This window comes from Choloepus didactylus, chromosome 5, assembly GCF_015220235.1.
Source record: "Choloepus didactylus isolate mChoDid1 chromosome 5, mChoDid1.pri, whole genome shotgun sequence".
Lineage (NCBI taxonomy): Eukaryota > Metazoa > Chordata > Mammalia > Pilosa > Megalonychidae > Choloepus > Choloepus didactylus.
Genome location: NC_051311.1, coordinates 168,495,199 through 168,567,287, shown reverse-complemented (window position 1 = coordinate 168,567,287; position 72,089 = coordinate 168,495,199). Strand labels below are relative to the sequence as shown.

At 39.0% G+C, this 72,089-nt stretch overlaps 1 protein-coding gene and 2 pseudogenes across 1 annotated transcript; 1 reads left to right on the top strand and 2 right to left on the bottom strand.

The window, feature by feature from the left end:
• The first annotated feature begins 13,425 nt into the window (after positions 1–13,425).
• On the top strand, positions 13,426–15,420 carry LOC119535524 (annotated as a pseudogene).
• Positions 15,421–28,767: 13,347 nt separating this feature from the next.
• On the bottom strand, positions 28,768–30,682 carry LOC119535067 (DNA polymerase lambda-like). Its single transcript, XM_037837592.1, is given in 2 exon segments — positions 28,768–29,919; positions 30,013–30,682. Coding segments are annotated over 2 exon segments (1,626 nt in total). The 3' UTR covers positions 28,768–28,963.
• Positions 30,683–34,981: 4,299 nt separating this feature from the next.
• LOC119535523 lies at positions 34,982–67,380 on the bottom strand (annotated as a pseudogene).
• Between the last annotated feature and the right edge of the window lie 4,709 nt (positions 67,381–72,089).

Here is a 72,089-nt window from a genome sequence, read left to right as displayed (position 1 = left end):
TATTTTATTTTTTGGAGTAATGAAAATGTTTGATTGTGGTGATGAATGCACACCTGTATGAGGATACTGTGAAACACTGATTGTACACTTTGAATGATTGTATGTTATGTAATTATATCTCCATAAAATTGCATTTAAAAAATTTAATCTTATTACTGCTTTGATAAAAGTTACATGAACATTTTGAAAACTTGAAAAGATAACTAAAATTCTCATTACATCCCTTGTCTCCAGTCTCCATTTTACCTCTTTGTAATTAGCATTTGTTAAAACATGAAATATGGAAGCAATCCACAGGGAGCACTGTTTTTTTTAAATTCATGAAACATTTAGGAGAAGACATCATAGTTATAACAAACACTAATGTCCTGAGCCAATTTCTGAAGGACTAGGAGATACCAGAATTAGTCGAGAGGTATCTGTTATAATTGGGCAGAGAAATGGGATGAATATAGAAGACAGACAATGGTAATTGATGCTGGGAGGCCTCACTGCAGGAGGATCATGCGACAATGGTTGTTCAGAAGAGCAGTCTCAGGAGCCCCGACTGTGCTGCAGAACTTGTCTACTCATGTCTTTCAAAGAACAAGTGAGTTATGTTAGAGATGACAGAAACAGCAGCTTCTGACTCCAGGTTCTGTATGAAAGCTTTTCGTCCAGCACAATACAGGACATTGAGTCAAGGTTCTCTGCCACTTGAGTAATCATAGACTAATTGACCTACTGCTTGTATTTATTGTTTGCTGTACAGAAAGAATTTACACAGGAGTTTATTGCAACTCCCAACACTTCTAATATGTTTTTAAACTGTCTGACAAATGAAACTGAGGTTCATAAGGGGAATAATCTACCCACAATCACAGTTTAAAAGTTTATCAGGGGGCAGGGCAAGATGGCAGACTGGTGAGCTGTATGTTTTAGTTACTCCTCCAGGAAAGTAGGTAGAAAGCTAGGAACTGCGTGGACTGGACACCACAGAGCAATCTGACTTTAGGCATACTTCATACAACACTCATGAAAACGTGGAACTGCTGAGATCAGCGAAATCTGTAAGTTTTTGTGGCCAGGGGACCCGCACCCCTCCCTGCCAGGCTCAGTCCCGGGGGAGGAGGGGCTGTCAGCTCCGGGAAGGAGAAGGGAGAACTGCAGTGGCTGCTCTTATCGGAAACTCATTCTACTGATACAGACTCCAACCATAGACAGACTGAGACCAGACACCAGAGAATCTGAGAGCAGCCAGCCTAGCAGAGAGGAGACAGGCATAGAAAAAAAACAACACGAAAAACTCCAAAATAAAAGCGGAGGATTTTTGGAGTTCTGGTGAACATAGAAAGGGGAAGGGCAGAGCTCAGGCCCTGAGGCTCATATGCAAATCCCGAAGAAAAGCTGATCTCTCTGCCCTGTGGACCTTTCCTTAATGGCCCTAATTGCTTTGTCTCTTAGCATTTCAATAACCCATTAGATCTGTGAGGAGGGTCCTTTTTTTTTTTTAATCCTTTTTTCTTTTTCTAAAACAATTACTCTAAGAAGCCCAATACAGAAAGCTTCAAAGACTTGCAATTTGGGCAGGTCAAGACAAGAGCAGAACTAAGAGAGCTCTGAGACAAAAGGCAATAATCCAGTGGCTGAGAAAATTCACTAAACACCACAACTTCCCAAGAAAAGGGGGGTGTCCGCTCACAGCCATCATCCTGGTGGACAGGAAACACTCTAGCCCCTCGCCAGCCCCATAGCCCAGAGCTGCCCAAGACAATCCAGTGTGACGGAAGTGCTTCAAATAACAGGCACACACCACAAAACTGGGCATGGACATTAGCCTTCCCTGCAACCTCAGCTGACTGTCCCAGAGTTGGGAAGGTGGAGCAGTGTGAATTAACATAGCCGCATTCAGCCATCATTTCAGCAGACTGGGAGCCTCCCTACACAGCCCAGCAGCCCAGAGCAGCCCTGGGGGATGGCACTCACCTGTGACATAGCACAGTCATCCCTCAACAGAGGACCAGGGGGTGCACGGCCTGGAAGAGGGACCCACTTGCAAGTCTCAGGAGCCATACGCCAATACCAAGGACTTGTGGGTCAGTGGCAGAGACAAACTGTGGCAGGACTGAACTGAAGGATTAGACTATGGCAGCAGCTTTAAAACTCCAGGATCACCAGGGAGATTTGATTGTTAGAGCCACCCCCCTCCCTGACTGCCCAGAAACACGCCCCATATACAGGGCGGGCAACACCAACTACACACGCAAGCTTGGTACACCAATTGGACCCCACGAGACTCACTCCCCCACTCACCACAAAGGCAAAGCAGGGGAGAACTGGCTTGTGGAGAACAGATGGCTCGTGGACACCACCTGCTGGTTAGTTAGAGAAAGTGTACTCCACGAAGCTGTAGATCTGAAAAATTAGAGATAAGGACTTCAATTGGTCTGCAAATCCTAAAAGAACCCTATCAAGTTCAGCAAATGCCACGAGGCCAAAAACAACAGAAAATTATAAAGCATATGAAAAAACCAGATGATATAGATAACCCAGGCCCAAACACCCAAATCAAAAGATCAGGAGACACAGCACCTAGAGCAGCTACTCAAAGAACTAAAGATAAACAATGAGACCATAGCATGGGATACAAAGGATATCAAGAAGACCCTAGAAGAGCATAAAGAAGACATTGCAAGACTAAATAAAAAAATGGATGATCTTATGGAAATTAAAGAAACTGTTGACCAAATTAAAAAGATTCTGGACACTCATAGTACAAGACTAGAGGAAGTTGAACAACGAATCAGTGACCTGGAAGATGACAGAATGGAAAATGAAAGCATAAAAGAAAGAATGGGGAAAAAAATTGAAAAAATCGAAATGGACCGCAGGGATATGACAGATAATATAAAACGTCTGAATATAAGACTCACTGGTGTTCCAGAAGGGGAAGAAAAGGGTAAAGTTCTAGGAAGAGTATTCAAAGAAATTGCTGGGGAAAACTTCCTAACTCTTCTGAACAACATAAATACACAAATCATAAAAGCTCAGCGAACTCCAAACAGAATAAATCCAAATAAACCCACCCCAAGACATATTCTGATCACACTGTCAAACACGGAAGAGAAGGAGCAAGTTCTGAAAGCAGCAAGAGAAAAGCAATTCAGCACATACAAAGGAAACAGCATAAGACTCAGTAGTGACTACTCAGCAGCCACCATGGAGGCGTGAAGGCAGTGGCATGATATATTTAAAATTCTGAGTGAGAAAAATTTCCAGCCAAGAATACTTTATCCAGCAAAGCTCTCCTTCAAATTTGAGGGAGAGCTTAAATTTTTCACAGACAAACAAATGCTGAGAGAACTTGCTAACAAGAGACCTGCCCTACTGGAGATACTAAAGGGAGCCCTACAGACAGAGAAACAAAGAAATGACAGAGAGACTTGGAGAAAGGTTCAGTACTAAAGAGATTTGGTATGGGTACAATAAAGGACATTAATAGAGAGAGAGGAAAAATATATATGACAAACATAAACCAAAGGATAAGATGGCTGATTCAAGAAATGCCTTCACGGTTATAACGTTGAATGTAAATCGATTAAACTCCCCAATTAAAAGATACAGATTCACAGAATGGATCAAAAAAGATTAACCATCAATATGTTGCATACAAGAGACTCATCTTAGACACAGCGACACAACGAAATTGAAAGTGAAAGGATGGAAAAAAATATTTCATGCAAGCTACAGCCAAAAGAAAGCCGGTGTAGCAATATTAATCTCAGATAAAATACACTTTAACTGCAGGGATGTTTTGAGAGACAAAGAAGGCCACTACATACTAATAAAGGGGGAAATTCAACAAGAGGAAATAACAATCATAAATGTCTATGCACCCAATCAAGGTGCCACAAAATACATGAGAGAAACACTGGCAAAACTAAAGGAAGCAACTGATGTTTCCACAATAATTTGGGAGACTTCAACACATCACTCTCTCCTATAGATAGATCAATCAGACAGAAGACCAAAAAGGAAATTGAAAACCTAAACAATCTGATAAATGAATTAGATTTAGCAGACATATACAGAACATTACATCCCAAATCACCAGGATACACATACTTTTCTAGTGCTCATGGAACTTTCTCCAGAATAGATCATATGATGGGACATAACACAAGCCTCAATAAATTTAAAAAGATTGAAATTATTCAAAGCACATTCTCTGACCATAATGGAATACAATTAGAAGTCAATAACCATCAGAGACTTAGAAAATTCACAAATACCTGGAGGTTAAACAACACACTCCTAAACAATCAGTGGGTTAAAGAAGAAATAGCAAGAGAAATTGCTAAATATATAGAGACGAATGAAAATGAGAACACAACATACCAAAACCTATGGGATGCAGCAAAAGCAGTGCTGAGGGGGAAATTTATAGCACTAAAAGTATATATTAAATAGGAAGAAAGAGCCAAAATCAAAGAACTAATGGATCAACTGAAGAAGCAAGAAAATGAACAGCAAACCAATCCTAAACCAAGTAGAAGAAAAGAAATAACAAGGATTAAAGCAGAAATAAATGACATAGAGAACAAAAAAAAAAAAAAAACAATACAGAGGATAAATATCACCAAAAGTTGACAAGCCCCTAGCTAGACTGACAAAATCAAAAAGAGAGAAGACCCATATAAACAAAATAATGAATGAAAAAAGGTGACCTAACTGCAGATCCTGAAGAAATTAAACAAATTATAAGAGGATACTATGAACAACTGTACGGCAACAAACTGGATAATGTAGAGGAAATGGACAATTTCCTGGAAACATATGAACAACCTAGACTGACCAGAGAAGAAATAGAAGACCTCAATCAACCCATCACAAGCAAAGAGATCCAATCAGTCATCAAAAATCTTCCCACAAATAAATGCCCAGGGCCAGATGGCTTCACAGGGGAATTCTACCAAACTTTCCAGAAAGAACTGACACCAATCTTACTCAAACTCTTTCAAAACATTGAAGAAAATGGAACACTACCTAACTCATTTTATGAAGCTAACATCAATCTAATACCAAAACCAGGCAAAGATGCTACAAAAAAGGAAAACTACCGGCCAATCTCCCTAATGAATATAGATGCAAAACTCCTCAACAAAATACTTGCAAATCGAATCCAAAGACACATTAAAAAAATCATACACCATGACAAAGTGGGGTTCATTCCAGGCATGCAAGGATGGTTCAACATAAGAAAATCAATCAATGTATTACAACACATTAAAAATTTGAAAGGGAAAAATCAAATGATCATCACAATAGATGCTGAAAAAGCATTTGACAAACTCCAACATCCATTTTTGATAAAAGCATTTCAAAAGGTAGTAATTGAAGGAAACTTCCTCAATATGATGAAGAGCATATATGAAAGACCCACAGCCAGCATAGTACTCAATGGTGAGAGACTGAAAGCCTTCCCTCTAAGATCAGGAAAAAGACAAGGATGCCCGCTGTCACCACTGTTATTCAACATTGTGCTGGAAGTGCTAGCCAGGGCAATCCGGCAAGACAAAGAAATAAAAGGCATCCAAATTGGAAGAGAAGAAGTAAAACTGTCATTGTTTGCAGATGATATGATCTTATATCTGGAAAACCCTGAGAAATCAACAATACAGCTACTAGAGCTAATAAACAAATGTACCAAAGTAGCGGGATACAAGATTAATGCACATAATTCAGTAATGTTTCTATATGCTAGAAATGAACAAAGTGAAGAGACACTCAAGAAAAAGATACCATTTTCAATAGCAACTAAAAAAATCAAGTACCTAGGAATAAGCTTAACCAAAGATGTAAAAGACCTATACAAAGAAAACTACATAACTCTACTAAAAGAAATAGAAGGGGACCTTAAAAGATGGAAAAATATTCCATGTTCATGGATAGGAAGGCTAAATGTCATTAAGATGTCAATCCTACCCAAACTCATCTACAGATTCAATGCAATCCCAATCAAAATTCCAACAACCTACTTTGCAGACTTGGAAAAGCTAGTTATCAAATTTATTTGGAAAGGGAAGATGCCTCGAATTGCTAAAGACACTCTAAAAAAGAAAAACGAAGTGGGAGGACTTACACTCCCTGACTTTGAAGCTTATTATAAAGCCACAGTTGTCAAAACAGCATGGTACTGGCACAAAGATAGACATATAGATCAATGGAATCGAATTGAGAATTCAGAGATAGACTCTCAGATCTATGGCTGACTGATCTTTGATAAGGCCCCCAAAGTCACTGAACTCAGTCATAATGGTCTTTTCAACAAATGGGGCTGGGAGAGTTGGATATCCATATCCAAAAGAATGAAAGAGGACCCCTACCTCACACCCTACACAAAAATTAATTCAAAATGGATGAAAGATCTCAATGTAAAAGAAAGTACCATAAAACTCCTAGAAGATAATGTAGGAAAACATCTTCAAGACGTTGTCTTAGGCGGCCACTTCCTAGACTTTACACCCAAAGCACAAGGAACAAAAGAAAAAATAGATAAATGGGAACTCCTCAAGCTTAGAAGTTTCTGCACCTCAAAGGAATTTCTCAAAAAGGTAAAGAGGCAGCCAACTCAATGGGAAAAAATTTTTGGAAACCATGTATCTGACAAAAGACTGATATCTTGCATATATAAAGAAATCCTACAACTCAATGACAATAGTACAGACAGCCCAATTATAAAATGGGCAAAAGATATGAAAAGACAGTTCTCTGAAGAGGAAATACAAATGGCCAAGAAACACATGAAAAAATGTTCAGCTTCACTAGCTATTAGAGAGATGCAAATTAAGACCGCAATGAGATACCATCTCACACTGATTAGAGTGGCTGCCATTAAACAAACAGGAAACTACAAATGCTGGAGGGATGTGGAGAAATTGGAACTCTTATTCATTGTTGGTGGGACTGTGTAATGGTTCAGCCACTCTGGAAGTCAGTCTGGCAGTTCCTTAGAAAACTAAATATAGAGTTACCCTTCGATCCAGCGATTGCACTTCTCGGTATATACCCGGAAGATCGGAAGGCAGTGACACGAACAGATATCTACCCACCAATGTTCATAGCAGCATTATTCACAATTGCCAAGAGATGGCAACAACCCAAATGTCCTTCAACAGATGAGTGGATAAATAAAATGTGGTATATACATATGATGGAATACTACACGGCAGTAAGAAGGAACGATCTCGTGAAACATATGACAACATGGATGAACCTTGAAGACATAATGCTGAGTGAAATCGGCCAGGCACAAAAGGAGAAATATTATATGCTACCACTAATGTGAACTTTGAAAAATGTAAAACAAATGGTTTATAATGTAGAATGTAGGGGAACTAGCAATAGAGAGCAATTAAGGAAGGTGGAACAATAATCCAAGAAGAACAGGTAAGCTATTTAACGTTCTGGGGATGCCCAGGAATGTCTATGGTCTGCTAATTTCCAATGGATATAGTAGGAACAAGTTCACAGAAATGTTGTTATATTAGGCAACTTTCTTGGGGTAAAGTAGGAACAGGTTGGAAGTAAAGCAGTTATCTTAGCTTAGTTGTCTTTTTATTACTCCCTTGTTATGGTATCTTTGAAATGTTCTTTTATTGTATTTTGTTTTTTTTCATACAGTTGATTTAAAAAAGAAAAAAAAGGTTAAAAAAAAAAGGGAAAAAAATATGTAGTGCCCCCTTGAGAGCCTGTGGAGAATGCAGGGGTACTGGCCTACCCCACCTGTATGGTTGCTAACATGACCACAGACATAGGGGACTGGTGGTTTGATGGGTTGAGCCCTCTACCATAGGTTTTACCCTTGGGAAGACGGTTGCTGTAAAGGAGAGGCTAGGTCTCCCTATATTTGTGCCTAAGAGCCTCCTCCCGAATGCCTTTGTTGCTCAGATGTGGCCCTCTCTCTCTAGCTAAGCCAACTTGAAAGGTGAAATCACTGCCCTCCCCTCTAGGTGGGATCAGACATCCAGGGGAGTGAATCTCCCTGGCAACGTGCAATATGACTCCCGGGGAGGAATGTAGACCCGGCATCGTGGGACGGAGAACATCTTCTTGACCAAAAGGGAGGGAGTGAATAGGAATGAAATAAGCTTCAGTGGCAGAGAGATTCCAAAAGAGCCGAGAGGTCACTCTGGTGGGCACTCTTACACCCAATTTAGACAACCCTTTTTAGGTTCTAAAGAATTGGGGTAGCTGGTGATGGATACCTGAAACTATCAAACTACAACCCAGAACCCATGAATCTCGAAGACAATTGTATAAAAATGTAGCTTATGAGGGGTGACAATGGGATTGGGAAAGCCATAAGGACCACACTCCCCTTTGTCTAGTTTATATGGATGGATGAGTAGAAAAATAGGGGAAGGAAAACAAACAAACAGACAAAGTACCCAGTGTTTCTTTTTTACTTTAATTGCTCTTTTTCACTTTAATTATTATTCTTGTTATTTTTGTGTGTGTGCTAATGAATGTGTCAGGGATTGATTTGGGTGATGAATGTACAACTATGTAATGGTACTGTGAACAATCGAATGTACGATTTGTTTTGTATGACTGCGTGGTATGTGAATATATCTCAATAAAATGAAGATTAAAAACAAAGTTTATCAGGGATATTGCCTGCTTTATGATGCAACTATAGATCATATATTAAATCAAAGGGGAGGAGGGTTTTAATTATGAATTCTCAAGTACTGATTTTATAATAACTAGTCTAGAAGTCGGAATTATGAGTTTATTATGAAACTGCCAGGCTATTTCACATCACGTATCAGTGAGATTCCTTTATAATGATGTAATTATGTGTTCAGGGTATGTACATTCCTCTCTGAATATGTATGAAAGGCACATGACAGATGGGCACAGATAAACAATTGACTACAAACAGGGTTTCCTATACATACAAAACCCTCTTCCCCAACACTATCATGTTAACCATCCTTCCTTGGACTTTGGTAATGATGGCACTGTGTGAACCAGAATGCCTGTGATGTTTTTGGAGACAATGACCTTCAAAGTTTGTAGCTGTAGAATTCACCCAAGAAGAATGGGCCCAGCTTGTCCTATACCAGACAAAGCTGTATTCAGATGGGGTGCTGGAGGTCTTGGGTTATCTGATCTCCATGGGTGAGTCTGTCAGTATTACATATGTATTTATTCAATGGGTATCCAGAACATCTTCCACTTATGCCACTCTACTCTCTGCCCTGATTTATTTTATTTCATAGTACTTACAAAAAACAATAGGAAATTTGTGTGTTTGCTTACTTTTTGCTTGCATCTAGTTTGTCACATCCCTAGAATATAATCTTCATGACGATTTCACTTCTTTCTACTAAATCACCAACACTCAGAACAGTACTGAGAACTCAATGAATATTTTCCTATGATAAATAAATGGTGTCTCAGTTTCCAAGGTCTCCAAAGTACCACAAACTGCCTAGTTTACACAACAGTAATTTAATGACTCACAGTGTTGGAGGGTAGATTCTTAAACCAAGGTGTCAGCAAGAACAGCTTTTTCTTAAAGCTGTAAGGGAGAATTCTTTCTTGCTTCTTTCTAGCTTCTGGTGGCTGCCAGAAATCCATGGATTCTCTGCTTCCATCATCATATGGCATCCTCCCTTCTGCCTGTGTCTGCATTTCCTCTTCTTACAAGGACATCAGTCATATTGGATTAAGGATCCACCTTACTCCAGTATGACCTAATTTTAACTTGCCTAATGCCAACTGTAATAACTGTAGTTCCAAATGAGTTCACATTCTGAGTTATTAGGGATGAGAATATCAACATATCTTTGGGGGGATGCTATTAAATTTTTTAAATGGTGTAAATATTTTCTGTTACCATTCTGCTCTCAACACTGCTCAGGTTTGAAACAACAGTAGAAAATATTAGAGCTAGTATCCCTTTCCTCTGTGGAAATTTAGATTGTTCTGATGCAGCTTATGTTTATGAGAATTTTTTTGAAAATAATGTTCAACCCACTGTGGAGAAATGTAATTCCTCCCTCTGTAAAAGCTCTGAGCATTCTGCACTCTGTCTGCAACTGTGGGCCAAGGTCTTGTCTCACTTTGGGCACAGTGTCAGAGAATCACCTTCAAAGAATCACTGGAAATTCTGAATGTTTTCTTGGAAAAAGGTTTTCTGCAGAAGCGATTACATTAATACCTTGGGATATTATCTTGGATTTTTCAGGGGAGGCCCGAAATGTAATTACAAGCGCCCTACTAAGAGAAGGCAGAGACTTGTCAACACAGAAGAAAGAAGGTGATGTGACAACCTCAACAGAGAGATTTCAAGATGTTATGCTGTGGGTTTTGAAAACGGAGGAAAGGACCAAGAACCACTCAATACCAGAACCTACCAGAAGGAGAAAAGGCAAAGAAAGCAGCTCCAGGTGCTGGAAAAGGCAAAGAAATAGATTGTTTCAGAGCCTCCTGGTAGAGTATGGCTCTGCTGACATCTTGACTTCTGACCACTGGTATCAATTTCAGACCTCTTACCTCCAAAATCATAAGAGAACATATCTGACGCCGCGAACCGCAGCCTGGAGCGCCTCCGCTGCTGCTTGCGGTTTGACCTGCGCAGTCTCCACCGCAGCTACAAATGGCTGCAGGCCGTGAGCTCACAAGAGCTCTGTCACTTCCCCCAGCTATGGTGCTGACGCTGCGCCACAACCTCATCGCGAAGCTGCGCTGGACCCTTCCGGGCCGGAAGACCTGCACACGCTTGACTTCAGCTAAACCTGCTGACCGCCCTGCTGTAGTGCGCCGGCCCTGCGCTGCACAGCCTGGGAGGCTTCTTGGAACCCCCTCCAGTTGCACCAGCCTGGGACCTTCTCCTGCTTCCCAGCGCTCCTTTTCCTTAACTTCTCCTCCACCATCGTGGGCAGAGGTGGCCAGGAGGACATCGCGGAGACGGCATTAGCTAAGAGGGCGGTGCCCCTGGATGCACTCAAGGCCTGGAACTCAGCGGCACATTTCTCAGCGGGTTCGGGCAGGATGGAGACCTGGCGAAGCTCATGGCTCTCTACCTCAGGAAGATGCTCAGGCTGAGGAGCCGGAGAGGAACATTTTCAAGATGATCCCCTAAGCTGAGGGAGCTGGATTGTCAAGACTACCCAGCACTCTTCTCTATCCACACACACGTTTTTCATTCACTTCTTGCTTGCAAGTCCTATTCCAGAACTGCAAATTGAGTTCATTCCCTCCTTGGACCCTGAATTCCTCCCAGGTCCTATCCATCAGCTTCTATGGCAGCCTCCTCACTTGCAGCTGTGAGTTGTCCTGATTTCTCTTGGATGCAAAAAGAACTGTCTTAAACAGTGTGGCTGGAACAGTGTGCACACCAGCTTGCTCTCCTCCAGCTGCTTGGGGCATGTGCCAGTGGGACCAAAGCACCACTGGCCTTGCTTCCCACCCAGCCTCCTCCTAACACTCCACTCATGCACCACCAGCACAGGGCACCTCCCCCAGGGACCCTTCCATCCCACCCAGCACAGCTCCATCCACCCAGCCTGCAAAGGCAGACAGCATGTTATCAAGGCCTCTTCCCTCCTGGTGGAGTCTCTCACGTGAACTGCACAGTCACCCAACAGTGGTACAAAGGGGGCTGCACACTCCACCACTGGTTTTACAGCAGGGTCTGGCTACCCCAGCAGTCTACACAGGGCTGCAGCCACAGCTAGCTCAAAGTGTGAGGAAAAACATGCTGCTCCCACCCCCATTCGCTAGCAAACCACTTGGTCTCTTTCCTCTCTCAGGTAAGACAGTGAGCATGCCTCAGCTGGTCCGGCGGACACAGGCCACTTCATAGGATCCCCAGCCCAGCCCTTCCGATCCTCCTGGTGGACAACTACAGGGAGGAGGAAGAGGAGGAGGAGGTGGTGGGAGCGCCTCTTCAGGATGGCCCTTGTGATTGTCATCCCTGTAAGTAAGTACCTCCAGACCCAGTGCACAGAGCTGCAGAGAGGATCACAATACCAATGTCCTGGCCTCAGCAGGAAAGACACCATCCCTGACCCTTCTATGCTCTAGGAACCATCGGAGATGATGGATAAGATGCCCCTGCTTGTCCACTGGTGCACCCCCAACTCAGTAGTGCATGGTACCAGATCCTGTACCACACAGAGGGCTGTACCAGGAACCAGTCAATAGTAGGGGAGATCTATACCACAACGCTGCAGCACTGTGCCCTGGCTATAACTGGGCACCACGTATGTATGCGTCCTGGCTGCTAACCCAGCAGACCTAAGCAGCCATGCGTGGGCTGGAGGAGAATGTGCACTATGTTCACCACCAAGCCCAGCTTAGAGCTCATCCAAGCAGGGCTGGGCACCTCCAGCAGCCTGCTGCTCACTGGCACCCTGATGCCATCCATGTTTCTCTTTAGGAGGGGGCAGACTTTACATCCCAATGCTGTCACACACACCTCATGGCCTACAAAAACCTGGCTTTTGATTACTCACTGAAGTTGCTGATCTTCAAATAACCCAGGTCCCCAAAGGCTGGCAGACTCCCTTGGTGTACAGAAAGGAAGACTGGGATGGTCAAAAACGCCTCTGTTACCTCTGAAGCTCTCTAATTCCCATGAAGCCAGTGTTCCTTAGGCATGCAGAACTTGGCTCACTGAATTTCTCAGTCCAAGAAACAACTGCTTTGTCTTCCTTCGGTTTTACTGTCTCTTTTCTCAGAAACTTAAAGTCAATGCCAGACCACTCTAATGCAGCCGGGACATTCTTGTATATTGTTTTCCTTATTTTTTGTTGTTCTTTTGTTATTGTTTGTTTTTAAGCATTAGTGCTTCTCATTATCTCTTAGAATTGTGTATGGAATGGGAAGAGATAAAACATAGAGAAATCACATAGTCCAGCCTCTTCTGCCATACTGGAAATGACTGATTTTCGTATCTTAAACATCAAGGACAACTGTGGTGAAGGCACCAGGAGCCACCTACTACCCAAGGAAACTACTACAGAGGGTTTTTACACTGAGAACTGGACACTAATGATGGGGAAGAACTTGTAATGTTTCCTGAGGTCTTCTGGGTTTCTTAATTGCATGTTAGGATATGGCAAAAAAAAAAATGTAGTACTGCCTACTTCACAGTTAAAAGCACAGTCTTCTGGGAACTTCACTCATGAAACAGGAAAAAGCTGTCCTTTTAAAAGTCAGTTTGCTGCCTGCTGATCCTCATGGGTGCTGCTGAGTGAACATCAGCTTTCCTTGCTCTTGAACCAGGACTTGACAAGAGGTTGGGAAGGGCAGTGGACAGCATTGGGGGAGGACTGATGAGACTTCTGAAGAATTTTCCCTTTCATGGTGTTTCATCAGAAATATAACCGAGATATCAAGCCTTTTAGATTGTTGCTAGTGGAAAAAAAAATGACATCTATTATCAAATTAACTACCCTTCCTGGGGTCCAAGAAGAATCTGCTCTTTGCTATCTTCTCCAAGTTGATAAGTTTAGATTTTTACTGGACTGTGGTTGGAATGAGCACTTTTCTATGGATATTATAGATTCCCTGAGGAAGCATGTTCACCAGATTGACACAGTACTATTGTCTCATCCCAATCCTCCCCGTCTTGGTGTCCTCCCATATGCTGTTGGAAATTTGGGTCTGAACTGTGGTATTTATGCAACCATTCCTGTTTATAAAATGAGACAGATTTTCATGTAAGATTTTTATCAGTCTCAACAATACAGAAGATTTTATGCTCTTTACATTAGATGATATGGATGCAGGCTTTGATAAAATACAGCAGCTAAAATTCTCTCAGATTGTGAATTTGAAAGGCAAAGAACTTGGCTTGTCTATCACACCTCTGCCAGCCAGACATATGATAGGTGAAATGATATGGAAAATAGTCAAAGATGGAGAAGAAGATATTGCTTATCCAGCTGACTTCAACCACAAGAGGGAGATCTATTTAAATGGATGTTCCGTGGAAATGCTAAGCAGACCCTCCCTACTAATCACAGATTTGCTTAATGCTACTTATGTTCAGCCTAGATGAAAACAGAGGGATGAGCAACTTCTGACAAATATTTTGGAAACACTTCAATGTGACAGAAATGTATTAATAGCTGTGGACACTGCAGGCAGAGTTTTGGAACTTGCTCAACTTCTTGATCAAATTTGGAGAACTAAAGATGCAGGATTGGGTGTTTACTCATTGGCACTCCTAAATAATGTCAGTTATAATGTGGTAGAGTTTTCTAAGTTCCAGGTAGAATGAATGAGTGATAAATTGATGAGATGTTTTGAAGACAAAAGAAATAATCCATTTCAGTTTTACTGTCTCTCCTTATTTCATGGTCTTTCTGACCTGGCTTGAATACCTAGCCCCAAAGTTGTGCTCACCAGCCATCCTGATCTTGAACGTGGATTTTCAAAGGATCTCTTTATTCAGTAGTGTTAGGACCCTAAAAACTCAATCGTCCTAACTTACAGAACAACTCCTGGGACTTTAGTAAGCTTCCTAATTGATAATCCTTCTGAGAAAGTTACAGAAATAGAGTTGCAGAAACGTCTGAAGCTTGAAGGGAAAGAACTTGAAAAATACTTGGAAAAAGAGAAGCTAAAGAAAGAAGCTGCTAAAAATCTTGAGCAATCAAGAGAGGCAGATATAGATTCCAGTGAGGAGAGTGACACTGAAGAAGATATTGACCAGCCATCAGCTCATAAGACTAAACATGACCTGATGATGAAAAGTGAAGGTATTCATAAAAGAAGTTTCTTCAAATAGGCTAAAAAGTTTTATCCTATGTTTCCTGCCCCCAGAAGAAAGAACTAAATGGGATGAATTTGGAGAGAATATCAAACCAGAGGATCTCTTAGTGCCAGAACTTCAAGCTACTGAAGAAGAAAAAAGCAAATTGGAGTCAGGATTGACAAATGGAGATAAGCCCATGGATTAGGATTTATCTGATGTTCCTACCAAGTGTATTTCCATGACAGAGTCTATTTGAAATAAAAGCCAGGGTTACTTATATAAACAAGGAAGGGTGATCTGATGGGAATTCCATTAAAAATTTGTTAATCAGATGAAACCACAACAGTTGATCATTATTCATGGACCACCAGAAGCCAATCAAGATCTCACAGAGTGCAGCCATGCATTTGGTGGGAAAGATATTAAAGTGTATATGCCAAAGCTACATGAACAGTTGATGCCATTAGTGAAACATCTACCAGGTGAGATTAAAAGACTCACTTGTCAGCTCCCTTCAGTTTTATAAGGCAAAAGATGTTGACTTAGCTAGGATAGATAGTGTCTTAGACACGAGAGTTTCCAAAGTGGACCCAGGAGTTATTTTAGAAGAAGGAGGGCTGAAGGATGATGCTCAGTGTGCTTCTTGGGAGTTCTATCAGTAAGACTTCCACCCCATGCCTTACTGTCTCCCACACTTTGAGATTATATAGGTGGTCCCAGAGGGGGAACATAGCAAGCCAAATGCCACCCTTCTCTTTCCCCTCACTTCCCTCCTTCTTATTCAGTGGCAGCATCCCTAGCTTCAGGATTCAGTAAATTTCCAAGCAAGGGACACACAGCTGCTAGTCTGGTAACAAGGGAGCCAGGATCAGCAAGCAACAGAGGGACCTACTGATCCAAAAATATCACCACCAAGAGGTATGAGTTTTGCTTTACTTATCCTCTTGAAATAACTCAAAAGGCTGTTTGGCTTACCTCACTGTATGATTCCATATGACATTTAGGTTAAACCTGGAACACTGGGCAGCAGTTGAGTTTCACTATTAGGAGGAAGTGACCAGGACTAGCTACTATCTTTCCCTTTCCCCTCCCTGCACTTTGTGTATCCCCTACTCTTCTAAAAGGATGCTAGGGTGAGAACAATGGTTTTAAAGCAGATGGTCCTGAGCCAATTATTTTTACAATGTAAGTGCAAGTGACGTATCTAAATGAACTTCATGAATCAGAAAATTTCGTCAGAAGCAGAGGATCATAGTATGTCACAGGGAACAACCCAAGCTGAAGGTATATTCTTTACTTAAACCTTTACTTTTCTTTACTGTATCACCACCTCATAGAAATATTCTACATTAATCCGCAAGTATAATGTAGTTACCATCCAAAGAAGCAGAACATGTTCAGAGAAGCCATATCTTTTAGTGATTCCAAGCCTTAGTTTTGTAACCAGATATGGACTTGTATTCTGACTCTGCCAAGAATTAGGTGAGTGATCTTGGCAAACTACTTAATTTCTCTAGGGCTCACCTTCCTGATTGTGAAATGGGAATAATACTTACCTTATAACACCACTGTAAGGATTAAGTGAGCCCAAGTTTGTGAGAAGATGACCTTGCAGTCATGGGCATGTTGCAGATGCTAAAAGAAGCTGCTAGAACACCAGGTAGGAGGGATGCAATGACAAGAATGATCCTGCTGCTGCCTTATCTACTATGGAAAAATGAAGGTGGCCCCACAGAATTTATAGTCTTTTTAAATCTTAGGTTTCTCATCTGGGTTCAGGGGGGCAGTCAGGAGATACTACCCATGAAATAGAGCAAGTGGCAGAAAGGTGTTTTGGGCTGCAGTTTCACAGAAACTAGGGGAGTGGGCCTCCATAAGGAGACAGTCATAAGCCTAAATTTCATTTTAAACTGAAGTTGTAGTCTCAGGCTTCAATTGTGGTTTATTTTAAATAAGAGCAGATATTTGCATAAAAACTATGTGTTATGCAACTTTCTTTGTCTAATGCTTGTAATGCACATAACTCAAAGAAGGTGTTCCACCAAATGCTGAATGTCTATGGTGAAAATGTACTGTTCCCATATCACTCCAACCACCACATTTTCTGCACATTTCTTTTCTGGGACCTGACTCACATTTCCATTTTCTAGTACAAAAGGACTTGGAAACTTATTCAATACTCTTAATTTAGCTCTTTGCATAGACTTCATATGAACATGTGGTTGCTCATCTGTTTCTCACTTTTGAAATCTCTCCTAACTCAACTTGAAATTTGTTGCCATCTTGACTTTGTTTAAGCAGTTTCCACTATGAGAATATGGAGCCAGTTTGCCAGTGCATCCTAATCCACATTTCAAGAAGGTTATCTATCCTTCTCAAATACTTGTTGTGTCCTAAGTCTACTTCATTTGCCCATCCCCTATTGCAAGGTTCTAGTTTACAGTTTATCCCCTAGAGATAAAGCCTTGGGAAGTGTTAATGATATCTTACTAACCTGTTTCCCAAAATATCTAAGCCCAGGAAATTTGAAGAATATATCAGATGAACATTAAGAAACATATGTATAGGTATTGATTTTATAAAATACATGCTCACCATACCTTTAAAAAAACATAATCAACCTAGGAGTGCATGGCTTGGAAGAGGGACACACTTGCAAGTCCCAGGGACCATATGCCAATACCAAGGACTTGTGCATCAGTGGCAGAGACAAACTGTGGTGAGACTGAACTGAAGGATTAGACTATTGCAATAGCTTTAAATTTCCAGGAACACCTGGGAGATTTGATTATTAAAGTCATCCCCCTCCCTAACCACTCAGACACACCCCACATGCGGGGCTGGCAACACCAACTACACACACAATCTTGGTGCACCAATTGGACCCCACAAGACTCACACCCCCACTCACCACAAAGACAAAGTGGGGAAGAACTGGCTTGAGAAGAATAGGTGGCTCATGGACGCCACCTTCTGGTTAGTTAAAGTGTACTCCACGAAGCTGTAGATCTGACAAACTAGAGATAAGGATTACAATTGGTCTACAGTTCCTAAAAGATCTGTCCTATCAAGTTAAGCAAATGCCAAGAGGCCAAAAACAACAGAAAATTTTAACGCATATGAAAAAAACAGATGATATGGATAACCCAAGCCCAAACACCCAAATCAAAAGATCGGAGGAGAAACAGTGCTTGGGGCAATTAACCAAAGAACTAAAGATAAACAATGAGAGCATAACACAGGAAATAAAGGACATAAAGAAGACCCTAGAAGAACATAAAGAAGAAATTGCAAGAATAAATAAAAAAATAGATTATCTTACGGAAATTAAAGAAACTGTTGACCAAATTAAAAAGATTCTGGGTACTCATAGTACAAGACTAGAGGAAGCTGAACAGTGAATTAGTGACCTGGAGGATGACAGAATGGAAAATGAAAGAACAAAAGAAAGAATGGGGAAAAAATGGAAAAAAATTGAAATGGACCTCAGGGATATGATAGATAATATAAAACATCCAAATATAAGACTCATTGGTGTTCCAGAAGGGAAAGAGAAGGATAAAGGTCCAGGAAGAGTATTCAAAGAAATTGTTGGGGAAAATGTCCCAAATCTTCTAAACACCATAAATACACAAATCATAAATGTTCAGCAAACTCCAAATAGGATAAATCCAAATAAACCCACTGCAAGACATAATCTGATCACACTGTCAAATACAGAAGAGAAGGAGCAAGTTCTGAAAACAGCAAGAGAAAATCAATTCACAGCATACAAATGAAACAGCATAAGACTAAGTAGTGACTACTCAGCAGACACAATGGAGGCAAGAAGGCAGTGGCATTACATATTTAAAATTCTGAGAAAGAAAAATTGGCAACCAACAATTCTTTATCCAGAAAAGCTCTCCTTCAAATTTGAGGAAGAGCTTAAATTTTTCACAAACAAATGCTGAGAGAATTTGCTAACAAGAGACCTGCCCTACTTGAGATACTAAAGGAGCCCTACTGACAGAGAAACAAAGAAAGGAGAGAGAGAGATGGAGAAAAGTTCAGTACTAAAGAGTTTCAGTATGAACATTGAGAGAGAGGGAAAAATATGTCTGACAAATATAAACCAAGGGATAATATGGCTGACTCAAGAAATGCCTTCACAGTAATAACGTCGAATGTAAATGGATTATACTCCCCAATCAAAAGATATAGATTGGCAGAATGGATCAAAAGAAAATGAACCATCAATATGTTGCATACAAGAGACTCATCTTAGGCACAGGGACACAAAGAATTGAAAGTGAAAGGATGGAAAAAAATATTTCATGCAAGCCATAACCAAAAGAAAGCAGGAGTAGCAATATCAATATCAGATAAAATAGACTTTAATAGACCCATATAAAAAACATAATAAATGAGAAAGGTGACATTACTATGGATCCTGAAGAAATTAAAAAAAATTATAAGAGGATGCTATGAACAACTGTATGCCCACAAACTGGATAATGTAGAGGAAATGGACAATTTCCTGGAAACATGAACAATGTAGACTGACCAGAGAAGAAATAAAAGACCTCAACCAACCAATCACAAGCAAAGAGATCCAATAAGTCATAGAAAAGCTTCCCACAAATAAATTCCCAAGGCCAGATGGCTTCTACCAAACTTTCCAAAAAGAACTGACACCAATCTTACCCAAACTCTTTCAAAACATCAAAAAAAAAAAAAAAATGGAACACTGCTTAACTCATTTTATGAAGCTAGCATCAATCTAATACCAAAACCAGGCAAAGATGCTACAAAAAAGGAAAACTACAGGCCAATCTCCCTAATGAATATAGATGTAAAAATTCTCAACAAAATACTTGCAAATCAAATCCAAAGACACATTAAAAAAATCATACACCGTGACTAAGTGGGGTTCATTCCAGGCATGCAAGGATGGTTCAACATAAGAAAAGCAATCAATGTGTTACAACACTTCAACAAATCAAGAGAAAAATCAGATGATCATCTCAATAGATGCTGAAAAAGCATTTGACAAAATCCAACATCCCTTTTTGATTAAAAACACTTCAAAAGGCAGGAATTCAAGGAAACTTCCTCAATACAATAAAGAGCATATATGAAAAACCCACAGCCAGCAGAGTACTCAATGGTGAGAGACTGAAAGCCTTCCCTCTAAGATCAGGAACAAGACAAGGATGCCCGCTGTCACCACTGTTATTCAACATTGTGCTGGAAGTGCTAGCCAGGGCAATCCGGCAAGACAAAGAAATAAAAGGCATCCAAATTGGACAGGAAGAAGTAAAACTGTCATTGCAGATGATATGATCTTATATCTGGAAATCCCTGAGAAAAATGATGATACAGCTACTAGAGCTAACAAACAAATTTAGCAAAGTAGCAGGATACAAGATTAATGTACGTAAGTCAGTAATGTTTCTATATGCTAGAAATGAACAAATTGAAGACACTCAAGAAAAAGATACCATTTTCAATAGCAACTAAAAACATCAAGTACCTAGGCATAAACTTAACCAAAGATATAAAAGACCTATACAAAGAAAACTAGAGATAGAAGGGGACCTTAAAAGATGGAAAAATATTCCATGTTCATGGATAGGCAGGCTAAATGTCATTAAGATGTCAATTCTACCCAAACTCACCTACATATTCAATGCAATCCCAATCAAAATTCCAACAATCTACTTTGCAGACTTGGAAAAGTAGTTATCAGATTTATTTGGAAAGAGAAGATGCCTCAAATTGTTAAGACACTCTGAAAAAGAAAAGCAAAGTTGAAGGACTTACACTCCCTGACTTTGAAGCTTATTATAAAGCCACAATTGTCAAAACAGCATGGTACTGGCACAAAGATAGACATATTGATCAATGGAATTGAATTGAGAATTCAGAGATAGACCCCCAGATCTATGGCTGACTGACCTTTAATAAGGTCCCCAAAGCCACTGAACTGGGTTATAACAGTCTTTTCAACAAATGGGGCTGGAAGATTTGGATATCCACATCCAAAAGAATGAAAGAGGACCCCTACATCACACCCTACACAAAAATTAACTCAAAGTGGATCAAAGATCTCAATGTAAAGGACAGTGCCATAAAACTTCTAGAAGATAATGTAGGGAAACATCTTCAAGACCTTGTATTAGGTTGCCACTTCCTAGATTTTACACCCAAAGCACAAGCAACAAAAGAAAAAATTAGATAAATGGAAACTCCTGAAGCTTAGAAGTTTCTGTACTTTAAAGGAATTTGTCAAAAAAGTGAAGAGGCAGCCAACTCAATGGGAAAAAATTTTGGAAACCATGTATCTGACAAAAGACTGATATCTTGCATATATAAAGAAATCCTACAACTCAATGACAATAGTACAGTCGGCCCAATTATAAAATGGGCAAAAGATATGAAAAGACAGTTCTCTGAAGAGGAAATACAAATGGCCAAGAAACACATGAAAAAAATGTTCATCTTCACTAGCTATTAGAGAGATGCAAATTAAGACCACAATGAGATACCATCTCACACCAATTAAAATGTCTGCCATTAAACAAACAGGAAACTACAAATTCTGGAGAGGATGTGGAGAAATTGGAACTCTTATTCATTGTTGGTGGGACTGTATAATGGTTCATCCACTCTGGAAGTCAGTCTGGCACTTCTTTAGAAAACTAGATACAGTAACCCTTTCGTCCAGCAATTGCACTTCTTGGTATATACCCAGAATATCTGTAAGCAGTGACACGAACAGATATCTGTATGCCAATGTTCATAGCAGCATTATTCACAATTGCCATGAGATGCAAACAACACAAGTGTCTTTCAGCAGATGAGTGGACAAATAAAATGTGGTATATACACATGATGGAATACAACACAGCTGTAAGAAGGAATGATATTGTGAAACATATGACAACATGGATGACCCTTGATGACATAATGCTGAGCAAAATAAGCCAGGCACAGAAAGAGAAATATTATATGCTACCACTAATGTGAACTTTGAAAAATGTAAAACAAATGGTGTATAATGTAGAATATAGGGGAACTAGTTATAGAGAGCAATTAAGGAAGAGGGAATGATATCCCAATAAGAAAAGATAAGCTATCATGGGTGAACTTAATGTTCTGGGAATGCCCAGGAATGACTATGATCTGTTAATTTCTGATGGGTATGGTAGGAACAAATTCACAGAAATGTTGCTATATTATGTTATTTTCTTGGGGTAGAGTAGGAACATGTTGGAAGTAAAGTAGTTATTTTAGGTTGTCTTTTTCTTACTCCCTTGTTATGATTTGTTTGAAATGTTTTTTTAATTGTATGTTTTTTTTAATTTTTTATATAGTTGATTTTTAAAAAAAAGAAAAAATAAAAAATCATAATCATAAAAGTGCTTAATGAATTCACCCTTACATTAATAATGACAAAATTTCTTTTCCTTCATAAGTTTTTTAGACTTCATGAAAGTCCGTAAGATGCTTATACCCTTAGTGTTAGTTTTTCTCTCTTCAAAAATGATTTTTTTATAAAATTCTTCCATCACACTCATTGCTAAGAAAATGAGTACAGGTGTATTGCTTTACATATTGTACAAATGAATATGTAAGTAAAAGAGCCTCTAAAGTCATGTGTGTGTGTGTGTGTGTTGTATTAAGCCAATAAGTTAATGGTAATTTGTTTCAGTGTCAATAGGAAACTATCACATGGAACGGTATCTCTATAAACTTAAGTTGTCTGCTCCATAATTGCTTAAGAAAATATATTACCCACATAAAGTCTCTGATTTTAAAATGGCAAAAACTCAAGCTTCCATATACAGAAAACCTTCTCATTCTCCAAAATCACTGATTTACAAAAAAACTTATTTTTGTCAAGTTTAGACACAATTTATTTATTTAAAGCAAAGTTGTAGGTTTACAGAAGAATCATGAAGAAAAGACAGAGTTCCTGTACACACCCCTCACACATGCAGTTTTCCCTGTTATCACTAGACATTAATGTGGCATCTTTGTTGCAACTGATGAAACAATATTATAATTATATTTCTGACTACACTCTATTGTTTACTTTAGGGTTCAATCTTGGTGTTGTACAATCCTATGTTTTTTAAAAATGTTATTCTAGTAACATATATATCCTAAAATTTCCCTTTTCAACCATAATAAATATATTGTTCAGTGGAGTTAATTAGATTCACAATATTGTGCTTCCATCACCACCATCCCCTGTCACTTCTCCATCACCCCGAAGAGAAACCATGTTTACATTAAGCGTAACTCCACATTCCCTAAATCCACCAATACCCCCTGTTCCATGTTTCCGACTACAAATTTGCTTATTCTAATTATATCATATTAGTGAGGTCACACAATATTTGTCCTTTTGTGTATGGCTTATTTCACTCAACCTGATGTCTTCAAAGTCCGTCCATGGTATAGCATGCATCAGAACTTCATTCTTTTTGACAACTGAATACTATTGCATTTTTTGGATATACTACATTTTGTCTACCCATTCCACCATTGATGAACACTTGGATTTCTTCCACATTTTCCCAGTTGTGAATCATACCACTTTGAACATCGGGGTGCAAATATCTGAGCCTCTGCTGCCAATTCTTTGGGGTATATGCTTCTCATATCATCAGATAATTCTATACTTAATTTTTGGGGAACACCAAACTGATTTCCACAACAGCTGCACCATTTTACATTTCCACCAACACTGAAAGTACTCCTATTTTTTCACATCCTTGTGAGCAATTGCTATATTTTTAAAATAAAAATCATTCTACTGGGAATGAAATGACATTTCATTATGGTTTTGATATATATTTCTCTAATGGCTTATAATATTGAGCATCTTTTCATGTGCTTAATGGTGACTTGTATATCTTCTTTTGGGAAATGGCTATTGTCCTTTTTCTGTTTTTTTAAATTGGGTTGATTGTCTTTTTGTTTTGAATAGTAGATCTTTATATATACTAAATATTAAATCATTATTGTATATGTGGTTTCCAAATATTTTCTTCCGTTCTGTAGTTTGCTTTTTACCTTCTTGATGAAGTCCTTTGATGCACAGAAGTATTTAACTGTGATGAAAACTTCTCTAGCTGGAATTTTTTTGTTGCTCATGCTTTTGGTGTAAAGTCTAAGAAACCACTGCCTAACACAAAGTTCGAAAGATGCTTCCCTAAGATTTCTTCCAGGAGCAAGCTGCTGTCCTGTCTTCCTTATGGCCACTGCAAGTTCAAGGACAGGGGAATGAGACAGGTAGTCTTTGGGAGCAATAGAGGATTCATTTCTCTATCACCGTTCACCAAAGGTTTTAAAAGAACAGCTTGGTGTTGCCCTCCCCCCTACGTGGGACCCGACTCCCAGGGGTGTAAATCTCCCTGGCAACGCAGAGTATGACTCCCGGGGATGAATGTGGACCCGGCATCGTGGGACTGAGAGTAACTTCTTGACCAAAAGGGGGATGCAAAACGAGACGAAATAGTTTCAGTGGCTGAGAGATTCCAAATGGAGTCGAGAGGTCACTCTGGTGGACATTCTTATGCACTATATAGATAACACCTCTTAGGCTTTAATGTATTGGAATAGCTAGAAGTAAATACCTGAAACTACCAAACTCCAACCCAGCAGTCTGGACTCCTGAAGACAATTATATAATAATGCAGATTACAAGGGGTGACAGTGTGATTGTGAAGACCGTGTGGATCACACCCCCTTTATCTAGTGTATGGATGAGTGGAGGAATGGGGATAAAAACTAAAGGACAAATGGGGTGGGATGGGGGGATGATTTGGGCGTTTTTTTTTTCACTTTTATTTTTTATTCTTCTTCTGGTTCTTTCTGATGTAAGGAAAATGTTCAGAGATAGATTGTGGTGATGAACGCATAACTATGTTATACTGTGGACAGTGGATTGTATATCATGGATGATTGTATGGTGTGTGAATGTATTTCAATAAAACTGAATTTAATAAAAAAAAAGAACAGCTTGGTGGAAACGGGCTATACTTTCAGAGGAGCCTGGGGTAAATATGCTAAGAAATCTAAGTATTCTGGTTATTATTTTGATTCTTATAATTAGGTGTTTGATCCATTCTGAGTTAATTTTTTTACATGGTATGAGGTAGGGTAAACTTTTTCTTATTGCAAATAGATATTCAGTTTTCTTGGCAACATTTGTTAAGGAGACAATTATTTCCCTAATGTCTTCACAACTTTGTCAAAAATCAATTGGTCATAGATATGAGGGTTTATTTCTGAACTCTCAGTTCCATTCCATTTGTTTATATGTCTATCCTCATCTGTGCTATTTTGACCATGATAGATTTATAACAAGTTTTAAAATTGGGAGGTGTGTGTCCTCCAACTTTGTTCTTTTTTCAAAATCTCTTTGGATATACAGGACTCCTTACCCATCCAAATAATTTGATGAATGACTTTTCCATTTCTGCAAAAAGTCTGCAGGAATTTTTATTAGGATTGCATTGAATCTGTAAATTACTTTGGATAGAATTGACATCTTAATAATATTTAGTCTTCCACTCCATGAACACAGAATATACTTCCATTTATATGGTCTTCTTGTATTTCTTTAAACAATGTTTTGTAGTTTTTCATGTACAAAATCTTTGCATCCTTCTTTAAATGGATTCCTAGATGTTCGATTCTTTTAGTTGCTATTGCCAATGGGATTTTATTTTTTATTTCCTCTTCAGATTTTTCATTAGTAATGTATAGAAACATACTGATTTTCTCATGTTGATCTAGTATCCTGCCTATTTGCTGAATTTGTTTTTCAGCTCTAGTGGCTTCATTGTAAATTTTTCAGGATTTTCTATATAAAGGTTTATGTCATCTGCAAACAGGGAAAGATTTTTTCTTCCTTTCCAATTTTGAGGCCATATATATATATATATATATATATATATATATATATATATAGCCTAATTGTTTTGGCTTGAACATCTAGGACAATATTAAATTACAAGTGGTAACAATGGGCCTCCTTGTCTTGTTCATGATCTTGGAGGGAAATCTTTCAGCAATAACCACTGAGTATGATGGTAGTAGTGGTTTTTCATATATACCCTATATAATGTTGAAGAAGTTTCCTGCTGTTTCTGGTTTTCTATGTGTTTTTATCAAGAAGGGTACTGAATTGTGTCAAATGCCTTTTCTACATCATTTGAGATGATCATGTGCTTTTTATCCCTTCATTCTATTAAGTTGGTATATTACCTTAATTGGTTTTCTTAGGTTAAGCCACCCTTGCCTACTTGGAATAAATACCAGTTGATCATGGTGTATGATTCCATCAATGCTCTTCGGTTCAGTTTGCTACTATGGTGTTGAGGATTTTTGTATCTATATTCATAAGGGATGTTGTACAGAAATTTTCTTGTCTTGTGGTATCTTTATCCGGCTTTGGTATTAGGATGATGTTGGTGTCATAGATTGAGTTAAGAAATGTTCCCTCCTCTTCAATTTTTTTGGAAGAGTTTAAGCAGGATTGGTGTTAATTCCCTCAGATTATTTGGCAAAATTCACCAGTTAAATAATCTGATCCTTGGCTTTTCTTTGTTGGGAAATTTTATTACCAATTCAATCTCTTTATTTCTTACTGGTCTCTTGAGATCTTCCATTTATTCTTGTGCCAGTGTATGTAGTTTGCATGTTTCTAGGAATTTGTGCATTTCATTCATGTTATCTAGATTTCTTGCATAGAGTTGTTCATAGTATCCTCTTATAATCCTTTTTATTCTGTGGGGTTGATCTGAAATGCTGTCTGTGCCGGTTTGAATGTATTGTGTCCCCCAAATGCCATTATCTTTGTGGTCTTTCTTTTTGGTGCTGGTTAGATTTGCTTGGAATGTGCCCCACCCAGCTGTGGGTGGTGACTTTGGTGGGTTACTCCCATGGAGGTGTGACCCCACCCATTCAGGGTGGGCCTTGATCAGTGGAGCCATATAAAACATGCTGACTCAAAGAGACTGAACAGAGTGCGCAGCTGGGAGTGATGTTTTGAAGAGAAGCAAGCTTGCTAGAGAGGAACGTCCTGGGAGAAAGCCGTTTTGAGGCCGGAGCTTTGGAGCAGACGCCAGCTGCCTTCCTAGCTAGCAGAGGTTTTCCGGACGCCATTGGCCATCCTCCGGTGAAGGTACCCGATTGCTGAGGTGTTACCTTGGACGCTTTGTGGCCTTAAGACTGTAACTGTGTAGTGAAATAAACCCCCGTTTTATAAAAGCCTATCCATCTCTGGTGTTTTGCATTCTCCAGCATTAGCAAACTAGAACACTGTCACACTGGGTTTTATTGGCATTTCCCTAATGACTAAAGATGTACATCTTTTCATGTGCTTTTGTACATTTGTATATCATCTTTGGAAAATGCCTACTCAAGTCTTTTTTTTTTTTTTGGCTTTTATAAAAGGGGGTTTATTTGGTTACACAGTTACAGTCTTAAGGCCATAACATGTCCGAGGTAACACATCAACAATTGGGTACTTTCACTGGAGGATGGCCAATGGTGTCCAGAAAACCTCTGTTAGCTGGGAAGGCACGTGGCTGGTGTCTGCTCCAAAGTTCTGGTTTCAAAATGGCTTTCTCCCAGGACGTTCCTCTCTAGGCTGCAGTTCCTCAAAAATGTCACTCTTAGTTGCTCTTGGGTTGTTTGTCCTCTCTTAGCTTCTCCAAAGCAAGTCTGCTTTCAACGGCCACCTTCAAATTGTCTCTCATCTGCAGCTCCTGTGCTTTCTTCAAAGTGTCCCTCTTGGCTGTAGCAAGCTCACTCCTTCTGTCTGATCTTACATAGTGCACCAGTAATTTAATTCAGACCCACCCAATGGGTGGGCCAACACCTCCATGGAAATTACCCAATCAGAGTCATCACCCACAGTTGGTTGGGGTGCATCTCCATGGAAACACTCAAAGAATTACAATCTAATTAACACTGACAGGTCTGCCCACACAAGATTAAATCAAAGATAATGGTGTTTGGGGGACATAATACATTCAAACTGGCACACACTGCAATACAGCCTTCTTTTGCCTCTGTGCCCATTATTCTGCTTACTTGGTTTTCCCAGACCTCCTTCCTTATCCCCCAACTCCCCCGACTAAATTCTCCCTATTTGTAAGGCCTCAGGAAGTCACTCTGATCCCACTACCTGGACTCGCTCCCACCAGCTCTATCAAAGTAAGCCCTTCAGCCCTCTATCAGCCTGGCCTTCTCCTGACTGCCAGCATACAGCATCTTCTCTAAAGCTGGTCCTTTAATTTGTCCCCATACAAAGCCTGCTTACCCTCTCCAAAAGACCATTTCCCTGCTGGCCTGCCCCTCCCCTCCTCCAGGAAGCCTTCCCTGACTGCCCCAGCCTCGTCAGTGGCACACAGGTTGCCATCTAATTGTTCTTAATTATTTCCTGAGTCTTGTCTCCTTGTTCATGTCTCCCAATAGCCTGGTCTAGGGCATGGCCCACATGAGATGCTGATGGTGGATAAAGAGGTGTTTTGAATGCCTCACTCCCTGAATTCTCCTTCAACCCCCTGCCCCAATTCTGAGCTCAGAAGCCAGCTCAAGTCATGCAGTTACTGCAGCCTTTCAGAGCTCCCCCATGCAGTTCCCATCCCCATCCCTGCTTGGGCTGGAAAAAGCAGCTTGCAAACACCAGGCAGGGTGAATGTCAAATGCACTTGACTGGCTCCTGGGAACTTCAAATGCTGCTCTTGCCAAGCCTGGGGCACACCTCCCCAGCCCCTCCAGCTGCACAGGAAGCAAAGTGGGTGGGGGGAGTACATGGCTCATTTTTCTACTCCAAAGGGTCTTGCATTTTGCTGGGACCACAGCTGCTGGCCTCTCCCTCTGTAGCCCCTGTCCTACCCCCAGTAGCTTCTCAGGGTAGGGAAGGAGATGCCTGGGTTTCAGCACAGGAAGCTGGACCTCGAACCTGTTATCTGTCGCTGCTTAAAATGGGACAAGGAACCATGTGCAAAACTCTACCAGAGCAGTGATGAGGGAGAAGTGATAGCAGCCTGTTCCCTTCCTGCAGGCCCAGGGCCCAGACTTGCTGAGGACAGCTGGTTGTTGAAGTAGTGGGGTTCAGCCAGTTGAGGCTAGAGGGGAGTATTGGACAGCCAGGTAGGGCAGCCGGTCCAGTGCTGGGGGACCCCCAGCCATGGGTCACCAGTCCCGTTCAGCTGGTTCTCGGTAGGGTAGGCCTAAGAGCCTGAAGACATCCTTCTCGGTAGGAGTGGGCAGCACCTGGCCAGGCCCCACCTTGAGGCCGTGGGTGTCCCGGACCACGGCTGTGCTGAGGGCATGCTCTGACAAGCTCATGCCTTTGGTCTTGGCCAGAGCCCACATGGAACGGTTGAAGTGGGCAGAGCCAGTGAAGTAGAGCAGGGCACAGGCAAACTCACTGTAGGGCACAACAATGATGTCAAGCCGCCGATGCCGCCGCCCTGGCCCCGGGAGCTGGCACACACCCAGGTACTTCTACTGCTGGCCATTCTCCTCCTGGCTCACCAAGTCATCTGTCAGGAACCCTTGTTGCTGAAGGCTGTCAAGGAGGCGACTTAAGATGCCCTGGTGGGACCAGCCATCTGGGTGAGTGACCAGCACATCCATATCCCCACAGGTTGCTTTCCCCCGCCAGTATGAACCACATGCCACACACAGCAATCTGGGGTTGAGGGCCTGGGCTGATTCCTGGACCATTTGCTCGATCTCTGCAGCCTCCTCCCTGGGCATGCGTTCCAGGAAGTCATCGTAATGCTTCAGGCCAATGGCCTGCTGGGTGGTCAGGAAGGCCTTGCTGCAGATGTCTTCCAGGCTCCAGAAGCCCTGCTGGTACCACAATTGAGCAGTCTTGATTCCAGCTCCCCAGATGTTGGAGAAGACCTCCAAGATAGGCACACTTTCACTGATATGGTCCAGCTTCCGCAGATGCCCACTCTCCAGGATCTCTACAATCTTCTCAGCCATCCGCTTCCCAATCCCAGGGATGCTACAGGCCTCCTGGTAGGAGGTGACAGGCTTGTGGAAGCTCTTGAGGGCATTGATGGCCTTGGCATAGCCCAGGGCCCTCCATTTGTCTCCCTGAACACTGTAGGCTTTGGCCAGCACCTCCAGCTTCTCTGTGATGTGGGGATTGTGGTTGGTCGCCTTCTGGCTGGAAGGTTGTGCACAGACCCACTTGCCCAGGGCCCCTGGGGCTAGGCTCCACTCACCATCTTCCTCAAGGAGGGTAGGGTAGTAGCCACTGATCAGGGCTTCCAGGTTAGCTGCACTAATCCCAAGCTCTTCTCCATCATAGGTTTCATCATCAGAGCCGGGCTGGGCTTGGGTGCTTGGTGCCTCTTCTGCCTTCTGGAGAGGAGATGTAGGTCTGGAGGGAGGAGGGGGAGGTAAAGGGGCTATCCTGAGCAGAGCCTCATGGGGGCCAGGAGAGTCTCGGTCTCCCTTGCTGGGCTGTGCTTGGTCCAGGCACCTGTTGGGGATGACGATGTTGAATCCTGCCGTGTCCAACAGCCTTCTTTCCTGCAGGCACAAGCTCAGCCAAGATGACTTCACCAGTTGGGCACCGAGGGGCAGCTGGGGCAGTCTAAGGAAGCAGAGGGCCCGCTCCAAGTCCATGCCTTCATCCACCACAATGTGAGTGACCCCTGGGGCCTGGGCAGAGCATATCTGGCCACCATGCTGGACAATCTGCTTCTCAAAGAGTTCTGCCTGGGCTCGTCCAATGCCAGTGGGCACAACATGGGCCTGGAGGGAGCTCAGCCACTCTCCTGCTTCTTCTACCTCTTTCCTCTTGGGAATCTTTGCAAGTGCTTTTGATGATGAATTGTCATGATTTTTCTTCCGCTTGGGAAATGCCTACAAGATGCCCCTGGGGTCCATAGAACTTGACTTGATCTGATCTTTCTGTTTTGACAGTTGGTCAGGGTAGCAGGGCAGCCAATGAGAGCGGAATCCTACTCAAGTCTTTTGTCAATTTTTAGTTCTAATATTTTTGGTTTTGAGTTGTAGGATTTCTTTATATATTCTTGATAGTAAATGATATCAGTATGTGGTTTCCAAATATTTTATCCTATTGTGTAGGTTGTCTTTTTACTTTCTTGATGGAGTCTTGTGTGAAAAATTTTAAAATTTTCCTTTATTGTTTGTTCTTTGGGTGTAAAATCTAAGAAGCCATTGACTAACACAAGGTTCTGAGGATGCTTCTCTATGTTTTCTTGTAGGAGTTTTATTGTTCTGCTCTTATGTGTCTTATAAGTCTTTGATCCATTTTGAGTTGATTTTGTATATGGTGTGGTAGGTGTCCACCTTTATCTTTTGCATATGGACATCCAATTTTCTCAGCATCATTTGTTGAAGAGACTATTCTTTTCCACTTGAGTGAACTTGGTAAAAATCACTTGTCCATAAACATAAGGGTTGATTTCTGAACTCCCAGTTCCATTCCATTTGTCTATATGTAGGTCCTTGAGCCAGTACTTTGCTATTTTGATTACTGTGGCTTTGTAATAAGTTGTGAGATTGAGAAGTATGAGTCCTCTAACTTTGTTCTTCTCTTTCAAAATTGCCTTTTCTATTTGGGGCTCTTTACCTTTCCATATAAAGTTCATGATTAGCTTTTCCATTTCTGCAATGAAGGCTGCTGTTATTTCTATTGGGATTGCATTGCATCTGTTAAGCAGAATTGGCATCTTAACAATATTTTGTCTTCCAATCCATGAACACAGAATGTCCTTCCATTTATTTAGATATACTTGGATTTCTTTTAGCAATGTTTTGTAGTATTCTGTGTCCAAGTCCTTTACTCCTTGGTTAAAGTATGATGTTTTGGAGATTTTATGTATCCCTAGAAAGGCATGTTCTTATATTTAAAACATTCCTGTGGGTATGGACCCATGGTTAGTAGTACCTTTTGAGAAGGTTACTTCAGTTAAAGTGCGACCCACCTCATTTGGAATGGGTCTTAATCTTCTTATTAGAGTCCGTTGTAAACAGAATGAATATATATAGAGAGAAAGCCACAGAATAAGGAGCTGAAAGCAACAAAACCAGGAAAATAAGGGATAGACAAACTAGCAGAAGCTGCCAGATGCCTTGCCCTGTGGCAGAGAATCCAACTATTGCTGACCACTGGACTTCATGAAGAAAGCATAGCCTTGATGATGTCTTGATTTGGACATTCTCAAAGCCTCAACTTGTAAGCTATAAATTCCCATTATTAAAACCCAACCCATTTTACTATATCTGTTTTCAGCAGCCTAGCAAACTAAGGCAGTTAGATTCATTCCTAGGTATTTGAATGCTATTGTAAATGAAATTTTGTTCCTGATCTCTTCATCAGATTATTCACTATTCATGTATAAAAACACTTCTGATTTTTATACATTGATAAAAATTAATTTTGCTGGATAGTCACTTTGCTGAAATCATTATTATTATTTTTGGTAGCTTTTTTGTAGATTTTTTCAGGACTTTTTGTGTATAGGATCATGTCATCTGCAAATAGGGCAAGTTTTACTTCTTTTTCAATTTGGATGCCTACTTCCTTCTCTTGCCTAATTCTCCAGCTAGTATTTCCAGTATAATGTTGAGTAAAAGTGGTGATAGTGTACATACCTATATTGTTCCTGATCTTAGAGGAAAGCTTTCAGTCTTTCACCATTTAGTATGATGTTAGCTGCAGATTTTTCATACTTGCCCTTCATCATGTTGAAGAAGTTTCCTTCAATTTCTAATTTTCTAAGTGTTTTGTTTTAATCAAGAAAGGGTGCTAGATTTTGATAATTATCTTTGTTGCATCATTTGATATGATGATGTGGGATTTTTTCTCTCCATTTTATTAAGGTCATGTGTTACATTGATCGATTTTCTTATGTTGAACAACACTTCCAAGCCTGGGATAAATCCCACTTGATCCTGGTGTATAATTCTTCTACTGTGCTAACAGATTTGGTTTGCTAGTGTTTTCTTGAGAATTTTGGCATCTATATTTTAAGGGATATTTGACTGTATTTGTTTTTCTTGTGGTATGTTTTACTGACTTTGGTATGAGCATGATGTTGGCCTCATAGAATGAATTAGGGAAGAGTCTCATCTCTTCAATTTTTTGGAAGAGTTTGAGCTGGATTGGTGTTAAATCATTTTGGCATATTTGGCAAAATTCACCCATGAAGTCATCTGGTCCTAGGCTTCTCTATCTCTATCTCTATCTCTATCTCTATCTCTATCTCTATCTCTATCATCTCTATCTCTATCTCTATCTCTACATTTTTATGGTGAAATATGACATATACACAGGAAAGTGATAGCTTTCAAAGTATGATTTAACAAGGAGCTATAGAGCAAATTTCAAAGTGTTATGGCTTACATGTCCACCATTTCTGTTATTTCCTTCTAGCTCTTCAAATACCTTAGCATCTAAAAAATATTTATATAAAGATTCAGTATTCACAATCCTTTGTCAAATCCTATCTTGTCTGTTGCTACCGCTCCCTCTCGTTTGATCACTATCAATCTTCAGGGATATCTGGGCAGTGAACACCCTAACTTATTCAAATTGAAAAGGGGTGTCAACTTGGTGAAGGGGATTGCATCTGCTTGATGTTCTTGAAGAGGCTATTGCCTCTGGGTTTGGGGACATAACTGGCATAAGAATACTCTAGAGGTTTTAAGTTTCTGAAAAGTAAATTTAGTGAGTGAAATATTTATAGTCTCAAATAAGGACCTATGTATTTTTAAGTATTTTGGGGGACTATTGTTGATTTGGGCTTGGCATACTGTGGCCATTTGAAATATCTAGCTGAAGCTTGCATAAGAGTAACCTCCAGGATAATCTCTCCACTCTATTTGAAATCAAATCTCTTAGCTGCTGAAACCTTATTTTTTACCTTTCTTTTCCTCCTTTTGGTCAAGAAGGCATTCTCAATTCTTTGATGCCAGGGCCAGGCTCATTCCTGGGAGTCATGTACCACAACACCAGGGAGGCTTACTCCCCTGGAAGTCATGCCCCACATAGGGACAAGAATAATTAATTTATTTCAATTGCAGAGGGTGTTTTTACATTTGTTTAAATTAATAAAATAATTATAGATTCACAGAAAGTTAAAAAAAAAAGACAGAGCATCCCATTTATTTCTTCACCCAGCCTTCCCCAATGTTAATATCTTATATAACCATAGTACACAACCCAAACCTGGAATAAGCATTGGTATACTCCACAGTGCTTATTCTGATTTCACCAGCTTTCAAGTATTCACTTGTGTGTATAAACTTCTACACAATTGTATCACATGTATATTTTCATATAAACACCACCATTGTCAAGAGAAAGAATTGTGCCATCACCATAGGACTTTCTCATGCCACCACTTTATAGCCACACCCAAACTCTTTTCCACCAAACCCTAGCCTATGCAACCACTAATCTGTTTTCCATCTCTATAATTGGGTTATTTTCAAAAGTGTTGTGTAAATGCAATCATACAGTATATAATCTTTTGAGATTCACTTTTTTCATTCAGAATTATGCTTGAGATCCACCCATGTTGTGTGTATCAATTCTTTATTCCTTTATTGTTGCTGAGTAGTATTCCACAGTTTGTCTAACCATTAATCAATTGAAAGATATTTGGATTGTTTCCAGTTTTTGGCTATTATGAATAGAGCTGCTAGGAACATTCTTGCAAAAGTTTCAGCTAAATTACAGAAATTTGCAGAGGTTTTAATATCTCACTCTCAATATATCATTTCCTATGTGGGTCACACTTCTGAATCATAAAGTTAAAAATTAGTCATAAGTAACTCAGATTATGTAAGGTAATTTTAAGTCTATATACTCAAATTTTTTTAAAATACAGAGTTTAAAGATGTTGTATAAAGCTAATCTGGACCCAAAATAAAAGAAATTCTGTCCTCTTGAAATTCAATTTAATATAGGGAACTAAATTTTCTGAAGGATATTTTCATAGAAACTATGCTGTAAAGAAACACAAATCTTTGATCACTTACTTTTGGGGGGAATGGAAAAAGAGAACACCCCTTGATTTTTAAAATAAATGTGAATATCAAACTCAGCAATAGTTTAATAGTTACTTTTGTGAAAGAGGCAGAATTGGTCTTGATCTGCTTCAGGATATGTCTGAAGGTTTTACTGAAATTATGGCCCAATCTTAGAAGAAACTTTCATAGAAAAGTCAGAGTGTGAATTCTGAGACAGAAACATAGGTGGTGATTTTCTCCAAGGTCGTGGCTATGAAAGGGGCCTGAATTGCTTCTGCCATGGATCACAATTGAATCTGCACCTTTCTGCAATCTCTCCAAAGGAATGTAAAACCTTCACTGGACATCCAACGTCTGTGAAGTAGTTCTTCAGATCATCCACTGTAACTGAAGGGGGAATACTGGAAAGTTGCACAGTGACTAATGGTGGAAATATTCTGCTAGTTTTCAGAGCAAGCTTTTTGAAGTAATGCAAAGAAATATTGCTAAAATCCATAGTCAGATCTTGTTTTTTTGTTTGTTTGTTTGTTTGTTTGTTTTGGTTTTTTGTCTGAAGCAGAACTGTTTGATGCTTGGATAGTGTACATGAAGGATTTTCCATAAAGACTGACCACTCAGATCATTCATTTCTGGTTGAGCTTGATTTTAATCTGCCATCTGAACCAAGGCATTTTCTTTCTTATTAAACATTATCTTCATACACTCCATATAGGATAAAAAGCCCACATGGTGTAATAAGATCAGGACTGAGACTGGTGATGAGGTAAATAGAATTTCCTGGTGTCCCACTGGCCCTAGGAATGGCCTTCCTTCCAGTGACAGCAGAGGAGGTGATTGTTGGAGGACCAAGGGCTCCAGGAAAAACTGGGGCTGAAAGACCTGTAGCTTGAGGAAATCCAATAGCTGGGGCAAATGCAGAAGCTCCTGCATAGGGTGAGGAAATTATTTCATGTGCCCCCAATGCAGTCACAATAGAAGGTTCAAGGGATAGCTGGCCATCACCAGCAGGAAGGTCTAAGTGAGTGAAATCTCTGCTTATGTCATTATTATATTTCACATTAAGGCTGGTGAGCCTGGAGAAGTCAATGTGGAGAGTGAAGCATACATTATAGATATTCTGGTCATCCAGAGCCATTTTGGCATAACATGCATTCATTGTGTCAGCATACTGAAGCAAGGTTTAAACTGATTATTCTTTGTAAAGGACTGAGCCACATTTAAAATATATCTGATGAAGAATTTCCAGAGTAAAGGGTATAAGAAGTTTTCAATAATTACTAAGAGCACAGGGCTTTTCTCAGGCAGGACTTGCCTTCACTGGCAGGAGCTCCTATAAGGGCCAAGCTTCCTGACTGGGCAGCACTAATGGCCAGCAATTCAGCTTTGGTTCTGGCTTGATTAGGCATATTGTCAGTCTTGATTTCTCTGTAACTGGAATACTGAATATAAACAAGCTGGCTTCAAAGTTGAGGAATAACAGGGAGTGTACTCAATCACCATAGTAACAGCAGCTTTCTCAGAAGCCATTTCTAAGAAATACTGGTTTTTCCTTTCAAAACCAAAAGATTACTTATTGAGGATGGGGCAAGATGGCAAGGGGTGAGGTGTGGGTTTTAGTTACTCCTCCAGGGCAGTAGGTAGAAAGCCAGGAACTGTGTGGACCAGACACAGTAGAGCAATTTGACTTTGGGCATACTACATACAACATTCATGAATGTGTGGAACAGCTGAGATCAGCAAAATCTGTAAGTTCTCCTGGCCAGAGGACCCATGCCCCTCCCTGCCAGGCTAAGTCCCATGGGAAGACGGGCCATCAGTGCTAGGAACCAGGAGGAAGAACTACAGTTGCAGCTATGATTAAAAACTCAGACTGCTGATCAGAAACTCCAAACAAAGATAGACTGAGACCAGACACTGGGGGTTCTGGGAGCAGTCAGCCTTGTGGAGAGGATATAAGGCTAGCAAAAACAGAAAAAAAGAGAGAGAGAGAATATATAAACAGATATTTTTGGTGTTCTGGTGAACAGAAAACAGAAAAGGGCAGAGCTCAAACAGAATCAAGTGCATATGCAAATCCAGAGGGTGAGGACCTTGTCTGAAGAGCTGGTTTCTCTGCTTTATTGACTGTTCCTTAATGGCCCTAAATGACTTGTCTCTTAGCATTTCAACAGCACATTAGATCTGCAAGGAGGGCTCTTTTTCTTTTTCTTTTTTTTAAATCTTTTTCTCTTTTCTAAAACAATTACTCTAAGTAGCCCATTACAGAAAGCCTCAAAGACTTGCATTTTGGGCCCAGGCAAGAGCAGAGCTAAGATAGCTCTGAGGGACAAAGCAGTAAGTCTGGTGGCTGAGAAAATTTGCTAAACACCATAAATTCCCAAGAAAAGGGGGGTGACCCCTTACAGCCATCTTACTGGTGGGCTGGGAATGCTACTACCCTCTTCCAGCACCACAACCCAGAGCTGCCCCAAACAACCCAGTGTGACAAGAAGTGTTTCCAGCAACATATGCACACACCAAAATATCTGACATGGGCAATAGCCTTTCACACACCTGCAGAAAATTGTCCAAGAGCTGGGAAGGTGGAGCTGTGTGAAAAGGGGAAAATTAACATGCCCAATTCAGCCATCCTTTCAACAGGCTGGGAAAGCCCCTGCATGGGCCTATGGACCAGAACTTCCCTTATGGGACAGAGCTCACCTGTGATGTAACAGAGGCTTCCTTCAGAATAGGCACTAAGTGGGCATGGCTTGGAAGAGGGACCCACTTACAAGTCCCAAAGACCATACAACAATACCAAGGACTTGTGGGTCAGCAGCAGAGACAAACTGTGGTGAGACTGAACTGAAAGATTTGACTATAGCAACAGCTTTAAATATCCAGGAACACCTGGGAGATTTGATTATTAAAGCCACCCTCCCTCCCTAACCACTCAGACACATGCCCCACTTTCAGGGTGGGCAGCACCAACTACGCACACAAACTTTGTGTACTAATTGGACCCCCATAAGACTCAGACCCCCACTCACCACAAAGATAATGTTGGGGAGAACTCACTTGAGGGAAACAGGTGGCTTGTAGCTAGCACATGCTGGTTAGTTATAAAAAGGGTACTCAAAAAAGCTGTAGATCTGAAAAATTAGAAATAGATGTTTGAATCATCCTACATACCCTAAAAGAACACTATCAAGTTAAGCCAATGACAAGAGAGCAAAAGCAACAGAAAATTTTAAAGCCTATCATAAAACAGATGATATGGATAACCCAAACTCAAATACCCAAAACAAAAGATCAGAGGAGATACAGAACTTGGAACAATTAAACAAAGAACTAAAGACAAACAAGAAGAGCCTGGTGCAGGATATAAAGGACAAGAGGAAGACCCTAGAAGAGCACAAAGAAGAAATTGCAAGAGTAAATTAAAAAAATATGATCCTATATAAATAACAGAAACTGTTGATCAAATTAAAAAGATTCTGGATACTCATAGTACAAGACTAGAGGAAGCTGAACAGCAAATCAGTGACGTTGAGGAAGACAGAATAGAAAATGAAAGAACAAAAGAAAGAATGTGGAAAAATTGAAAAATCAAAATGGACCTCAGGTATATGATAGATAACATAAAACATCCAAATATAAGACTCATTGCTGTTGCAGCAGGGGAAGATAAATGTAAAGGTATAGGAAGAGTAGTCAAAGAAATTGTTGGGGAAAACTTCCCAAACCTTCTAAACAACATAAGTACACAAATCATACATGCCCAGTGAACTCCAAATAGAATAACTCCAAATAAACCCACTCTGAGACATATTATGAACAGATTGTCAAATACTGAAGAGAAGAAGCAAGTTCTGTATAGCAGCAAGAGAAAAGCTGTTCACCACATACAAAGGAAACAGCATGACACCACATACAAATGAAACAGATATTTAAAATTATGAGACAGAAAAAATGCCAACCAAAAATTCTTTATCCAGGAAAGCCCTCCTTCAAATTTGAGGGAGAGCTTAAATTTTTCACAGAAAACAAATGCTGAGAGAATTTGCTAACAAGAGACCTACCCTACTTGAGATACCAAAGGGAAACTTACCAACCAAGAAAAAAGAAAGGAGAGAGAGATATGGAGAAAGGTTCAGTACTAAAGATGTTCAGTATGGGTATGTTAAAGGACATTAAGAGAGAGAGGAAAATATATCTGACAAACATAAACCAAAGGATAAGATCGATAATTCAAGAAGTGCCCTCACAGTAATAATGTTGAATGTAAATGGATTAAACTACACAATTAAAAGATACAGATTGGCAGAATGGAACAAAAAATATGAACCATCAATATGCTGCATACAAGAGACTCATCTTAGACACAGGGACACAAAGAAATTGAAAATGAAAGGATGGAAAAAAACACAATGCAAGCTACAGCCAAAAGAAAGCAGGAATAGCAATACTAATCTCAGATAAAATAGACTTTAAATGCAAGAATTGTATGAGAGACAAAGAAGGCCACTACATACTAATAAAAGTGGCAATTCAACAAGAAGAAATAACAATCATAAATATTTATGCACCCCTAAAAAGGAGAGGCTAGGCCTCTCTATAATTGTGCCTAAGAGCTTCCTCCCAAATGCCTCTTTGTTGCTCAGATGTGGCCGTCTCTCTCTAGCTAAGCCAACTTGGCAGGGGAAGTCACTGCCTTCCCCCGATGTGGGATCAGACACCCAGGGGAGTGAATCTCCCTGGCAACATGGAATACGACTCCCAGGGAGGAATGTAGACCTGGCATCATGGGATGGAGAACATCTACTTGACCAAAAGGGGGATGTGAATGGAAATGAAATAAACTTCAGTGGCAGAGAGATTCCAAAAGGAGCTGAGAGGTCACTCTGGTGGGCACTCTGATGCACAATTTAGACAACCCTTTTTAGGTTCTAATGAATTGGGGTGGCTGGTGGTAGATACCTGAAACTATCAAACTACAACCCATAACCCATGAATCTTGAAGACAATTGTATTAAAATGTAGCCTATGAGGGGTGACAATGGGATTGGGAAAGCCATAAGGACCACACTCCACTTTGTCTAGTTTATGGATGGATGAGTAGAAAAATAGGGGAAGGAAACAAACAAACAAACAGACAAAGGCACCCAGTGTTCTTTTTTACTTTAATTGGTCTTTTTCATTTTAATTATTATTTTTGTTATTGTTGTATGTGTGGTAATGAAGGCATCAGGGATTGATTTTGGTGATGAATGCACAACTATGTAATGGTACTGTGAAAAACTGAATGTTTGTTTTGTATGACTGCATGGTATGTGAATACATCTCAATAAAATGAATATTAAAAATATATATTTATGCACCCAATCAAGGTGCCACAAAATACATGAGACAAACACTGGAAAAACCAAGAGAAGCAATTGATTTTCCCAGAATAATTGTGGGAGATTTCAACACATCACTCTCCACTACAGATAGATCATCCAGACAGAAGACCAAAGAGGAAATTGAAAACCGAAACAATCTAACAAATGAATTGGATTTAACAGACATATATAGAACATTACATCCCAAATCACTGGGATATACATTCTTCTCTAGTGCCCACAGAACTTTCTCCAGAACAGATCATATGCTGGGACATAAAACAAGCCTCAATAAATTTAAAAAAATTGAAATTATTCAAAGCACATTCTCTGACCACAATGGAATACAATTTGAAGTCAATAACCATCAGAGACTTAGAAAATTCACAAATAGCAGGAGATTAAACAACATGCTCAAAAACAATCAGTGGGTTAAAGAAGAAATAGCAAGAGTAATTGCTAAATACATAGAGATGAATGTAAATGAGAATACATCTGACAATCAATGGGATGCAGCAAAAGCAGAACTGAGGGGGAAATTTATAGCACTAAATGCATACACCAAAAAGAAAGAAAGAGCTAAAATAAAAGAACTAATGAAACAACTGAAGAAGCTAGAAAATGAAGAGCAAACCAATCTTAAACCAACTAGAAGAAAAGAAATAACAGGAATTAAAGCAGAAATAAATGATATAGAGAAAAAAACAATAGAGAGAATAATTAACACCAAAAGTTAGTTCTTTGAGAAGATCAACAACATTAAGAAGTCCCTAGCTAGATTGACAAAATCAAAAAGAGAGAAGACCCATATAAACAAAATAATGAATGAGAAAGGTGACATTATTATGGATACTGCAGAAATTTTAAAAAGTATAAGAGGATACTATGAACAAATGTGTGCCAACAAAATAGATAATGTAAAGGAAATGGACACTTTTCTGGAAACATATGAACAACCTACACTGACAAGAGAAGAAATAGAAGACCTCAACAAACCAATCATAAGGTAAGAGATCCAATCAGTCATCAAAAAACTTCCCAAAAAATAAATGCCCAGGGCCAGATGGCTTCACAAGGGAATTCTACCAAATTTCTAAAAAGAACTGAGCCCATTCTTACTTAAATTCTTTCAAACATTGAAGAAAATGGAATACTATATAACACATTTTATGAAGCTAACATCAATCTAATACCAAAACCAGACAAAGATGCTACAAAAAAGGCAAAATACAGGCCAATCTCCCTAATGAATATAGATGCAAAAATTTTCAACAAAATACTTGCAAATCAAATCCAAAGACACATTAAAAAATCATATGTCATAACCAATGTGTTCATTCCAGGCATGGAAGGATGCTTCATCATAAAACATCAATGAATTACATAACATTAACAAATCAAAAGAGAAAAATCAAATGATCATCTCAATAGATGCTAAAAAAGCATTCTACAAAATCCCATATCTCTTTTGGATAAAAACACTTTAAAAGGTAGGAATTGAAGGAAACTTCCTCAATATGATAAAAAGCATATATGAAAAACCCACAGCCAGCATAGTACTCAATGGTGAGAGACTGAAATCTTCCCTCTAACATCAGGAATGAGAATAGGCTGTCTGCTGTCATCGCTGTCATGCAACATTGTGTTAGAAGTGCTAGCTGGGGCAATCTGGCAAGACAGAAATGAAAGGCATCCAAATTGGGAAGGAGGAAGTAAAACTGTCATTATTTGCAGATAATATGATCTTATGTCTGGAAAACCCTTAGAAATCAATGATAAAGCTCCTAGAGCTGATAAACAAATTTAGCAAAGTAGCAGGATGCAAGATTAATGAACATGTCAGTAATATACTATATTCTATAAATGAACAAGGTGAAGAGACACTCAAGAAAAAGACACCATTTTCAATAGCAAGTAAAAAAATCAAGTACCTAGGAATAAACTTAACCAAAGATGTAAAAGACCTATACATAGAAAAACTACATGACTCTACTAAAAGAAATAGAAAGGGACCTTAAAAGATGGAAAAATATTCCATGTTCATGGATAGGAGGGCTAAATGTCATTAAGATGTCAATTCTACCAAAGTTCATCTACAGATTCAATGCAGTCCCAATCAAAATTCCAACAACCTACTTTGCAGACTTGGTAAAGCTAGTTATCAAATTTATTTCAAAAGGGAAGATGCCTTGAACTGCTAAAAACACTCTAAAAAAGAAAAACAAAGTGAGAGGACTTACACTCCCTGACTTTGAGCTTATTATAAAGCCACAATAGTCAAAGCAGCATGACACTGGCACAAAGACAGACATATTGATCAATGGACTCAAGTTGAGAATTCAGAGACAGACCCCCAGAACTATGGCTGACTGATCTTTGATAAGGCCCCCAAAGCCACTGAACTGGGACATAACAGTCTTTCAACAAATGGGGCTGGGAGAGTTGGATATCCATATACAAAGGAATGAATTAGGACCCCTACTTCACACCCTAAACAAAAATTAACTCAATGTGGAGCAAAGACATCAATATAAAATTCCCAAAAGGTCTTCAAGACCTTCTTTAGGCAGCACTTCCTAGACCTTACACCCGAAGCACAAGCAACAACAACAACAAAAATGGATAAATGGGAACTCCTCAAGCTTAGAAGTTTCTGCACCTCAAAGGAATTTTTCAAATGGTGAACAGGCAGCCAACTCAATGGAAAAAAATTTGCTTATATAAAGAAATCCTACAACTCAATGACAATAGTACAGGCAGCCCAATTATAAAATGGGCAAAAGATATGAAAAGACAGTTCTCTGAAGAGGAAACACAAATGGCCAAGAAACACATGAAAAAAATGTTCAGATTCACTAGCTATTAGAGAGATGCAAATTAAGACCACAATGAGATACCATCTCACACCAATTAGAATGGCTGCCATTAAACAAACAGGAAACTACAAATTCTGGAGAGGATGTGGAGAAATTGGAACTCTTATTCATTGTTAGTGGGACTGTATAATGATTCAGCCACTCTGAAAGTCAGCCTGGCAGTTCCTTAGAAAACTAGATATAGAGTTACCCTTCAATCCAGAAATTGCCCTTCTTGGTATATACCCTGAAGGTCTGAAAGCAGTGACACGAACAGATATCTGCATGTCAATGGTCATAGCAGCATTATTCATAATTGCCAAGAGAGGAAAACAACCAAAATGTCCTTCAACAGATGAGTAGATAAATAAAATGTGGTATATACACATGATGGAATACTAAGCAGCAGTAAGAACGAATGAGGTCGTGAAACATATGACAACATGGATGAACCTTGAAGACATAATGCTGAGTGAAATAAACCAGGCAGAAAAGAGAAATATATGCTACCACTAATGTGAACATTGAAAAATGTAAAATAAATGGTTTACACTGTAGAATGTAGGGGAACTAGCAATCGAGAGCAATTAATGAAAGGGGGATGATAACCCAATAAGAAGAGATAAGCTATCATGGGTAAATTTAACATTCTGGGAATGCCCAGGAATGACTATGGCTTTTTAATTCCTGGTGGGTATGGTAGGAACAAGTTCACAGAAATGTTACTATATTAGGTTATTTTTCAAGGGATGAATAGGGACATGTTTGAAGTAAAGTAGTTATATTAGGTTAGTTGTCTTTTTCTTACTCCCTTGTTGTGGTTTGTTTGAATTTTTTCTTTTTTTTTTTTTTTTTTTTTTTTTTTTTAGTTAATAGTTAAATTTAAAAAAAAAAAAAAGAGTTAATTTAAAAAAAACAAAAACAATGAAAAAAAATATGTAGATCCCCCCTGAGGATGTGGTGGAAAATACAGAGGTGTGGGGCTTCCCCAACTCGATGGTTGCTGATGTGCTCAGAGAAAGAGGGGATGGGTGGTTTAATGGGTTGAGCCCCTGACCACCAGACTTTCCCTTGGGAAGACTGTTGCTGGAAAGGAGAGGCTAGGCCTGCCTATAATTGTGCCTAGTGTCTCCTCCTGACTGCCTCTTTGTTGCTCAGATGTGGCCCTCTCTCTCAGCTAAGCCAACTTGGCAGGTGAAATCACTGCCCTCCCCCCTACATGGGTTCTAACACCCAGGGGAGTAAGTCTCCCTGGCAACATGGACTATGACTCCTGGGGAGGAATCTAGGCCTGGCATCATGATATGGAGAACATCTTCTTGACCAAAATGGGAGGTGAAAGGAAATGAAATAAGTTTCAGTGGCAGAGAGATTCCAAAATGAGCAGAGAGGTCACTCTGGTGAGCATTCTTATGTACAATATAGACAACCCTTTTTAGGTTCTAGTGAATTGGAATAGCTAGCACTGGATACCTGAAACTATCAAACTACAACCCAAAACCCTTGATTCTTGAAGATGATTGTATAAAAATGTAGCTTATGAGGGGTGACAATGTGATTGAGAAGGAGATATTGACCACACTCCCCTTTGTCCAGTGTATGGATGGATAAGTAGAAAAATGAGGGCAAAAGAAAATAGGCACCCAGTGTTCTTTTTTACTTTAACTGTTCTTTTTTGCTTTAATTTTTATTATTATTATTTTCATGTCTGTGGCAATGTAAATGTTCTAAAATTAATTTGGTGATGAACGATGAACTCACAACTATATACTGGTAGTGTGAACAATTGAATGTATGCTTTGTATGACTGCATGGTATGGGAATATATCTCAATGAAATTGAATTTAAAAAGGAAGAAATTGCAAGAGTAAATAAAAAGATGATCTATGGAAATAAAAGAAACTGTTGGCCAAATTAAAAAGATTCTGCATACTCATATTACAAGACTAGAGGAAGCTGAACGGCAAATCAGTGAGCTCGAGGACAACAGAATGGAAAATGAAAGAACAAAAGAAAGAATGGGCGAAAAATAGAAAAAATCAAAATGGACCTCAGGGATATGATAATATAAAACATCCAAATATAAGAGTCGTTGTTGTTCCAGAAGGGAAAGGGAAGGGTAAATGTTGAGGAAGAGGATTCAAAGAAAGTATTGGGAAAAACTTCCCAAACCTTCTAAACAACATAAATACACAAATCACAAATGCCCAGAGAACTCCAAACAGAATAAATCCAAATAAACACTCTCCACATATATTCTGATCAGATTGTCAAATACCGAAGAGAAGGAGCAAGTTCTGAAAGCAATCCTAAATAATCAGTGGTTTAAACCATAAATAGCAAGAGAAATTGCAAAATATATAGAGATGAGTGAAAGTGAGAACACAACATATCAAAACCTATGGGAGGGCGGGGCAAGATGGCGAAGTGGTGAGGACCAGAATTTCGTCTCTCCCCTAGAGCAGCTGGCAATTACCCAAGAACTATATGAAACAGTGTTTTCAGGGTCTCCAGTAACCAGTCACACATTGGACGCAAGTTTGGAATTGGAGGAAAAGCTGAGATCGCAGCGAACATTGTAAGTTCCCCAGACCAGGGGTCTGGCACCCCTCCCCACCCAGACCTCACAGACGGTCTTGCTGCCGGCTGCCTGAAAGAGGGGAAAAAAAAAAACAGAAAACAGCAATCTGCTGAGGGCAAGAAGGGAGGCTCAACCCAGCCTCAACTGCAGAATTAATTAACAAATTAATTAACTAACTTTGGGAGCTGGGGTGCTAAAGAAGGGCTGGACTCCGAGAAGTGGGGGCACGTAAAAGCGGGCACCCATTCCCAGACTCCAAAAAAGCCATTTTTTTTCCCCTACATTTTGTCCCTTCTGGCTTCTCACTGATCCCTTATCTTTTTGCATTTTAATAGCCCCCCGCAGGGGTGGAACTGAAGCGGTTGGAGAGTAATTATCAGACAATAGCCCAAAGCATATCTTTAAAAGCTCTATTCTGACACTGACAAAACTTCCAGGCTGGGGAAAGACTTTTAAAAGAGACTCATTTTTTTTTTTTTTTTTTTTTACCTTTCTTCTTTTTCTTGATTTCTTTTCCACTTTTTTTTTAAAAACCTAAAAGTAATATATGTGGTTATTTTCTATTGGAAAGCCCAGGTTGAGGGACTAGGCTGGGCTTGGGGGAGACAGAGTACCCACAGTGTCTTTGAATTCCGTATTCACTACTGAAGGCCTCCACCACCATCTTTAATTGGAAACTCAGGCTGACCAAGGAATCTACCTGGAGAGGCCTCAAAGAGGAGAGAGGAGAAGGGAATAGTGCCCCTGAGAGACAACTGGAGTTCTGAGGACTGGGAGAGTGGAGGGAGGTCCAGCTCAACTGACAGTCCTCCTTCTGGGAATTCAGACCCCAGGGGCTGGAATTCAGATTCTGGCTTCAGTCAGCCACATCCCTGACAGGATCAGAGTCACCAGGAGAACTAAAGGCTCCATACCTCCTTACACTGGTGGGGGAGCTGCGGGCTGGCCAGCGCCACCTGCTGGACAGGAGAGGAAAAGCACCAATTCTAAAAGCCTCATAGGAGGGTCTCATTCTCAGGAAAACTCCATACCCTCCCAATGAGACCTGGGCCTCACTAGACTGGGAAAATCTGACTAGGGTCAACCATATCTGAGGAGACCCACTCACAAAAAGGTTACATAGAGGCAGAGCAAGAAACAGAAAAAACAAGAGGGGAAAAATTCTGATCAACTAAATAGAACCTAAGTTAGAGGTCTAGAATAAGTTGAACTGAATAACAGAGGCCAGAGAACAAACCCAACCAACAAGAAAACCACTAGGTAAAAGACAGAAAACAAGCTCCAAAATAAACTAAGCAAGAAAATCAGATGCCTAGACAACTTAAGATAACAAGCCATACCAGGAAACACGAAAACATGGACCAGCCAAAGGAACAAACTAATAGCTCAGCTGAGACACAGGAGTGGAGGCAACTAATGCTAAATAAATTTGATGAAATGAAGGAAGATATAGCAAAAGAGCTGAAGGATATAAAGAAGACACTGGATGACCATAAAGAAGAATTCATAAACTTAAAAAAACAAATGGCAGAACTCATGGGAATGAAGGCCACAATGGAGGATATGAAAAACACAATGGAGGGACACAACAGTAGATTTGAACAGCCAGAAGAAAGGATCATGAACTGGAAGACAGGTCATTCGAATTCATACACACAAAAGAACAGATGGTGAAAAAAAATGGAAAAATATGACCAGGGTCTTAGGGAGCTGAGTGACGACATGAAAAGCACAAATATACGTGTTATGGGTATCCCAGAAGGAGAAGAGAGGGGAAAAGGGGCAGAAAGAGTAATAGAAGACATATTCACTGAAAATTTCCCAACTCTTATAAAAGACAGAAAATTAGAGATTCAAGAAGTACAACGTACCCCAAATAGAATAGATCCCAATAGACCTACTCCAAGACACTTACTGGTCAGATTGTCCAATGTCAAAGACAAAGAGAGGATTCTGAAAGCAGCAAGAGAAAAGCAATCCATCACATACAAGGGAAGGTCAATAAGACTATGTACAGATTTCTCTGCAGAAACCATGGAGGCAAGAAGACAGTGGCATGATATATTTAAGATACTGAAAGAGAAAAACTGCCAACCAAGAATTCTATATCCAGCAAAATTTCCTTCAAAAATGAGGGAGAGATTAAAACATTTTCAGACAAACAGACACTGAGAGAGTTTGTGAATAAGAGACCAGCACTACAAGAAATACTAAAGGGAGTGCTACAGGCTGATAGGAAAAGACAGGAGAGAGAGAGTTGGAGAAGAGTGCAGAAATGAAGATTATCAGGAAAGGTAAAAGGAGAGGAAAAAATAAGATATGACATATAAATTCCAAAAAACAAAATGGTAGTAAAAAGTACTGCCCTTACAGTAATAACACTAAATGTAAATGGATTAAACTCCCCAATAAAAAGACACAGACTGGCAGAATGGATTAAAAAACAGGAACCATCTATATGCTGTCTACAAGAAACTCACTTTAGACACAAGGACAAACATAGACTGAAAGTGAAAGGTTGGAAAAAGATATTTCATGAAAACAACAACCAGGAAAAAGTGGGAGTAGCTATATTAATATCAGACAAGTTAGACTTCAAAAGTGAAACAATTAAAAGAGACAAAGAAAGACACTATATATTAATAAAAGGGTCAGTTCATCAAGAAAGCATAACAGTCATAAACATTTATGCACCAAGCCAGAATGCCCCAAAATTTATGAGGGAAACACTGTGATCACTGAAAGGAGAAATAGATATCTCTACAATAATACTTGGAGACTTCAATACACCACTCTCAGCAATGGATAGAACATCTAGATAGAGGATCACTAAAGAAACAGAGATGTTGAATTGTATGATAAATGAACTAGACTTGACAGACATCTATAGAACACTACATCCAACAACAGCAGGATACACTTTTTTCTCAAGTGCTCATGGAACATTCTCTAGGATAGACCACATGTTGGGTCACAAAGCAAGTCTCAACAAATTTAAAAATATTGATATTATACAAAACACTTTCTCAGACTACAATGGAATGAAGTTGGAAATAAATAAAAGGCAGAAGGTCATAAAATTCACAAACATATGGATGCTAAACAATACCCTCTTAGAAAACCAGTGGGTAAAGGAAGAAATTACAAGAGAAATTAGTAAATACCTCGAGGCAAATGACAATGAAAACACAACTTATCAAAACTTATGGGATGCAGCAAAGGCGGTGCTGAGAGGGAAATTTATTGTCGTAAATGCCTATATTAAAAGAGAAGAGAGAGCAAAAATTGAAGAGTTAACTGCTCACCTGGAGGAATTAGAGAAAGAACAGCAAACTAACCCCAAAGCAAGCAGAAGGGAAGAAATAACAAAGATTAGAGCAGAAATAAATGCAATTGAGAACAGGAAAACAATAGAGAGAATCAACAAAACCAGAAGTTGCTTCTTTGAGAAAATCAATAAAATCGATGGACCACTGGCTAGGCTAACAAAAAAAAAGAGAGGGCAGATGCAAATAAATGCAATCAGAAATGGGAAAGGAAATATAACTACTGACCCTGCAGAAATTAAGGAGATAATGAGAAGATACTATGAGCAACTATATGCTAATAAACTAGACAACTTAGATGAAATGGACAACTTCCTAGAAAAGCATAAACAACCAACATTAACTTAGGAAAAAATAGATGACCTCAACAAACCAATCACAAGTAAAGAGATTGAATCAGTCATCAAAAAGCTCCCAAAAAGTTAAAGCCCAGGACCAGATGGTTTCACATGTGAATTCTACCAAGCATTCAAGAACGAATTAGTACCAGTCCTGCTCAATCTCTTCAAAAAAATTGAAGAAGAGGGAAAGCTACCTAACTCATTCCATGAAGCCATCATCACCTTAATACCAAAACCAGGCAAAGATACTACAAAAAAAGAAAATTATAGACCAATTTCTTTAATGAATATAGACGCAAAAATCCTCAACAAAATACTTGCAAATCGAATCCAGCAGCACATTAAAAGAATTATACACCATGACCAGGTGGGATTTATTCCAGGTATGCAAGGCTGGTTCAACACAAGAAAATCAATTAATGTAATACACCACATCAATAAATCAAAGCAGAAGAACCACATGATCATCTCGATTGATGCAGAAAAGGCATGTGACAAAATTCAACATCCTTTCCTGATGAAAACACTTCAAAGGATAGGAATAGAAGGGAACTTTTTCAATATGATAAAGGCAATATATGAAAAACCCACAGCTAACATCACACTCAATGGGGAGAGACTGAAAGCTTGTCCTCTAAGATCAGGAACAAGACAGGGATGCCCACTATCACCATTGCTATTCAACATTGTGCTGGAAGTTCTAGCTAGAGCAATTAGGCAAGAAAAAGAAATAAAAGGCATCCAAATTGGAGAGGAAGAAGTAAAACTTTCACTATTTGCAGATGACATGATTCTATATGTAGGAAATCCAGAAAAATCTACAGCAAAGCTACTAGAACTAGTCAATGAATACAGCAAAGTAGCAGGCTACAAGATCAACATGCAAAAATCTGTAGTGTTCCTATACACAAGTAATGTGCAACAAGAGGAGGAAATCAAGAAAAAAATCCCATTTACAATAGCAACCAAAAGAATCAAGTATTTAGGAATAAACTTAACCAAGGACACAAAAGACCTTTACATAGAAAACTATAAGAAACTGCTAAAAGAAATTGAACAAGGCCTGAAAAAATGGAAGAACATACCATGTTCATGGATTGGAAGACTAAATATAGTTAAGATGACAACTTTACGTAAACTGATTTACAGATTCAATGCAATACCAATTCAAATCCCAACAACTTACTTTACAGAAATAGAAAAACCAATAACTAAATTTATTTGGAAGGGTAAGATGCCCCAAATAGCCAAAAATGTCTTGAGAAAGAGGAGTGAAGTGGGAGGTCTCACATTACCTGACTTTGAAGCATATTACAAAGCTACAGTGCTCAAAACAGCATGGTACTGGCATAAAGACAGATATACTGATCAATGGAATCGAATTGAGTGTTCAGAAGTAGACCCTTACATCTATGGACAACTGATCTTTGATAAGGCAGTGAAGCCGAAGCAACTGGGAAAGAGCAGCCTGTACAATAAATGGTGTTTGGAGAACTGGATATCCATTTCCAAAAGAATGAAAGAGGATGTCCATCTCACACCTTATACCAAAATTAACTCAAAGTGGATCAAAGACCTAAACATTAGCACCAAGACCATAAAACTCTTAGAAGAAAATGTAGGGCAATATCTTAAAGATTTTGTGAAAGGAGGTCGTTTCTTAGACCTCACACCCAAGGCACGGGCAACCAAAGAACAAGTAGACAAATGGGATCTCCTCAAAATTAAACACTTTTGTACATCAAAGGATTTGTCACAAAAGTTAAAAGGCAACCTACACAATGGGAGATGATATTTGGAAACCACATATCAGATAAGGGTTTAATATCCCGAATATATAAAGGAATCCTGCATCTCAATAACAGAAAGACAAACAATCCAATTAAAAAATGGGCAAAAGACATGAACAGACATTTTTCTGAAGAGGAAATACAAATGGCTCAAAAGCATATGAAAAAATGCTCAACCTCACTGGCTATTAAGGAAATGCAAATCAAAACCACAATGAGATATCATCCCCCACCTACCAGAATGGCCATTATCCAAAAAACAGAAAATGACAAGTGCTGGAGAGGATGTGGAGAAAGAGGCACACTTATTCATTGTTGGTGGGAATGTAGAATGGTGCAACCACTCTGGAAGACAGTATGGAGGTTCCTTATATACTCAGAGGCACTGAAACTTAAGACACAAACAGACATTTGCAAACCAATGTTTATTGCAGCATTATTCACAATTGCCAAGAGATGGAAACAGCCCAAATGTCCATCAAAGGACAAGTGGATAAACAAACTGTGGTATATACACATGATGGAATATTATGCAGCTGTAAGACAGAACAAAGACATGGATCATGTAATAATGTGGACATTATGTTGAGTGAAGTTAGCCAGAAACAAAAGGACAGATTCTGTATGGTCTCACTAATATGAACAGACATTAATGAACAAACTTTGGGAGTTAAAAGCTGACAACACAGGCAACCAGGAGATAGAAAGAGGGCAGAGATCAGCCATTTGATGCTGAAGGACTACAGAATGTTTAGGATTGATTGCATAGATCCAGAAATAGATAGCATAATACTGTGATGGTAGCACAGTATTGTAAGTACACTGAACAAAGATGTCTGTGAGTAAAGCTGAAAGAGGTGGGATAGGAGAATGTATGACACCAGAGGTAAAGATAGATGATAAAGACTGGGACTGTATAACATAGCAAAAACTGGAGTGGCCAACGACTGTTACTAAATATACAAATATAAAAATGTTTTTGCATGTGGGAAAGCAAATGAATGTCAACCATGTAGAAATTTGAAAAAGGGATGGTATTCAGGAAAAAAACATAATCAAAGCAAACTGGAGTCTATGGTCAACAGTAACATTGTAATATACCTCCATTAAATGTAACAAAGGCAATATGCCAATGCTAAATGTATATGAGAGGGAGATATAGGGGAGTAATATGGGATTCTTGGTAGTGGTGTTATTTGCTGTCCTTAGTAGTATATTGTATTGTATGACATGTTATTTTTCTTTTTATCACTTTTTCTTATTGCTTAAAAAAAAACAATTTTTCTTGTAGTAATCAGTATGTTCAAGTGCTGATTGTGGTGATAAATGTACAACTTTATGATGATACCATGAACAACTGATTGTACACTGTGGATAAATGTATGGTATGTGAATATAACTCTATAAAATTGTAGGAAAATATATATATAGGAGTAAAAGTGTTGGAGAAAACATGGTGAGAGGGATGATGCCTCACCAATATGGACTAACTACAATGTGTAAACTCAGAATTGAATCTTAGAACATAGCCTAACGTGGACACAATAATTCTAATAGTCCCTAGATTGTAAGCTCTTACAGCAGTTAACTCTATCCCTGAATTGTAAGGCCTATCTCTAAACTTTGAGATGCTGAACCCCTAGCATATAACCTGATTGGTCTCTGGAACAATGCATATCTCTGAGACACCTGAAACTCAGAGCTAGAGCTTGGCAGATATGAATGTCAGCATTAGTGCATACAGCCACTGTCAAAAAAAAAAAAAAAAAAAAAAAAAAAGCTGAAAAAGAGCCCAGACTTCAATTAGTGATATGAATGAAGCAGGTCTGGTTAAGACCAGGGCAAGCCAGGCCAAAGGATAAAGGTTGAAACTGATAGTGTTTTAAAACTTCAACTTTCATATGAGACCAAGGGAATAGATATCTATTTGGTACAGGATCTAAATTTTCTAAACAGTACAACTCTACAGTCGATTTATTCAAACACCACAATTGCATGGAACTTTGAATAGGAAGTGAGATACGGTAGGTTAGTATAGGCTGGAGTAAAATAGTGACACATCCTAGAGTAATTTGGGCAGTTAATAAAAATCATATTTACAGCCTCCCCCTCCCCAGCCCCAAGGATCTAGGGGAAGGTGCAGATGTGTTGGACATCCTCACCTGGACTGGTGTTGATGTTGTCACAAACATTGGGACTGGTGGTTTGATGTGCTGAACCCTCGAGCAAGGGACTTGCCCTTATGAAGCTCATTACCACAAAGGAGAGTCTAAAGTTGTATGTAATGGTGCCCAAGAGTCTCCCCCAGAGTACCTCTTTGTTGCTCAGATGTGACCCTCTCTCTCTCTAACTGAGCCATCTCGACAGGTGAACTCGCTGCCCTCCCCCCTATGTGGGACCCGACTCCCAGGGGTGTAAATCTCCCTGGCAACGCAGAGTATGACTCTCAGGGATGAATGTGGACCCGGCACCGTGGGACTGAGAGTATCTTCTTGACCAAAAGGGGGATGCAAAATGAGACGATATAGTTTCAGTGGCTGACAGATTCCAAATGGAGTCGAGAGGTCACTCTGGTGGACATTCTTATGCACTATATAGATAACACCTCTTAGGCTATAATGTATTGGAATAGCTAGAAGTAAATACGTGAAACTACCAAACTCCAACCCAGCAGTCTGGACTCCTGAAGACAATTATATAATAATGTAGATTACAAGGGGTGACAGTGTGATTGTGAAGACCTTGTGGATCACACCCCCTTTATCTAGTGTATGGATGGGTGGAGGAATGGGGATAAAAACTAAAGGACAAATGGGGTGGGATGGGGGGATGATTTGGGTGTTCTTTTTTCACTTTTATTTTTTATTCGTGTTTTGGTTCTTTCTGATGTAAGGAAAATGTTCAGAGATAGATTGTGGTGATGAACGCATAACTATGTTATCATACTGTGGACAGTGGATTGTATATCATGGATGATTGTATTGTGTGTGAATGTATTTCAATAAAACTGAATTTAATAAAAAAAAAACCTATGGGAGGCCGCAAACATGAGACTGAGGGGGATTTTTATATCACTAAATGCATATATCATAAAGGAAGACAGAGCTAAAATCAAAGAACTAATGGAACAACTGAAGAACCCAGAAAATGAACCACAAGCCAATCCTAAACAAAGTAGAAGAAAAGAAATAAGGATTTGAGCAGAAATTAATGACAAAGAGAACAAAAAATAAAACAATACAACAAATAACACCAAAAGTTGGTTCTTTGAGAAGGTCAAAAAGATTGATAATCCCCTAACTAGATTGACAAAATCAAAGAGTGAAGACCCATATAAACAAAATAATGAATGGGAAAGGTGACATTCCTATGGATCCCAAAGAAATTTTAAAAATTATGAGGATACTATGAACAACTGTAAGCCAATAAACTGGATAATGTAGAGAAAATGGACAATTTCCTGGAAATATATGAACAATCTAGGCTGACCAAAGAAGAAATAGAACTCAAACAACTAATCACAAGCAAAGAGATCCAATCAGTCATCAAAAACTTCCCACAAATAAATGCCCAGGGCTATATGGCTTCACAAGGGAATTCTACCAAATTTTGAAAAAGAACTGAAACCAGTCTTACTTAAACTCTTTCAAAATATTGAAGAAAATGGAATACAACCTAACACATTTTATGAAGCTAACATCAATCTAATACCAAAACCAGGCAAAGATGCTACAAAAAAGGAAAACTACAGGCCAATCTCCCTAATGGATATAGATGCAAAAATTCTCAACAAAATACTTGAAAATCAAATCCAAAGACACATTTAAGAAAATCATACACCATGACTCAGTGGGGTTCATTCCAGGCATGCAAAGATGTGTTCAGCATAAGAAAATCAATGTATTACAACACATTAAAAATTTGAAAGGGAAAAATCAAATGATCATCTCAATAGATGCTGAAAAAGCATTTGACAAAATCCAACATCCCTTTTTGATAAAAACACTTCAAAAGGTAGGAATTGAAGGAAACTTCCTCAACATGATAAAGAACCTATATGAAAAACCCACAGCCAGCATAGTACTCAATGGTGACAGACCTTTCTTCTAAGATCAGGAGCAAGACAAGGATTCCTGTTTTCACCACTGTTATGCAACATTGTGATAGAAGTGCTAGCCAGGGCAATCTGGCAAGACAAAGGAATAAAAGGCATCCAAATTGGAAAGGAAGAAGTAAAACTGCCATTGTTTGCAGATGATAAGATCTTATATCTGGACAACCCTGAGAAATTGATGATACAGCTACTAGAGCTAATAAACAAATTTAGCAAAGTAATGGGGTACAAGATTAATGCACACAATTCAGTAAAGTTTCTATATCCTAGAAATGATAGAAGTGAAGAAACACTCAAGAAAAAGATACCATTTTCAATGGCAACTAAAAAATCAAGTACCTAGGAGTAAGCTTAACCAAAGATGTAAAAGACCTACACAAATAAAACTACATAACTCTACTAAAAGAAATAGAAGGGGACCTTAAATGATGGAAAAATATTCCATGTTCATGGATAGCAAGGTTAAATGTCATTAAGATGTCAATTCTACCCAAACTCATCTACAGATTCAATGCAATCCCAATCAAAATTTCAACAACCTACTTTGCAGACTTGGTAAAGCTAGTAATCAAATTTATTTGGTAGGGGAGATGCCTTGAATTGCTAAAAGCCCTCTACAAAAGAAAAATGAAGTGGGAGGACTTACACTCTCTGACTTTGAAGCTTTTTATAAATTCACAGTAGTCAAAACAGCATGGTACTGGCACAAAGATAGATATATTCATCAACGGAATTGAATTGGGAATTTGGAGAAAGACCCTCAGATATATGGCTGACTGATCTTTGATAAGGCCCCAAAGCCATTGAACTGGGACATAATCTTTTCAACAAATGGGGCTGGGAGAGTTGGATATCCATATCCAAAAGAATGAATGAGGGCCCCTACCTCACACCCTACACAAAAATTAACTCGAAGTGAAACAAAGACCTCAATATAAAAGACAGTATCATAAAACTCCTAGAAGATTATTTAGGAAAATATCTTTAAGACCTTGTATTAGGTGGCCTCTTCCTAGACCTTACACCCAAAGCACAAGCAATAAAAGAAAAAATAGATAAATGGTAACTCCTCAAGCTTAGAAGTTTCTGTACCTCAAAGGAATTTGTCAAAAAGGTGAAGAGGCAGTGAACTCAATGGGAAAACATTTTTGGAAACCATGTATCTGACAAAAGACTGATATCTTGCCGATATAAAGAAGTCCTACAACTCAATGACAATAGTACAGACAGCGCAATTATAAACTGGGCAATAGATATGAAAAGACAGCTCTCTGAAGAGGAAATAAAACTGGGCAAAAAATACATGAAAAAAAATGTTCAGCTTCACTAGCTGTTAGAGAGATGCAAATTAAGACCACAATGAGATACCATCTCAGACCAATTAGAATGGCTGCCCTTAAACAAACAGGAAACTACAAATGCTGGAGAGGATGTGGAGAAATTGGGACTCTAATTCATTGTTGGTGGGACTGTATAATGGTTTCACCACTCTGGAAATCAGTCTGGCACTTCCTTAGAAAACTAGATAGAGTTACCCTTTGATCCAGCAATTGCATTTCTCAGGATGTACCCAGAAGATCTGAAGCAGTGACACAAACAGATATCTGCATGTCAATGTTCATAGCAGCATTATTCACAATTGCCAAGAGATGGAAGCAACCCAAATGTCCATCAACTGGTGAATGGATAAATAAAATGTGGTATATACACACAATGGAATACTACATGGCAGTAAGATGGAACAATGTGAAACATATGACAACATGGATGAACCTTGAAGACATAATGCTGAGTGAAATAAGCCAGGCACAAAAGGAAATGTTATGTGCTACCACTAATATGAACATTGAAAAATGTAAAATAAATGGTTTACAATGTAGAATGTAGGGGAACCAGTGATAGCAATTAATGAAGGGGGAATGATAACCAAATAACAGATAAGCTATTGTGTGTGAATTTACCATTCTGGGAACGCCCAGGGATGACTATGGTTTGTTAATTTCTGGTGGGTATGGTAGGAACAAGTTCACAGAAATGTTGCTCTATTAGGTTACTTTCTTGGAGTAGAGTAAGAACATATTGAAAGTAAAGTAGTTATTTTAGGTTAGTTGTCTTTTTCTTACTCCCTTGTTATGGTTTATTTGAAATGTTTTTTATTGTTATTTTTTCAATTTTTTGATATAGTTAATAGTTAATTTTTTTAAAAAAAGAGTTAATTTATAAAAAAAGAAAAAGTGTGCAGAGCCTTCTGAGGAGCTGGTAGAGAAAGCAAGGGTGTAGTTCTTCCCCAACTTGATGGTTGCTGATGTGCTCACAGACATGGGGGACTGGTGGTTTGATGGGTTGGGCCCTCTAACAATGGAACTTGTCCTTGGGTAGACTTGCTGCAAAGGAGAGGCCAGGCCTGTGTGCCAGTTTGAATGTATTGTGTCCCCCAAACACCATTATCTTTCATGCAGTCTTGTGGGGCAGAAATTTTGGTGCTGATTAGATTTGCTTGGAATGAGCCCCACCCAGCTGTGGGTGATGACTCTGATGAGATATTCCCATGGAGGCATGGCCTCACCCATTCAGGGTGGGCCTTGATCATTGGAGCCATGTAAATGAGCTGACTCAAAGAGAAGGAACTCAGTGCAGCTGCGAGTGACATTTTGAAGAGGAGCAAGCTTGCTAGAGAGGAATGCCCTGGGAGAAAGCCATTTTGAAACCAGAACTTTGGAGCAGACACAACCCACGTGCCTTTCCAGCTAACAGAGGTTTTCCGGATGCCATTGGCCATCCTCCAATGAAGGTACCTGATTACTGATGTGTTACCTTGGACACTTTATGGCCTTAAGACTGTAACTGTGTAGCCAAATAAACCCCCTTTTATTAAAGCCAATCCATCTCTGGTGTTTTGCATTCCGCAGCATTAGCAAAATAAAACAGATTTCGGTACCAGGGAAGTGGGGTGATTTTGCTGCTGAGTCTGAAAATACCAAACATGTTGGAAAGGCTTTTCAAATGGATAAGGGGAAGATTCTGGAAAAATTGTGAGGAGGTTGATAGAAAAGACCAAAATGGCTTTAAAGAGACTGTTTATGGAAATATGGACTCTAAAGATACATCTGATGAGGATCTGAGCAGAAATGATGAATGTGTGGATATGTTGGAGCACTCACCCAAGCATTTGGAGAGGAAAGGCTGCCACAAAGGCCCTTGGGAAGGGTTAGACTCCTGCTCTCTCAAGCTCCAAGTATGCAACGTTGTTCTGTAAATGACTCTCAGACTGAAATCTAATGGAGTTTGTACTGTGGGTTTTAGGAACTGTTTTGGTCCTGTTAACCCTGTTTTTCCTACTCTTTCTCCTTATGGCAATGGGAATGTTTATCCTATGAATGTCCCTCCTTTGTATATTGGAAGCATATAACTCGTTCTAAGTCCACAGATCCAAAGCTAAAGGAGCATTATGCCTTAGGACCCACCACGCCTGTAATTGATTTTGATAGGATCTTGTACTTAACTTTTATTACTGAAATGATTTAAGTTTTTGTGATATTGTGATGGAATGAATGTATTTTGTTTTTGGAAAGATAATGTCATTTGGAGGTCCAGGGGGTGGAATGCGCCAGTTTGAATGTATTGTGTCCCCCAAATGCCATTATCTTTGATGTAGTCTTGTGGGGCAGAAATTTTGGTGCTGATTAGATTTGCTTGGAATGAGCCCCACCCAGCTGTGGGTGATGACTCTGATGAGATATTCCCATGGAAGCATGGCCCCACCCATTCAGGGTGGGCCTTGATCAGCAGAGCCATGTAAATGAGCTGACTCAAAGAGAAGGAACTCAGTGCATCTGCGAGTGACATTTTGAAGAGGAGCAAGCTTGCTAGAGAGGAATGTCCTGGGAGAAAGCCGTTTTGAAACCAGAACTTTGGAGCAGACACCAGCCACGTGCCTTCCCATCTAACAGAGGTTTTCCAGATGCCATTGGCCATCCTCCAGTGAAGATACCTGATTACTGATGTGTTACCTTGGACACTTTATGGCCTTAAGACTGTAACTGTGTAGCCAAATAAACCCCCTTTTATTAAATCCAATCCATCTCTGGTGTTTTGCATTCCACAGCATTAGCAAGCTAAAACAGCCTGCCTATAATTGTGCCTAAGAGTCTCTTCCTGGATGCCTCTTTGTTGCTCATATGTGGCCCTCTCTCTCTAGCTAAGCCAACTTGACAGGTGAAATCACTGCCCTCCCCCCTATGTGGGATCTGACACCCAGGAGAGTAAATCTTCCTGGCAATGTGGAATATTACTCCTGAGGAGGAATCTAGACCCAGCAATGTGGGATGAAGAACATCTTCTTGACCAAAAGAGGGATGTGAAAGAAATCAAACAAGCTTCAGTGGCTGAGCGTTTCCAAAAGGAGCCAAGAGATCACTCTGGTGGGCATGCTTATACATAATATAGACTACCCTTTTTAGGTTCTAGTGAATTGGAATAGCTAGCAGTAAATACCTGAAACTATCAAACTACAACCCAGAATCACTGAATCTTGAAGATGATTATATAAAAAAGTAGCTTATGAGGGGTGACAATGTGATTGAGAAGGAGTTATGGACCACACTGCCCTTTGTCCCATGTATGGATGGCTGAGTAGAAGAGTGGGGGCAAAAGAAAAAAGGCACCCAGTGTTCTTTTTTACTTTAATTGTTCTTTTTCACTTTAATTTTTATTCTTATTATTTGTGTGTGTTTGTGTGTGTGTGTGTGTGTTAATGAAAATGTTCAAAAATTAAGTTTGGTGATGAATGCACAACTATATAATGGTATTGTGAACAACTGAATGTGCACTTTGTATGACTGCATGGTATGTAAATATATCTAAATAAAATTGAATTTAAAAAGGATTAGTTATTTTGCTATATCATAGGCCTAATGATATGAACTCTGCTTCAGTGACATCAATTGGAATTTGGTGAAGATGGAGAATATAAGAAGGCAAACAGGGAGGTCTATTTCCATTAAATTTCTTGCTGTGATTCCTATTATCATACACTGTATTAGTAGAGTTGTTAATAGTAAAAGCTCCATTGATGATGCCAGGAGAAAGAAGCTCATCAGATCCCCACAATCTTTGTCCCTGTTGGAGGAGTGCATTGTGTGGGAACTGATGGCTCACAGTGAGCAGAGAGAGAGGAGGCTTTGGCAGCAGACCAGCTCTGGGAATGGGCAGAAAGAGCCTCTCTGGAGACCCCAGCCTGTAATGTGGAAGCAGAGTGGGAAACAGGCAGGGACTGGGCATGTTCCAGCCACTCCCATCCCCTCCCTGAAGCTTGTTACACCTAAACTAGCCTTGTTCCTTCAGCATTGATGTCCTCCTTTGGGACCAGCCTCTATCTGCCCAATTTTTATTTGGGTGTTTTGTTGTTTTCTGCAATTTAATATTTCTTTTTAAACAGCTTCCTTATCACTTTTTTATTGTGGAATATAACATATATATGTAAAAGTGATAACTATCAAAGTCTGATTTAACAAATAGGTAGAGAGCAATTTTCAAGGAATGTTATGGGTTACAATTCCACAGTTTCAATTATTTCCTTATTGTGAAATATAACATATAATACAGAAATGTGATAACTTTCAATATACAATTTAATTAGTAGCTATAGAGCAATTTTCAAAGAATGTTATGGGTTACAGTTCCACAATTTCAGTTATTTCCTTATTGTGAAATATAACATACAGGCAGAAAGATGATAGCTTTCAAAGTACAATTTAACAAGTAGTTGTATAGGAAATTTCAAAGAATGCTTGGGTTACAGTACCATAGTTTCACTTATTTCCTTATTATGAAATATAACATGTATACAGAAAGGTGATAACTTTTCAAGTACAATTTAACAAGTAGCTATAGAGAAAATTTCAAGGAATGTTATGGATTACTGTCCCACCATTTCAATTCTTTCTTTCTAGTTATTCTAATACCCTAGCAACAAAGAAAAAATATATATAAAGATTAAGTATTTGTAGTCCTTTGTTAAATTCTATCTTATCTGTTGCTACCTCTTCCTCTAGTTTAATCACTTTCCTGATCTTCAGGGATGTTTAGGAAGTGACCACTCTAACTTGTTCATGTGTGAAAAGGGGTGTCTACATTTTGGGAAATTGTTATGCATCTGGATAATGTTCTTGAAGAGGTTGTTGCCTTTTGGTTTGGGGACTTACCAGGCATAGGAACACTCTGGAGATTTTAAAATGAAAAATAAATGTGGTGAGTGAAACTTTTATAGCATCTCAAATAGGGAGGGACCAAGGTATTCTTTGGGAATTGTTCATTTGGACTTGTTACACTCTGGCCCTCTGACATTTCTAGCTGAAGCTTGCCTAAGAGTAACCTCCAGAACAGCCTCTCAACTATATATGAAATCTATTAGCCACTGAAACCTCATTTTGTTGTCTTTCTTTTCCTCCTTTTGGTCAAGAAGGCATTCTCAATCCCTTGATGCCAGGGAGAGGATCATTCCTGGGGCCTGTGTCCCACATTGCTGGGGAAACTCACTCACTTGGGAGTCCTGTCCCACACCAGGGAGAGGGTGATGAATTTACTTGCAGAGTTGGGCTTGAAGAGAGAAAGGCCACATATGAGCAACAAAAGAGGTTCTCTGGAGGTGATTCCTAGGCATAATTATAGGTGGACTTAGCCTCCCCTTTACAGCCATAAGTTTCACAAGAGCAAGCCTCAATATCAAGTGCTTGACTTATTAAGTAGGGGGTTCCTAATTCAATAACATGTCCTGTCCAAGATAAATAGTCTCACATTATCTTCATTTAGTTATACAATAACAATCACTCTCCATTTTAAACAATTCTAAGGACCCAAAACACCCCAAAGCACTCATTACCCCTTATTTAATTATCCCTGGTATTTGTGTGGTACTAGTAATGTATTCCCATTAGTTATAGTCCCTAGGATGCAATAGGTAGTTTTTCCCATATACCACTCTGTTAACTCTTTGTACCCATGTCATACCCTAGAAATATATCATGAAAGCACTTATTTATATTTGTAGTGCTAATCTGTGAGACACATGCGTTTTAGCAACCCCTTTCAATCATATTTGCCTTCAGTGCAGCTCTGATATTTAAAATCCCATTAATGAACAATCATCAACCCTATCCATTCCCATACCTTTAAATTCACACTCATCAATGTATCTGAACATATTAGTTTATCATTCCCCCTTTTTCAAATATAAGATCATAACATCTGCAAATAATAACAGTTTTACTTCTTTCTTTCCATATTAGATACCTTTTAATTTCTTTGTTTTGGCAAATTGCTCTGGTTAGAACTTCTAGCACAATGTTGAATAATAGTGGTGAGAGTGGTCATCCTTGCCTTGTCCCAATCTTAGGGGGAAGGCTTTCAGTCTGTCACCATTGAATGCTATGCTGGCTGTGGGAATTTTCATATATGTCCTCTATCATATTGAGGAAGTTCCCTTCAATTCCTATCTTTCAAAGTGTTTTTATCAAAAAGGGATGCTGAATTTTGACAAATAATTTTTCAGCATCTATCAGCTTGATCATTTGATCTTTCCCCTTTGATTTGTTAACATGTTGTATTACATTGATTGATTTCCTTATATTGAACCACCCTTGCATGCCAGTAATGAACCCCACTTGGTCATGACTTTGAATTCAAATTTGCCAGTATTTTGTAGATAATTTTGCATCTATATTCATTAGGAAGATTGGCCTGTCATTTTCCTTTCTTGTAATATCTTTATTTCTCATTATCCAGTTTTGGTAATAGAGTGATATTAGTTTCATAAAATGAGTTAGGTGGTGCTTCTTTTTCTTCAATTTTTTAAAAGTTTGAACAGAAATGGTGTCAAATTGCAAAATTGCCCTGTGAAGCTATCTGTCCCTGGGCTTTTATTTTTAGGTAGATTTTTGATGACAAATTGGATCTCTCTGCTTATGATCAGTTTATTGAGGTCTTATATTCCTTCTCATGTCAGACTAGGTTGTTCATGTGTTTCCAAGAAATTGCCCATTTCCCCTAAGTTGTCTAATTTGTTGGTGTACAGTTGTTTGTAGTATCTTCTTATGAATTTTTAAATTTCTTTGGGGATCCATAGTAATGAACCTGCCTTCATTTCTGATTTTATTTGGATCTTCTCTCTTTTTGACTTTGTCAGTCTAGCTAATTTTGTTGATCTTCTCAAAGAACCAATTTTTGGTTTTATTTATTCTATTTCTTTTGTTCTTCTGTTTGATTTATTTCTGTTTTAATCTTTGCTATAGCTTTTCTTCTACTTGTTTTATGGTTAGTTTGTGATCATTCTCTGTCCTCCTCAGTTGTTCAGTTAGGTCTTTGGTTTTAGCTCTTTCATCCTTTTGGATATATGCATTTAGAACCATAAATTTCCCTCTCAGCACCACCTTCACTGCATCTCATAGGTTTTGATTTTTGTTCTTGTTTTCATTTGTCCTGGATATTTACCTATTTCTCTTGCAATTTCTTCTTTGACTCACTGGTTGTTTATAAGTATGTTGTTGAACCTCCATATATTTCTGAAATATCTGGTTCTTTGATGGTTACTGATTTATAGTTGCATGCCATTATGGTCAGAGAATGTGCTTTGAATAATTTCAATCTTTTAAAATTTATTAAGATTTGTTTTGTGCCCCAGCATATGATGCAACCTACAGAACATTCCATGAGCTCTAGAGAAGAATGTGTATCTTGCTACTTTGGGACATAAATCTCTATATTTCTCTGCTAAGTCTAATTCATTTATCACATTGTTTAGGTTCTCAATGGCCTTATTGGTCTTCCAACTAGTTGATCTATCTATAGAAGAGAGTGGTGTATTGAAGTTTCCCACCATAATAATAGAAATGTCTTTTGCTCTCTTCAATTTAGCCAATATTTTTCTCATGTACTTTGGAATTCCTTTATTAAGTGCATAAACATTTATGATTGCTATTTCTTCTTGGTGAATTGTCCCTTTTATTAATATATAGTGTCCTTCTTTGTCTATTATGATATCTTTGCATTTAAAGTATATTTTCTCTGGTATTAATATAGCCAGCCCTGTTTCTTTTGATTGCAGCTTGTGTGAAATATTTTATTCCATCCTTTCATTTTTGTTCTCTGTGTGTCTCAGGATCTAAGTCTCTTGTAAACAGCTTTTCAATGGGTCATAATCTTTCATCAATCCTGCCAGTCTGTATCTTTTAATTGGTGACTTTAATCCATTCACAGAGTTCTTACTGTGAAGACATTTCTTGAACCAGCCATCTTTTCCTTTGGTTTTCAGTTGAGATCTATTTGTTCCTCACTCTCTTTTTTTTTTCCTTTTAATTACCCTTATTAATACCCTCTATTTCTGTGACCTTCTCCAGACCTCTCTCTCCTTTCTTTTTTTTCTTAGCTGGTAGTGCTCCCTTTAGTATTTCTTGAAGGACAGGTCTCTTGTTAACAAATTCTCTCAGCATTTGTTTCTCTGTGAAAATTTTAAACTGTCCCTCAATGTTGAGTAGAGTTTTGCTAGATAAAGAATTCTTCACTGAACTTGGCAGGTATATTTACTGCCCTCCCCCTTACATGGGACATGACTCCCAGGGGTGTAAATCTCCCTGCAATGTGGGATATGACTCCCAGTGTTGAGCTTGGACCTGGCATCACAGATTGAGAAAACCTTCTGGACCAAAAGAGGGAAGAGAAATGAAACAAAATTAAGTTTCAGTGGCTGAGAGATTTCAAATGGATAAGAGGTCATTCTGGAGGTAACTCATGCATTATATAGATATTACTTTTTAGGTTTTAGTTAATTAGAATAGCTAGAAGGAAATATCTGAAACTGTTGAACAGCAATCCAGTATCCTTGATTCTTTAGGATGATCATTTAACTATATAGCTCTATGGTGTGACTGTGTGATTGTGATAACCTAAAATGGAGACAAAAAGAAAATGAATAATATGGGGGAGGGGGTATGGGATGCTTTGGGAGTTTTCTTTTACTTTTATTTTTATTATTTTTAATTTTATTTTTTGGAGTAATGAGTATGTTCAAAACTGATTGTTGTCATGAATGCACAACCATATGATGATACTGTGAACAATTGTACATTTCATATGATTGTATAGTATGTGAATATATTTCAATAAAATTGCATTAAAATTTCAAAAAGGATTTTTGGCTGACAATTTTTCTCTTTTAGACCCTTAAATATTTCATAGCATTGTCCTCTTGCCTCCACGGTGTCCAATAAGTAATCAGTGATTAGTTTTATGTGGTTTCCCTTATATGTGGTTAATTGCTTCTCTCTTGCTGCTTTCAGGACTTACTCCTCTTCAATATTTGACAATCTGATAAGTATATGTATTGGAATGGGTCTCTTTATATTTATTCTATTTGGAGTTTATTGGGCTTCTTTGATTTGTCTATTTGTCATTTTTGAAGGGTTGGGAAGTTTCCCCAACTATGATCACAAATACTCTTCCCAGGCCTTTACTCTTTTCTTCTCCTGGGACACCAATGATTCTTTTATTTGCACACATTATGTTGTCCTTCATTTCCCAGAGATCCATTTCAAATTTTGGGATTTTTTTTTTCACCATTAGTTCTTTTGTGCATTTGCACTCAATTTTCCTGTCCTCTAATTCACTTGTTCTTTCTTCTGCCTCTTTTAATCTGCTGATGTGTGTCTGTAGTATATTTTTAATTTGAGCTACAGAACTCTATATTTCCTTAAGACCTGCTATTTTTTATTTGATCTTTCAAATTCATCTTTATGCTTTTCTAGAGTCTTCTGGATGTCCCTTATTCTTTAGCCAACCCACTGAAGTTGTTTTGGAGATTTGTATATATACTTCTTTGATTAATTTATTCAGTTTCTGTGTCTCTTCTGGCTTTTTAATTTAGTCATTTGGCTTGTCCATATCTACTTGGATCTTCATATGTTATGTGATTTTCTGTTGGCTTTGGGGCATTTGCTTATCTTCATAAGGTTATTTTGAGATGTGCAAGATTATTTAAACATTTATCTATAATTTGGCAGAGATACAGTTTCCTGGTGTGCACTCTCCCTATCTTCCCAGCAGATGGCATTTGAGCCACTTCTCAGTCTCAAGCCAGGTTTTCCTGAACTTCACTTATGCACTGTGTGTGGTCTAAACAGGTGGAGATCCAATCAGTGCACCAATTCTCAATGTGCAGTGGGGAATGAGCCCTGAGGGTGGGGGATGGGGACTCTGCTGCTCAGCAGGGAGTCAGTTTAAAAGCCCAGTGAGTCTGATAGTTCCTGGGCCTCTGAGCAGACCACTCTCTAACTGCAGGTCCACATGTCTCAACCCCTAGTTCAAATGTGCCCTGGACCCTGTCCACCACATACCTGTGAACCTCTGGCATTGGAGAAGGGCTCCTGGCACTTCCATGCATGGCCCTCCCCTCTCCCTGCCACTTTTCTATGCACACCACAGGCTTCAGTGCAGGAAGAGTAAATGCTGTCACCTCTTAATCCTGAGCTCCCCATGGGAGCTCCTAGATGTGGGGCTGTGAAAGGTTATCTCCCCAGCCTACTGCTGAAATAGGTGCATGGGGCATGGGAATCTCCTCCCTCCTTCACTTGGCATCCATCTCCAGCTTCTTGCCCCTAGTGGTAGCCCCAGTCAAACACACTCACCCCATAATTTCAGGTGCAGTCTCTCTGCCTCTCCATCCGAGTCCCCACTGTGCATTGTAGAGTTCCCTCTCCAGCCAGTTTTACCCTGGGACCACTGTTCTGGGTGCCCTCTGCCCCTTCTCTACTCCATTTCATGAAGAAGTTTGCTCTGCCTCTCCTGTTCTGCTATCTTCCTGGAAGTCCTTATGATTTAATATTTCTATGCAAATTTCCAATACAAACCCTTTATCAGATATATGTTTTATAAATGTTCCCTCCCAGTTTGCAGATCATCTATATTCTTTACATAGTCTCTTTGACAAAGCAAGAGTTTTTATTTCAATAAAGTCCAACTTATCAACTTTTTATTACATAGGTTGTTCTTTAGTGCATCTTAAAAAAATTTTGCCAAATCCAGATTTGCCTAGTTTTTCTCATATATTTTCTTTCAGAAATTTTATAGGTTTTCGTTTTATGTTTAGGTCAAAGATACATTTGAGTTTATTTTTGTGCACAATTTAAGTGTAAATTACATTGATCCATTTTGTACCCTATTGTGACTAGTTTAGGTAATCTGTGATCTTTTTCCAATTTTTCAGTTCACTTAAGAATTCGAGGCACATACAGATTTTATTATCAGTGTTCACTCCAAAACTGTTTTACTTTTCATCTAGATCTATTTCAAGTTGTACTATTTCTTGTTACAGTGCCCATGAGTTAAAGTATGAGACAGCCAAACAGAATTTAAAGAGCCTTTATTAGCCAGCCGGCGACTGCTCACTGTCACTCTGCACAGGGAGTTCAGTAAGCAGCCCCGACCTGAGTGTGCTTGAGACTTATATAGGCAGAAACCACATCCTGAAAATGCAAGCAAGCTATTTTGACAGAAGCAGAGTTGGCGGTTAGTTATTGATTGCTTAGAATCTTTAGCAAGGTTGAGAAATTTTCTCAAGGTTGGCGCAATGGTTGATTGTTGAAACGGTTACGCTTGGCTAATGCGTACAACCGCAAGTCTCACTCCCTAAAACAGTACAGTTTCACTCCCTTCTTCTCAGGGCTTAGTGCTTACACAACATTTTTTACTTTGCAGTCATTGCTGGTTGAGGGGGAGGGGACCCTCCTGTTACAGATTAAGGGGAGGGGGCCCACTTCATTTCTCATTTCCTCAGTCGGTGTGAGTGCTCTTCCAATGTGATTGCACTTATTAACTTAAACTTGGCTCCCTTAGTCAATGCCTCTTTAACTGAAATTGTATAGACAGTTCTCTAGAATCATGGAATGTTGACAAGGGTTTGTCTACTATAAAATATGAATAAAATACATTGAATAAAAATTGACATATTCAGGTAAGAGAACTCATTCTGCTTTCAATTATATATCTTTCTTGATGTTATGTTCTGTGATAACATGGGTGACAACATAGAAGATATGTTGCATGAAATAAGCCAGCAGTTGTATCACAGTATTTCTCTGTTTATCCCCTTTAGGGGCCCTTTTATATGCAGAACTCCTCAGAGCTTGCTTTCCTCCCTGAGTCCTGTGGTCTTTGGTCCCTATGCCTTGATATTTGTGGGATTCTAATTCACTATGGTGAGTGGCTCTATAGTTTCTTTTTGTGGTGAGAGGGACCTGAGCTGATTACTTTGAGTGACTCCCAGTCTACATGGGACAGAGTTTGGGGAGGGAAACAGACTGGCAGATCCAGGATAGAAATTTCATACCTGATACTTTTCCTTTGTTTCATCATTTGTGGAATTCATCTGCAATCTCCACCATGCTGCAGAGTTGTAACAAGTTGTCCTTTCATTCACTAAATCTCTGGGGGGTCTTTTTCAGTGAATATGGATTGCTGAGAGCAAGTTCTGGGGGCAGACATTATTTTAAGTCCCTCCAGACAAGGATGGTGGCAGCCATTGTTTCAGCCCTCCCCAGATATGGGTGGTGGTTGTTAGAACTTAAAGATGTGGTACTTCCTCAGAGCTGTGGGGGACAGTTAACTGAAGGGCTGCATTTGCTGGGAAGGCCAGGAAACTTGACTATGTGGAGCCAGCAAAGAAGATCTTGGTGTCATTCCTGATCCCCTCTGCAGGACACTTTGGAGCTGATCTTGCCCCTTCCTGGGTCCCTTGCTCAGTTTTGGCTGCAAAAACTGACTTAGTAATGTACTTCCTAGCATGCCCACCTCCCAGAATTTTCCCTCCAGGCAAAAGCAGCTTGAGGCATTGAAAGGAGTGTCAAAACTTTAGAGGCAGACAATCTGAGACAAAGGCCTGCTGGCTTCAAACAACAGAGAGAGCAAAGCATGGCTCTGGGAAACAGAGGGGACAACCAAACTTCTGAAAACAGAACTCCAAAACCACTAACAAGCAAAATCCCAGTACAAGACAGAAACCAGGAAAGACAGGGAAAATCCTCACACTGTATTCACCTTGGGCAAACCTTCTGATAGGAGGGATGAAGCTCAAGAAAATTTATCTTATCACCAACTATTTACAAAACCACAGGAAATAAATCCCATAGTTAGCATTTCCAAATATTGAAATGTAGTGTGTACAACAAAAATCACAAGACAAAAAAAGAAACAGGGAATGATGGCCCATCCAATAAAAGAAGATAAAATACAGAAAACAACAGTGAAGAAAGTGAAACTGTGGATGTACTGAAGAAGCCTTTAAAAAATGATCTGAAAGATACTCAAGGAGATGAAGTAAAATACAGAGAAAGAACTAAAGGATATCAGGAAAACAATGAATGAGCAACATGTGAGTCTTAGTAAAGAGATAGTAATTTTAAAAAGGAACTGAATATTTTGTTTATTCCTATGCATTATATAGATAGCTCTTGCTAGTTTTCAGGGTATTAGAATAGCTAGAAGGAAATAACTGAAACTGTTGAACTGCAATCCAGTATCCTTGATTCTTGAAGATGATTGTATAAATATATAGCTTATATGGTGTGACTGTGTGATTGTGAAAACCTTGTGGCTCACAGTCCCTTTATCCAGTGTAAGGACAGATGAGTAGAAAAAGGGGAACAAAAAGTAAAGGAATAATGGGGAGGGAAGGAGTATGAGCTGTTTTGGGTATTCCTTTATACTTTGATTTTTATTCTTATTATTACTATTTTATTTTTGGAGTAATGAAAATGTTCAAAAAATTGATGGTTGTGATGAATTCACAACTATATTATGATACTGTGAACAATTGTACACTTGGATGACTGTCTGGTATCTGAATATATCTCAATAAAATTGCATTAAAATAACATTATTGGGACATAAGAAAATTTGAAATATGAAATATAGAAAAGGAATTAAATAGAACTACTGGGGTTAAAACAAAAAAGTTGGAATGAAAAATGTCTGGGAGAGTTCCAAGAGCAGATAGGAACTGGCAGAATAAAGAATTAAGTGAACTTGAAGACAACACACTTGAAATGAGTTGGACTGAGGAGCAGAAAGAAAAGAGAAAAATTAAAAGCAAAAATAGCCTGAGACTTTTGGAATAGCATCAAGCACAACCAATTTACACATTATGGGAGTCCCAGCAGGAGATGAAAGAGAGAAAGGGGAAGAAGGAATATTCAAATAAGTAGTGACAGATAATTTCCCAAACTTAGCAAGAGACATGAATATGAACATCCAAGAAGCCCAGAAAACACTAAACAGGATAAACATGAAGAAAAGTACACTCCAGCTATACTGATCACACTACAGAATGCCAAGGACAAGGAGACACTTCTGAAAACTGCAAGAGAAAAGCAAGTTGTTACATACAAGGGCTGATTTCTCATCAAAAACCATGGAGGTAAGAATGCTGAGGTTAAAAATACATAAAGTGCAGAAAGAAAACTACTGCCAACCAAGAATTTTATAACCTGTGAGACTGACTTTCAAAAATTAGGGAGATATTGAGACATTCTCAGATAAACAATAGATAAGGAACTTCACAAACACTAGACTAGACCTGCCCTACAAGTAAAGCTAAGTGGAGTTCTTCAGACTAAAGTAAAGGTCACTAGACAGTGGTTGAAATTAGCATAAAGAAATAAAGACCAGAAATAAAAGTAACCATATTGTAGTATATTGTTTAGGTTGTAATTACATGTGTCACTTCTGACAGGTGGTAAAATGCAAATGCATAAAAAGCAATGAAAACCCTATGGATGTGGATATGCAATGTGCAAAGACATAAGCACTAACAAGTATAAAAACATGGTGACATACACAGGGATAAGTTGATATGCATACATTGACATTAAGTTGGTATCAAACCACAAATGACTGTTACATATGTAAGTTGTTTAACCCTATGTTAACCACAAAGAAAACAGATGAAAAATATATCCAGAGTGAAATGAGAAGACAATCAATATGGTAAAACACCAATATTCAACTAAAATAAAAGTAAGCACAAAATTGTTTAAGTTAGGACAAAAATTGTTTAAGATTTACAAAGGCTAAATAACAAAATGTTAGAAGAAAGTACTGTATTCTCAGTTGTGAATTCAAATGTAAATAAATTAAGCTCCCCAGTCAAAAAGCAGAGATTGGCAAAATGGATAAAAAAAATATGGCCCAACTATATGCTGCCTGTGAGAGACTCATCTTAAATTCAAAGACACAAGTAGATTGAGTGTGAAAGGATGGAAAAATATTATGCAAGTAGTAACCAAAGAAAGCAGGGGCAGCTATACTAATATTGGATAAAATGGACTTTAAGTAAAAAAGAGATATGAGGGACAAAGATATTCATTATATAATGATAAAGGGGAAAATTCAAAAATAAGATTTAACATTTATAAATATATATGCACCTAAAAGCAGAAACAAAAAATATATGGAGTATATAATGACAGCTTGGAAGGGAGGAATTAATGATTCTACATTAACAGTAGGAGAATTTAATCTATCACTCTCAATAATGGATAGACTATCTAGTCAGAAGATCAATAAGGAATTATAAGACTTGAATGATAGTCTAAACCAACTGGATCTAACAGACATATATAGAAAAATTCAACAAACAAAATCAGAATTCATATTCTTTTCGAGTGCACATGGATCCTTTCCTATGATAGACTGTATGTTGGGTCACAAAACAAGTCTAAAAAATTCAAGAATATTGAAATCATTCAATGTATTCTGCAACCACAACAGAATGAACCTAGAGGTCAATAACAGAGGGAGAAATGGAAAAGCCATGTGGAAATTAAACACATATTCTTAAACAAACTATTGTTTAAACAGGAAATCAAAAGAGAAATTA